General features: G+C 44.1%; 5 protein-coding genes and 1 pseudogene across 17 annotated transcripts; 3 read left to right on the top strand and 3 right to left on the bottom strand.

Annotated features, from left to right (window-relative positions):
- Positions 1 to 15761: 15761 nt before the first annotated feature.
- LOC127336196 (pentatricopeptide repeat-containing protein At1g76280) lies at positions 15762 to 23657 on the top strand. Its single transcript, XM_051362981.2, has 13 exons — positions 15762 to 16156; positions 16309 to 16502; positions 16602 to 16709; positions 17773 to 17949; positions 18437 to 18857; positions 18956 to 19122; positions 19733 to 19828; positions 20147 to 20326; positions 20592 to 20819; positions 21927 to 22070; positions 22214 to 22402; positions 22516 to 22635; positions 22718 to 23657. Exons 1-13 carry the CDS (start codon positions 15970 to 15972, stop codon positions 23126 to 23128), a joined length of 2622 nt encoding a protein of 873 aa, XP_051218941.1. The 5' UTR covers positions 15762 to 15969; the 3' UTR covers positions 23129 to 23657.
- A 416-nt stretch (positions 23658 to 24073) lies between these two features.
- On the top strand, positions 24074 to 26525 carry LOC127336198 (uncharacterized). 10 transcript variants are annotated; one of them, XR_011752757.1, is made up of 5 exons: positions 24074 to 24265; positions 24357 to 24469; positions 24811 to 24884; positions 25241 to 25332; positions 25599 to 26525. XR_011752757.1 is itself a non-coding variant. In XM_051362989.2 (4 exons), exons 1-3 carry the CDS (start codon positions 24135 to 24137, stop codon positions 24828 to 24830), a joined length of 270 nt encoding a protein of 89 aa, XP_051218949.1. In that variant the 5' UTR covers positions 24075 to 24134; the 3' UTR covers positions 24831 to 24851; positions 25241 to 25529. The 10 variants fall into 10 exon arrangements, 5 of the variants coding, with proteins under 5 accessions (XP_051218949.1, XP_051218946.1, XP_051218947.1 ...); XR_011752756.1 differs by having other exon boundaries at positions 24075 to 24265; positions 24351 to 24469; positions 24811 to 24851; XM_051362989.2 differs by lacking the exon at positions 25599 to 26525 and having other exon boundaries at positions 24075 to 24265; positions 24351 to 24469; positions 24811 to 24851; positions 25241 to 25529.
- A 163-nt stretch (positions 26526 to 26688) lies between these two features.
- On the bottom strand, positions 26689 to 29168 carry LOC127336197 (MADS-box transcription factor 31). Of its 4 annotated transcripts, XM_051362985.1 has the most exons (8): positions 29060 to 29167; positions 28421 to 28643; positions 27949 to 28018; positions 27699 to 27860; positions 27566 to 27610; positions 27427 to 27471; positions 27057 to 27268; positions 26689 to 26954 (listed from the first exon to the last, which is right to left on the bottom strand). In XM_051362985.1, coding segments are annotated over exons 2-8 (723 nt in total). In that variant the 5' UTR covers positions 28609 to 28643; positions 29060 to 29167; the 3' UTR covers positions 26689 to 26953. The 4 variants fall into 4 exon arrangements, with proteins under 4 accessions (XP_051218945.1, XP_051218942.1, XP_051218944.1 ...); XM_051362982.1 differs by lacking the exon at positions 26689 to 26954 and having other exon boundaries at positions 27053 to 27268; positions 29060 to 29168; XM_051362984.1 differs by lacking the exon at positions 26689 to 26954 and having other exon boundaries at positions 27053 to 27268; positions 27566 to 27607; positions 29060 to 29168.
- Positions 29169 to 30637: 1469 nt separating this feature from the next.
- On the bottom strand, positions 30638 to 32821 carry LOC127336200 (peroxisomal 2,4-dienoyl-CoA reductase [(3E)-enoyl-CoA-producing]). Its single transcript, XM_051362994.2, has 5 exons — positions 32532 to 32821; positions 32006 to 32165; positions 31587 to 31756; positions 31285 to 31507; positions 30638 to 30984 (listed from the first exon to the last, which is right to left on the bottom strand). Exons 1-5 carry the CDS (start codon positions 32721 to 32723, stop codon positions 30830 to 30832), a joined length of 900 nt encoding a protein of 299 aa, XP_051218954.1. The 5' UTR covers positions 32724 to 32821; the 3' UTR covers positions 30638 to 30829.
- Positions 32822 to 35145: 2324 nt separating this feature from the next.
- Positions 35146 to 36749, top strand: LOC139835341 (protein ALP1-like; annotated as a pseudogene).
- A 3871-nt stretch (positions 36750 to 40620) lies between these two features.
- LOC139829747 (peroxisomal 2,4-dienoyl-CoA reductase [(3E)-enoyl-CoA-producing]-like) lies at positions 40621 to 42983 on the bottom strand. The gene is made up of 5 exons (XM_051362991.2): positions 42681 to 42983; positions 41988 to 42147; positions 41549 to 41718; positions 41246 to 41468; positions 40621 to 40941 (listed from the first exon to the last, which is right to left on the bottom strand). The coding sequence occupies exons 1-5, from the start codon at positions 42870 to 42872 to the stop codon at positions 40787 to 40789; spliced, it is 900 nt and encodes a 299-aa protein (XP_051218951.1). The 5' UTR covers positions 42873 to 42983; the 3' UTR covers positions 40621 to 40786.
- Between the last annotated feature and the right edge of the window lie 26756 nt (positions 42984 to 69739).

Genomic DNA, 69739 nt, shown 5'->3' with positions numbered 1-69739 from the left:
TTAGCTATATCCTCAAATTCTCTAACAAGGACTTTTAAAACAAAATCTCTCTTCTCTCCCCTCTCCATATCAGAAAGTGTAAGAAACATGTGTTGTATCATGGGGTTGAGACTAATAAATCTAGCTTCCATTATGTGTACCAAACAGACAGAGGCATCTTCATAAGTAGGGATAGCTTTTGCCAGGGGTATATCTTTAAGATCTTCATGCATACTAACATGGGTGAAAAATTCTTCTATATTATCTCTTCCAATTATAGACCCTTGTCCCACATGTATATCTTTTAAAGTAAAATTAGGAGGAAACATGATAAAATAAGTAAATGCAAGTAACTATTTTTTTTGTGTTTTTAATATGGAGTATGCAAACAAGATAGCAAATAAAGTAAAGCTAGCAACTAATTTTTTTGTGTTTTGATATAATGCAGCAAACAAAGTAGTAAATAAAACAAAGCAAGACAAAAACAAAATAAAGAGATTGGAGGTGGAGACTCCCCTTGCAGCGTGTCTTGATCTCCCCGGCAACGGCGCCAGAAAAAGAGCTTGATACGCGTACAGCACGCGTCCGTTGGGAACCCCAAGAGGAAGGTGTGATGCGTACAGCGGCAAGTTTTCCCTCAGTAAGAAACCAAGGTTTATCGAACCAGTAGGAGCCAAGAAGCACGTTGAAGGTTGATGGCGGCGAAGCGTAGTGCGGCGCAACACCAGGAATTCCGGCGCCAACGTGGAACCTGCACAACACAACCAAATTACTTTGCCCCAACGTGACAGTGAGGTTATCAATCTCACCGGCTTGCTGTAACAAAGGATTAGATGTATAGTGTGGATGATGATTGTTTGCAGAAAACAGTAGAACAAGTATTGCAGTAGATTGTATTCGATGTAAAAGAATGGACCGGGGTCCACAGTTCACTAGAGGTGTCTCTCCCATAAGATAAATAGCATGTTGGGTGAACAAATTACAGTTGGGCAATTGACAAATAAAGAGGGCATGACCATGCACATACATGTTATGATGAGTATAGTGAGATTTAATTGGGCATTACAACAAAGTACATAGACCGCTATCCAACATGCATCTATGCCTAAAAAGTCCACCTTCAGGTTATCATCCGAACCCCCTCCAGTATTAAGTTGCAAACAACAGACAATTGCATTAAGTATGGTGCGTAATGTAATCAACTACTACATCCTTAGACATAGCATCGATGTTTTATCCCTAGTGGCAATAGCACATCCACAACCTTAGAACTTTCTGTCACTGTCCCAGATTTAATAGAGGCATGAACCCACTATCGAGCATAAATACTCCCTCTTGGAGTTACTAGCAAAAACTTGGCCAGAGCCTCTACTAATAACGGAGAGCATGCAAGATCATAAACAACACATAGATAATAGATTGATAATCAAAATAACATAGCATTCTCTATTCATCGGATCCCAACAAACACAACATGTAACATTATAGATAGATGATCTTGATCATGTTAGGCGGCTCACAAGATCCGACAATGAAGCACAATTAGGAGAAGACGACCATCTAGCTACTGCTATGGACCCATAGTCCAGGGGTGAATGATACGTCTCCGACGTATCGATAATTTCTTATGTTCCATGCCACATTATTGATGATATCTACATGTTTTATGCACACTTTATGTCATATTCGTGCATTTTCTGGAACTAACCTATTAACAAGATGCCGAAGTGCCGATTCTGTCGTTTTCTGCTATTTTTGGTTTCAGAAATCCTAGTAAGGAAATATTCTCGGAATTGGACGAAATCAACGCCCAGGGTCCTATTTTGCCACGAAGCTTCCAGAAGACCGAAGAGTCAACGAAGTGGGGCCACGAGGTGGCCAGACCACAGGGCGGCGCGACCCAAGCCCTGGCCGCGCCGACCTATGGTGTGGGCCCCTCGTGACGCCCCTCGACCTGCCCTTCCGCCTACAAATAGCCTTCGTCGCGAAACCCCCAGTACCGAGAGCCACGATACGGAAAACCTTCCAGAGACGCCGCCGCCGCCAATCCCATCTCTGGGGATTTAGGAGATCGCCTCCGGCACCCTGCCGGAGAGGGGAATCATCTCCCGGAGGACTCTACGCCGCCATGGTCACCTCCGGAGTGATGTGTGAGTAGTCTACCCCTGGACTATGGGTCCATAGAAGTAGCTAGATGGTTGTCTTCTCCTCATTGTGCTTAATTGTCAGGTCTTGTGAGCTGCCGAACATGATCAAGATCATCTATCTGTAATTCTATATGTTGTGTTTGTTGGGATCCGATGAATAGAGAATACTATGTTATGTTGATTATCAATTTATGTCTATGTGTTGTTTATGATCTTGCATGCTCTCCGTTATTAGTAGAGGCTCTGGCCAAGTTTTTGCTATTAACTCCAAGAGGGAGTATTTATGCTCGATAGTGGGTTCATGTCTCCGTGAATCTGGGGAAGTGACAGAAATCTCTAAGATTATGGATGTGCTGTTGCCACTAGGGATAAAACATTGGTGCTATGTTCGAGGATATAGTTACTGATTACATTACGCGCAATACTTAATGCAATTGTCTGTTGTTAGCAACTTAATACTGGAAGGGGTTCGGATGATAACCTGAAGGTGGACTTTTTAGGCATAGATGCATGCTGGATAGCGGTCTATGTACTTTATCGTAATGCCCAATTAAATCTCACTATACTCATCATAATATGTATGTGCATGGTCATGCCCTCTCTATTTGTCAATTGCCCAACTGTAATTTGTTCGCCCAACATGCTGTTTATCTTATGGGAGAGACACCTCTAGTGAACTGTGGACCCCGGTCCAATTCTCTATACTGAAATACAATCTACTGCAATACTTGTTCTACTGTTTTCTGCAAACAATCATCATCCACACTATACATCTAATCCTTTGTTACAGCAAGCCGGTGAGATTGACAACCTCGCTGTTACGTTGGGGCAAAGTACTTGGTTTGTGTTGTGCAGGTTCCACGTTGGCGCCGGAATCCCTGGTGTTGCGCCGCACTACATCTCGCCACCATCAACCTTCAACGTGCTTCTTGACTCCTACTGGTTCGATAAACCTTGGTTTCTTACTGAGGAAAACTTGCCGCTGTGCGCATCACACCTTCCTCTTGGGGTTCCCAACGGACGCGTGCTGTACGCCATCAAGCATTTTTCTGGCGCCGTTGCCGGGGAGATCAAGACACGCTGCAAGGGGAGTCTCCACATCCCAATCTCTTTACTTTGTTTTTGTCTTGCTTAATTTTATTTACTACTTTGTTTGCTGCACTATATCAAAATACAAGAAAATTAGTTGCTAGTTTTACTTTATTTGCTATCTTGTTTGCTATATCAAAAACACAAAAAAATTAGTTACTTGCATTTACTTTATTTAGTTTGTTTTATTTACTACTGCTAAAATGGGTACTCCTGAAAATACTAAGTTGTGTGACTTCACAACAACAAATAATAATGATTTCTTATGCACACCTATTGCTCCACCTGCTACTACAGCAGAATTCTTTGAAATTAAACCTGCTTTACTGAATCTTGTTATGCGAGAGCAATTTTCTGGTGTTAGTTCTGATGATGCTGCTGCCCATCTCAATAATTTTGTTGAATTATGTGAAATGGAAAAATATAAAGATGTAGATGGTGACATTATAAAATTAAAATTGCTCCCTTTCTCATTAAGAGGAAGAGCTAAAGATTGGTTGCTATCTCTGCCTAAGAATAGTATTGATTCATGGACTAAATGCAAGGATGCTTTTATTGGTAGATATTATCCCCCTGCTAAAATTATATCTTTGAGGAGTAGCATAATGAATTTTAAACAATTGGATACTGAGCATGTTGCACAAGCATGGGAAAGAATGAAATCTTTGGTTAAAAATTGCCCAACCCATGGACTGACTACTTGGATGATCATCCAAACCTTTTATGCAGGACTGAATTTTTCTTCGCGGAACCTATTGGATTCAGCTACTGGAGGTACCTTTATGTCCATCACTCTTGGTGAAGCAACAAAGCTTCTTGATAATATGATGATCAATTACTCTGAATGGCACACGGAAAGAGCTCCACAAGGTAAGAAGGTAAATTCTGTCGAAGAAACCTCTTCCTTGAGTGATAAGATTGATGCTATTATGTCTATACTTGTGAATGATAGGACTAATGTTGATCCTAATAATGTTCCGTTAGCTTCATTGGTTGCTCAATAAGAACATGTTGATGTAAACTTCATTAAAAATAATAATTTCAACAACAATGCTTACCGGAACAATTCTAGTAACAACTATAGGCCATATCCTTAAAATAATGGCAACGGCTATGGTAATTCTTATGGGAATTCTTATAATAATAATAGGAACACACCCCCTGGACTTGAAGCCATGATTAAAGAATTTATTAGTACACAAACTGCTTTTAACAAATCTGTTGAAGAAAAGCTTGGGAAAATTGATATACTTGCTTCTAAAGTCGATAGTCTTGCTGCTGATGTTGATCTTTTGAAATCGAAAGTTATGCCTAATGAGAATCATCATAATAAAATTGTTACTACAGCAAATGCCATCCAAGTTAGAATTAATGAGAATATAAGATTGATGGCCGAATTGCGTGCTAGGTGGGAAAGAGAAGAAAATGAAAAAGAAGATAATATAGCTAAAGTTTGGACTATAACCACCACTAGTAATGATAATGCTACACAAGTTGCTGCACCTCCTACTAATAATAATAAAATAATTGGTGTTAGCAATGTTTCCACTTCTAATGCGAAGCGCGAGAAACTGCCTGAAACTGCTAAAACTGCTGAAACTGCCTGTGATAAAACTGCTGAAATTTTTTTCCAACATTGGGGATGATGATCCCATTGCTTTAGATTATAATGGTTTGAATTTTGATGATTGCAACATCTCTGAAGTTATAAAGTTCTTACAAAAACTTGCTAAAAGTCCTAATGCTAGTGCTATAAATTTGGCTTTCACGAAACATATTACAAATGCTCTCATAAAAGCTAGAGAAGAGAAATTAGAGCGCGAAGCTTCTATTCCTAGAAAGCTAGAGGATGGTTGGGAGACCATCATTAAGATGAAGGTCAATGATTTTGATTGTAATGCTTTATGTGATCTTGGTGCAAGTATTTCTGTTATGCCTAAGAAAATTTATAATATGCTTGACTTGCCACCACTGAAAAATTGTTATTTGGATGTTAATCTTGCTGATCATTCTACAAAGAAACCTTTGGGGAAAGTTGACAATGTTCGCATTACCGTTAACAATAACCTTGTCCCCGTTGATTTTGTTGTCTTGGATATTGAATGCAATGCATCTTGTCCCATTATATTGGGAAGACCTTTTCTTCGAACTGTTGGTGCTATCATTATTATGAAGGAAGGTAATATAAAATATCAATTTCCTCTCAAGAAAGGTATGGAACACTTCCCTAGAAAGAGAATGAAGTTACCTTTTGATTCTATTATTAGAACAAATTATGATGTTGACACTTCGTCTCTTGATAATACTTGATACACACTTTCTGCGCCTAGCTGAAAGGCGTTAAAGAAAAGCGCTTATGGGAGACAACCCATGATTTTACTACAGCACTTTGTTTTTATTTTGTGTCTTCGAAGTTGTTTACTACTGTAGCAACCTCTCCTTATCTTAGTTTAGTGTTTTGTTGTGCCAAGTAAAGTCGTTGATAGTAAAGTTCATACTAGATTTGGATTACTGCGCAGAAACAGATTTCTTTGCTATCACGAATCTGGGCAAAATTCTCTGTAGGTAACTCAGAAAATTATGCCAATTTACGTGAGTGATCCTCAGATATGTGCGCAACTTTCATTCAATTTGAGCATTTTCATTTGAGCAAGTCTGGTGCCTCAATAAAATTCGTCAATACGAACTGTTCTGTTTTTGACAGATTCTGCCTTTTATTTCGCATTGCCTATTTTGCTATGTTCGATGGATTTTTCGATTCCATTGACTTTCAGTAGCTTTGTGCAATGTCCAGAAGTGTTAAGAATGATCATGTCACCTCTGAACATGTATATTTTGATTGTGCACTAACCCTCTAATGAGTTGTTCTAAGTTTGGTGTGGAGGAAGTTTTCAAGGATCAAGAGAGGGAGATGATACAACATGATCAAGGAGAGTGAAAGCTCTAAGCTTGGGGATGCCCCGGTGGTTCACCCCTGCATATATCAAGAAGACTCAAGCGTCTAAGCTTGGGGATGCCCAAGGCATCCCCTTCTTCATCGACAACATTATCAGGTTCCTCCCCTGAAACTATATTTTTATTCCATCACATCTTATGTGCTTTGCTTGGAGCGTCGGTTTGTTTTTGTTTTTGTTTTGTTTGAATAAAATGGATCCTAGCATTCTTTGTGTGGGAGAGAGACACGCTCCGCTGTTGCATATGGACAAGTATGTCCTTAGGCTTTACTCATAGTATTCATGGCGAAGTTTCTTCTTCGTTAAATTGTTATATGGTTGGAATTGGAAAATGATACATGTAGTAATTGCTATAATGTCTTGGATAATGTGATACTTGGAAATTGTTGTGCTCATGTTTAAGCTCTTGCATCATATACTTTGCACCCATTAATGAAGAAATACATAGAGCATGCTAAAATTTGGTTTGCATATTTGGTCTCTCTAAAGTCTAGATAATTTCTAGTATTGAGTTTGAACAACAAGGAAGACGGTGTAGAGTCTTATAATGTTTTCAATATGTCTTTTATGTAAGTTTTGCTGCACCGCTTCATCCTTGTGTTTGTTTCAAATATCCTTGCTAGCCTAAACCTTGTATCGAGAGGGAATACTTCTCATGCATCCAAAATACTTGAGCCAACCACTATGCCATTTGTGTCCACCATACCTACCTACTACATGGTATTTCTCCGCCATTCCAAAGTAAATTGCTTGAGTGCTACCTTTAAATTTCCATTCTTCACCTTTACAATATATAGCTCATGGGACAAATAGCTTAAAAACTATTGTGGTATTGAATATGTACTTATGCACTTTATCTCTTATTAAGTTGCTCGTTGTGCATAACCATGTTCCTGGGGACGCCATCAACTACTCTTTGTTGAATATCATGTGAGTTGCTATGCATGTTCGTCTTGTCTGAAGTAAGAGTGATCTACCACCTTATGGTTAGAGCGTGCATATTGTTAGAGAAGAACATTGGGCCGCTAACTAAAGCCATGATTCATGGTGGAAGTTTCAGTTTTGGACATATATCCTCAATCTCATATGAGAAAATTAATTGTTGCTACATGCTTATGCATAAAAGAGGAGTCCATTATCTGTTGTCTATGTTGTCCCGGTATGGATGTCTAAGTTGAGAATAATCAATAGCGAGAAATCCAATGCGAGCTTTCTCCTTAGACCTTTGTACAGGCGGCATAGAGGTACCCCTTTGTGACACTTGGTCAAAACATGTGCATTGTGATAATCCCGGTAGTCCAAGCTAATTAGGACAAGGTGCGGGCACTATTAGTTACTATGCATGAGACTTGCAACTTGTAAGATATAATTTACATAATACATATGCTTTATTACTACCGTTGACAAAATTGTTTTTTGTTTTCAAAATCAAAGCTCTAGCACAAATATAGCAATCGATGCTTTCCTCTTTGAAGGACCATTCTTTTACTTTTAATGTTGAGTCAGTTCACCTATTTCTTCTCTCCATCTCAAGAAGCAAACACTTGTGTGAACTGTGCATTGATTCCTACATATTTGCATATTGCACTTATTATATTACTCTATGTTGACAATATCCATGAGATATACATGTTACAAGTTGAAAGCAACCGCTGAAACTTCATCTTCCTTTGTGTTGCTTCAATGCTTCTACTTTGAATTATTGCTTTATGAGTTAACTCTTATGCAATACTTATTGATGCTTGTCTTTAAGTACTATTCATGAAAAGTCTTTGCTATATGATTCAGTTGTTTACTCATGTCATTTACATTGTTTTGATCGCTGCATTCACTACATATGCTTACAATAGTATGATCAAGGTTCTGATGGCATGTCACTCCAGAAATTATCTTTGTTTATCGTTTACCTGCTCGGGACGAGCATGAACTAAGCTTGGGGATGCTGATACGTCTCCGACGTATCGAAAATTTCTTATGTTCCATGCCACATTATTGATGATATCTACATGTTTTATGCACACTTTATGTCATATTCGTGCATTTTCTGGAACTAACCTATTAACAAGATGCCGAAGTGCCGATTCTTTGTTTCTGCTGTTTTTGGTTTCAGAAATCCTAGTAAGGAAATATTCTCGGAATTGGACGAAATCAACGCCCAGGGTCCTATTTTGCCACGAAGCTTCCAGAAGACCGAAGAGTCAACGAAGTGGGGCCACGAGGTGGCCAGACCACAGGGCGGCGCGGCCCAAGCCCTGGCCGCGCCGACCTATGGTGTGGGCCCCTCGTGACGCCCCTCGACCTGCCCTTCCACCTACAAATAGCCTTCGTCGCGAAACCCCTAGTACCGAGAGCCACGATACGGAAAACCTTCCAGAGACGCCGCCGCCGCCAATCCCATCTCGGGGGATTCAGGAGATCGCCTCCGGCACCCTGCCGGAGAGGGGAATCATCTCCCGGAGGACTCTACGCCGCCATGGTCGCCTCCGGAGTGATGTGTGAGTAGTCTACCCCTGGACTATGGGTCCATAGCAGTAGCTAGATGGTTGTCTTCTCCTCATTGTGCTTAATTGTCGGGTCTTGTGAGCTGCCGAACATGATCAAGATCATCTATCTGTAATTCTATATGTTGTGTTTGTTGGGATCCGATGAATAGAGAATACTATGTTATGTTGATTATCAATTTATGTCTATGTGTTGTTTATGATCTTGCATGCTCTCCGTTATTAGTAGAGGCTCTGGCCAAGTTTTTGCTATTAACTCCAAGAGGGAGTATTTATGCTCGATAGTGGGTTCATGTCTCCGTGAATCTGGGGAAGTGACAGAAATCTCTAAGATTATGGATGTGCTGTTGCCACTAGGGATAAAACATTGGTGCTATGTTCGAGGATGTAGTTACTGATTACATTACGCGCAATACTTAATGCAATTGTCTGTTGTTAGCAACTTAATACTGGAAGGGGTTCGGATGATAACCTGAAGGTGGACTTTTTAGGCATAGATGCATGCTGGATAGCGGTCTATGTACTTTGTCGTAATGCCCAATTAAATCTCACTATACTCATCATAATATGTATGTGCATGGTCATGCCCTCTCTATTTGTCAATTGCCCAACTGTAATTTGTTCACCCAACATGCTATTTATCTTATGGGAGAGACACCTCTAGTGAACTGTGGACCCCGGTCCATTCTTTTACATCGAATACAATCTACTGCAATACTTGTTCTAATGTTTTGTGCAAACAATCATCATCCACACTATACATCTAATCCTTTGTTACAGCAAGCCGGTGAGATTGACAACCTCGCTGTTACGTTGGGGCAAAGTACTTGGTTTGTGTTGTGCAGGTTCCACGTTGGCGCCGAAATCTCTGGTGTTGCGCCGCACTACATCTCGCCGCCATCAACCTTCAACGTGCTTCTTGACTCCTACTGGTTCGATAAACCTTGGTTTCTTACTGAGGGAAACTTGCCGCTGTGCGCATCACACCTTCCTCTTGGGGTTCCCAACGGACGCGTGCTGTACGCCATCAGTGAATTACTCACTCATCACTCCGGAGGCGACCATGGCGGTGAAGAGTCCTCCGGGAGATGATTCCCCTCTCCGGCAGGGTGCCGGAGGCGATCTCCTGAATCCCCCGAGATGGGATTGGCGGCGGCGGCGTCGTCTCTGGAAGGTTTTTCGTATAGTGGCTCTCGGTACTGGAGTTATTATCGACGAAGGCTTAAATAGGCGGAGGAGATAGGTTTAGGGGCGACGCGAGGGCCCCACACGCCAGGGCCGCGCGGCCAAGGTGTGGGCCACGCCGCCCTGTTGTGTCGGCGCCTCGTCGCCCCACTTCGTTTCCTCTCCGGACTTCTGGAAGCTTCGTGGAAAATAAGATCCTGGGCGTTGATTTCGTCCAATTCCGAGAATATTTCCTTACTAGGATTTCTGAAACCAAAAACAGCAGAAAAACAAAGAATCGGCTCTTCGGCATCTCGTTAATAGGTTAGTGCCGGAAAATGCATAAATATGACATAAAGTATGCATAAAACATATAGGTATCATCAATAAAGTGGCATGGAACATAATAAATTATCGATACGTTGGAGACGTATCAGCTTCCTGCGCGTATAGGTCAAACCGACCATAACACGTGCTGGTTCAGCACCTTGGCGATCAGGTCTGGAATTGGCAGTGACTTGTCTGATTCCTGAATGGGGCATAACTGAATTACTTGAGAGAGTTCACCAGCCTTGACAAGACGATGTAATTGCTTCCCCGAGATCTGTGTGCAATGGTCAGTTCTCTTTTTGATCCCCCTAAGAGTGATGCGTTTTCCGTTGTGGCGGAAACGCAGGCTCTTCCTTTCCCAGCTGACCCACATATCACCACAGGACTCAAGCCAGCCCATTCCCACCACAATATCATACCCTTTCAGATCAAATACAGGCAGCGTGGACGCAAAAACATTGTTCCGGTAGTGCCAAATGATATCCGGAACAACTGTGGAGCAGGGTAATGCAACCCCGTCGGCCACCGCCACATTTACTTTGTCTACTGGTACTTGCTGCAACTTCAGGTCCCCGACAGCTTTGGTTGAGATAAAACTTCCTGAACTCCCTGAGTCCACCAGAATGAGCACCTGCTTGCCATTGATTTTAGCATGCAGCCTGATTGTGCGCTTGGCTGCAGTTCCAACAGAGGCACAATAGGATATTTTCATCAATGTTTCATCCTCACTGCTCCCAGCCTCTTTTTCCCCATCGGATCCTGAATCAATCTACAACATCTCCCATAGTTCCTCCACAACATTTAGAGGTACAGTCTTGGCACATTTGTGCCCTGGCTGAAATTTGTCGCCGCACTTAAAGCATTCGCCACGGGCACGGCGTTGCGCCTTGAGCGACTGAAACTGATCAGTCCAAGGTGGTTTCTCTTCAGCTCTTTTCTTCTCGTCAGCTGGTTGATGCAAAATTCCTCTGCCAGAATAGCCAGACCTGAACGAAGAGCGAGAATATTCCTGTTTGTATCTGTTGCTTGAGCTTTGGTGAGCTTCTTCAAGCATCTCCTCCTGCGTTTCAGCCAAGGATAGAGCAGCATCAACAGTTCTTGGGCAGTGTAGTCTAATAGCCTTTTTAATTTCAGGCTTTAGACCACTTACAAATTTAGTAACGAAAAAAGCTTCATCATAGTGATTGTTATGAACTAACACTTTGTGTCTAATTGCCTCAATTTTTTTGTAATACTCAGCAACACTAGTTTTCTGCTTACAACGTTCTAGGGCTTCTAAGTGCTTGATGTGTTTATTTTTTCCAAATTTTGAATGAACAGCAGCTACTAGTTCTTCCCATGTTTCTATGTCATTGACAGTTTCATAATTTGTTAACCACAGGGCAGCGTTTCCTACAAAATGCATTGTGGCAAAAGTGGCCCACGATTCCCTATTGACATCGTAAGTGAGAAAATACTTTTCACACACACCTTTCCACCATTTGGGATTTTCTCCATCAAAACGAGGAAAATCGGTTTTGGGCATGTGAGAGTGACCTCTATCCCGAGATGTGTATGTGTCTGTATATGCACTATCATCTACCTCATAATCTTTGCCTGAATACTCTGCTAGCCGAAACTGAACTGGTGTGTGGGGAAAATTGCGCTTACCCTTGGCCAACGGGCCGTGCTGTTACCGTGCCGACACGCCAGAGCCGTGCTTTGGCCCGTGACAGGCCAGCCCGGCACGTGGCTTAACGGGCCGTGCCCGGCACGTGACCCGTCTTGGGCCGTGCTCAGGCTGCCACCCCGAGCCCGCGTGCCAGCACGGCACGGCACGGTAAGAGGTGGGCCGGGCCAGGCACGGCACGCGGCCCGTTAAGCACGGCACGGCACGCGGCCCGTTAACCTGGAGAGCTCGTTTTCGGGCCGAAATTCGACCGTTGAGGCTGGAAATTGGACCGTTGGAGCCCATGACGACGTGGACTAGCCGTTTGGGACGTTTTTTTCGAATTTCTGCCCGTTTGAAGGGCTATTTTGGTCTGAATTTGGCCAAATTTTTGCTATAAAAAGACCAGCTGACCCCTCTCATTTTCCACACTCAAACATGGCTGATCGTCCTCCAACCCCAAACTCGCATATGTTCGGCTTGGCTGACTTCGGTCTTGATCCCACCCAGTATAATCTCTACGCCCCTCCTCTCGTCGACCCCAACATCCCCTTTACGCAACTACCATTTGATCCTTCTCAATATCCGGCATATACACATTCTTCCCAACAATCTTCCACGAGCCAAAGCACTTCCACCACCACCACCGGTACCAAGAGGCGTAAAAAAACCTCTCCGGTGTGGGATCATTTCGAAGAAGAAGAGTATGAGGAGGACGGTGTGATGAAGCTCCAAGCTAGGTGCAAGTGGCCAGGCTGCGGGAAGGCAATGTCCACGGGGGCCAAAGGAGGAACCGGCCACATGGCGAGGCACATTGCCTCGCACCAGGCTAAGGATGAGCAAGTCGCGTTGATCCAAACGCGGATTGGATTCAACTCCGACAATGAGGTACGTAATTTCGTCTATAATCAAGAGCAACAAAGAATTGGTCTTGGTAAACTAATTGCTTCAAATGATTTACCGCTTGGTTTCGGTAATTCTCCCGCCTTTGTCGAATATATAAGAAAGTTCCATACTCCTACTTTCACTCCAGTTTCTAGACAAACTACATCTAGGGACTTGAAAAAATGTGCAAAGAGAGTCTTAAGCAAATAAAAGATGACTTCACTACCTGCACTTTTTCAGTGTCTTTAACATCTGATATCTGGAGTGGTAGGGCTAAGCAAGACTACATTAGCGTGGTTTCTCATTATGTTAATGAAGATTGGGAAATACTAAAAAGAATCATAGGATTCGAATTAATTGATGTTAAACATACTGGTGACAACATTGCTGAAGCTATAATTAAAGTGGTAGAAAATTTTGGTCTCACGAACAAGATTTTTGCAGTAACTTTGGATAATGCTTCATCAAACACTAGTGCAATGAATACTCTTGGTCCTGTGTTTGGCACATATGCTACATCTTTTTTACTACATCAACGTTGTGCTTGCCATATAATTAATCTTATTGCTAAAACTGTTTTGAAGAACTTGAAGCCACATCTTAAGAAACTGCGCATAGCAATTTCCTTTATGAATTCTTCCAATGGTCGACTTAGTGAATATCAGACATATTGCACAGCTTGGGGTAAACCTCATCACAAGTTCAGTTTAGACATGAAAATTAGATGGAACTCTACTTATCTGATGATTAATTCATTGCTCGGTGATAAAGACCAATTCTCTTCATTTGTTAATCAGAAATATAGAACCGATAATGGACAACCACTTCTAATTGAAGAAACTTGGCACATTATTTCGGTACTTCATGAATTTTTGGAGTTGTTTTATAATTCAACTGTTCAATTGTCTGGGGTTTACTATCCCACATCTCCATTAATGGTGCATCATATTGTAAGTATTGCCAGACACCTAAAATCATGGGAAGATGATCCTATTTTAACTGAGGCCATCTCCAAAATGAAAACGAAATATTTAAAATATTGGAGCGAAATTCCTATCTTGTATGCATTTGCATTTATTTTGGATCCCATGGCTAAATTAGATGGCTTGCGTGCTGCTCTAGACGTCTTAGGTCAGACCGTTGGTATAGATTATTCCGATTATTTCACTAATGTCTGTGACAAGCTTTCGGAAGTTTTTCACAAGTATGAATTAAAGTACAACACCGTTCGGGTGCAACGGCCTCCAGTAGCACCATCAAGAACAAAGACTACAAAAGTGTGGAACGTTATATTTGGTTCCTCCTCTTCGGCCTCTGCTTCGACAACTTCAACACCCGTTTTAGGTAGCGGTGAGTTAGCGAAGTACCTCAACTGCGACATAGTGCCACATGGGGACCGTGAAGACTTCAACATATTGCAGTGGTGGAATGCGCACAAGCTTACATATCCCGTGCTTTCCATATTAGCTAAAGATGTGCTATCGGTACCTGTCTCAACAGTATCATCGGAGTCTGCTTTCAGTCTAGCCGGAAGAATACTTGACGAGAGAAGAACCAGTCTAACCCCGGATATGGTAAGAACACTAATGACTGTGAAAGATGGGGAACTAGCCAAACGGAGAGCCCAACACACCACATGTAACGAAGAACTTGTTGCCGCGTTTGAACACGTTGGCATTGACGATGAAGAAGAATAGTTTTTTTCTTTTTTTTATGTAATTTTCTTATTGTTTATGTAAGAAGTTACCGTGGGCCCTTGGCATGGTTCGGTGCTCGTAGAGCGTCCGAGCCGAGGCCCTGGATGTTGTTGTCCGGACGGTGCCCATCGGGCCGAGGCGTGTGATCAGCACCTGCGGACCGCGCCGCCTCCAACGCTGTGACACGAGCTCCCATCTCCACGATCGTCTGCTGGATCGTGGTGATGGAGGTGTCAACCTTCGGCATCCAGGCTCCGAGCCCTTGGATTGACTCGTTCAAGGCTTTGAGGGACTCAGCCACCAGAGCCCCTTGTGCCTTTAGATCTGCCAACTCGTTCTGCACCTTCTCCATCGTGCGAGCCGTCCACGATTCGCCTCCGAGGGTAGATCTCGCTCAGTAGGGATTGGATCGGAGATGGGGAGTGGTTGTGGTGGGGATTTTTTTAGAAGCACACCGAGGGATTCGGTGGCTCTGATACCATATGTCACAAACTGTTGGATAGATAGATGAACTCTCACGAATTCATAGGTTACAATACCCAGCGTCTCGCCGGGAGGATCGAATCCTGATGAACTCACGAGTTCATCGGAAGGGGGAGAAGGAGAAGTCTCAACCACTCGGGTTGTTTACAGGAAAATAGTTCCGATTGCTTTCCCCATCCTCGCTTCGCTGTCTTCACGGTGCGGCTGCACCTTTCGCCACACCAGGGCCGTGGACCGCCTTCGCTCCTTCCAGATGGGCTTCACGTATTTCTTGCCGCTTGTCGGTACGCCTCTTCACTGCCAGGGTCTTGGGTATGTAGTGTGTCGTGACAAGTAGTACGCTGCAAATTGCAAGAAAAGCTAGGGTCACCGTCTACCCAATGGTTCGGTGCCTTCTTCTCCCGCTGCTCGCCTTCCTCGTGACCACCTCCAGCACTGTCTCCTTGTCCAGAGCCACCCACCTCCTCCGCAGGATGCAATAGCAGGGGCACCAACATCGCTTGCTCATGTCCCGCTCCATCTCCGGCTCCATCGCCTGCTGGCAAAGAAGCTGACGAAAGTGGGTTCGATATGTCGGCGATGGCGCCGTGGAGGAAGATGGGGCCGCCGATCTTCAACGAGCCGGGCTACTAACCGCGTGTCTCCTCGCAAGATCATGGGACAGTATTGATCGATCGACGGGCTACTCATCGATACCAATAACTCACGGCACCACGTGACGCATTTTTGAATGCCATCGACCATCGTTTTTTGGATCATGAATTCACTTGGATATCACCTGTGTGTTTGAGCTGGAGAATGCGATAAATTCTGAATGGGAGTCAGCAAAGTGAGGGCGTGGGCCAGTGACGGGCTACCTGCTAAACTAGCTAGTACAGGCTCCTGGGCCGGCCCACAGTAGACAGTGGCACAGAACACGGCGCCCCGCGCCGCCTCCTCGTCGCGCTTCTCCGTCGCCATCAGGCCTCCCTCCTCCGCCGCCACCGCCGCCGGGGCACCGCGCTCCGCCTCATCCGCGTCCACGCCTCCACGGGCCCAATCCTCCCATCCAGCCAGGACTGCACGCCTCGACACTCAACCCCCTCATCCTCGATGCTGCCTCTCCGGCAGGCAGGCCGCCGGCGCCGTGCCGCCCTCCTCGTCCCGCCGCCGTCAGCGGCGTCCGGGTCTCTCGAGCAGTGCCACCCACCGTGCTTCTCCGAGCGCGTCGCCGGAGCGCGCCGCCACGAATCAGTCTTCTGGGCTGGCATCAGGGCCCGGATGCTTTCGACTTGCGCCGGTAACCAAATCTATCAACCTATATTGCCTGGTTCATTCTCGTGAGATTGGTCGTAGTTCACCCTTACTATGCTAGTACTAGTGCCTAGCTGTTGCTTCTAGACAAATAAAATGTTTGCTCAACACATGTAACCAATATTTCGGTTGCTGCAGAGCATCACGATTTTACGGCGAGGGCTAGTATGTCTGCGAGACTCATGCAAGTGGACATTGTGAATGCTCTCCGTAAAGGTGATCGACAGCGAGCATCCATTATGCTCTCGAACCTTCAGCAAACCAAACAAGCGTTAACTTCGGAAGATTTCTCGCATATACTGGAGTACTGTGCAGAGGCGCCTGATCCTTTGGTAAATTCACTGCCAGATACGTATTTTAACGAAAGCACAGAGTTTGGTATAGTCATTCTGATTACTATTACTCTTTTTGGATCCTCTCCACATGTATAGTTTGTTATGGACATTTTGGAGATCATGGAGGATAAGGCCATAGATATTAGTAAAGGCAATTACAGATCTGTCACTCGCGCACTCACCAAAGGAGGGTATTCCAAGGAGGTACGCCGTACTTCTCATGTCCCAAGTGCAAGTTTTTGTCCTTTTAACTTGTTTGGGGGTTCAATCATAGAAATGCACTTGTGTGAAACTGCTTTAAGTAGTGCATTGGTAGCAGTAATTATGTAATATACACTTGTAGCGTTATATCCACTGTGTCTTCTATGTAAAGTGTCCAACCTTTCATTCCTTAATGATACTAGCTAGTAGGCAGTCAAAATGTCAATACCATCCATCCTAGGCAAGGCCTGTTTTCTAGGTACTTGATAAATGGTTCTATTATTTCATGCCTTGGCCAAAATGATGCACCAGATACTTCTTTCACTTGTCAGTGTCTCAATAAGTTTGTGTGTGGTCATGCCCACAATTTTTTGTCATGCTCACCCATTGTTTGGTTTCACATGTAGACCTTGACTTCGGCCATCGTTTGGTACGGTTTCTGTACCTAAACTCCAAAACCATCTAGAAGTAATCCTGATCGCTCACTGTCTGCAACCATTGTTTCCATATGACCTGGTGGTCTTCCCTTATGCAACAGTGTTTTTTATTGTTGCTGATTTGCTGGTGACGTGGCAGACACGTGATAGTGATGGGGTAAGCACATGACATCCGTGTCATCTAAAACTGCTTCATATTTACGCAAGGGCGTCAGGTGTATGGTATTGGAAGTTGAGGGTCTGGGTTTTGGCTGTTTGGGAGTTATATGGAGAAAAGCTAAAGGGGGTCCAAAGTTCAGGGTTTTAAAGTGGACCGTTTCATTGTTTGTATATAGATAGTTGTAGGAGATTGGTGAATTAGACAGCGCATGCGTTGTACCTTTTGCAGAAGCAATCTGATTTTGTTTAATCTTCTATCACAGACCATTTTGATGTTGTTTTGTTAATATTTATCTTCTTCTGCTACCTGTGCCTTGCAGTTCCATGTAATTTAATTTCTTGCATTTATACTCTTATGTTATATGTTTATCTGCTTATTGAATAATGCCCTATAGCATATCAGTTTTTGCTTGAAATTCTGTTGGCTCCTTTCAGTTTTCAAGGTGTTGACAATCATCTTTCCGATGCAGGCACTTAAATTACTCACTCTTCTGGGAGAAAAAGAAAGCACTCATGGTGTTTTGCCGATTTTCAACATCTTTTTAAGTGCCTGCAGAACAAATCTAAATGACGTTGGGAGCTGTCTAGAGAAAATGGAAGGTCATCTTGTTGGGAAGTCTGAAATAACGTACTGTGAGCTTCTGAAGGTTCGTGTAAATAAATGTTCAATCTGCCTATTTATGTTATTCAGAAGTTTGTTTTCATATCTGGAGAAAAACTGTTAGTATACCAGACCTAGCTGACTGGGGAGACATAACCATCAATGGTATTTGTTGACTATTTGATCCTTGTTTTGTGGATTAAACATTTGATCGCATTCCTTTGTAATTTGTATTCCCTTCTGGCCCATCACTGTAACCACCACTTAGTTTCTGATGTTTTTGTATGGAAATGGTTGCATGCTGATCTTAGTTTCTGTTAGTTCTGGTCACATGCTTTTTCCTTTTATGTATTTTATCTTTAGGGCGTCTCTTGAGTCATTGTTTTTTCTGTTTCATGTTATTGTTGTATTTCACATGTTTCTTGGGATAACCGCATGCTATGCTTATTGAAATATGTGAATATTTTCATCTGTACATGGTTCTAGATTGACTATTGCGCGAAATTGCTTATTTGATTTATGTATATTTCCAGGTTGCAGTTTTGCAGGGAAATTTGTCTGCAGTTCATGATCTATGGAAGGACTGCACTAGGTATTATAGTCCAAGCATTATTGCTCTGAGGAAATTCGTGAAGGCTTTCTCTACACTAGGTGACCTTCAATCTGCATATCATATCTTGCAGCGTATGGTTGTCCTTGCTGGAGAACACACTGACCATCTGATGGTGTCTTCTAAAAGGAGATGCCAATCAACAAGATTAGACATTCCTGTACCTGCTTTAAATCTAGTAGAAGATCTCAAACTTGTATCGGACTATGATCTGCCATCGCCATTTCAAGGAAAGATGGGAGCCGAAGGATATTTGGTTGATGCTCAGCCGGAGCTATTCCAGGTGGAAACTCAATCATCAAAACATAAGCAATTGAAGAGTTATGTGTCAATTATTTCTGCTGGTATGTTATGCATTTCAATTTCATCAGCCAAGTAGTATACTTGTAAACTCATTTTTAATTATATTTGTAGAACTTATGTACGTTCAGTCTTGTCCCAGGTGACAATCTTGGTGACAATTCTGGACTAGACAGTGGGAGGATGACGAAGACATTGAGATTTGCACCAGTTGCAGTAAAGAAAATCTTGCGATGGTCTTTCAATGATATTATACATATGTGTGTGCAACTTGACAACTGCCAGTTGGCTGAGCAATTATTTCTAGAGGTAAGAAATATGTAAGTTTTTGTTGGGTTAATGTAGTGTTATATTATGGCTTGCAGTCTTTCTATTGACTTGGGTCTTTACCTAAGCACTTTCATTAGGTTTTTGAACGTTTCTTCTGGATGGTTGAACATCAATGTGGTGACATTCTAATTACTTACATAGTTTATTTTATCTGCTGTACCTGTTTCATCTTGGCCACCTTAATTGGATTCAAACTCCCTGCAAAAAAAGGATTTGAACTTAGTTTCTGCAATCTTGTGCTTTTGATTTTACTTTTTTCTTCTTAAGATAGTAACAATAAGCAAAGCATGAAGTCTGTTTCTGCATTAAAGCAAGAGATTCGTTTGAATTTAGTAACTGGCATGTGGGCCTGAACACCAGAAATTGTCGCGTATTTTAATTGTATATTGGTTTGCTGCTTGCATTACTGGAAAAGGTGGCGGCAAGTTCAAAAATTACATGTGTCCCTTATTTTAATGGTTAAGGTATTTAAAGTTAAAAGTTTTACATGTGTATACAGCGTTGGCGATTTGAAGACCAGAAATTATTGGTGCATATTTCACATCTGAGAAGTTCAATGTTTATGCTCAATGTTGTCCTTTCTTGCTAGATGCACAAGATTGGACTGCGACCGTCGAGATTTACATATGATGGTTTTATTAAATGTGTGCTAGCTGGGAAAGGAGTTGCACATGCTCGCAAAGTGGTATGCTACCGAGTTTATGATATTTTCAGTTACATGACACTATGACAGGACATCTTGTTTAATATGGTTGTGCACAATACCTATTTTATGAAGCCATGCATGTAGTTATGCCATACCTACCTTTTCATAAAAGTAACATGCTGTACTGACTGATTTTACAAGGGGTAATGTAATTCTAATGTTTATCACTGTTACTCCCCTTGAAAGCTACTATGTGAAACTGAACTGTACCTATTCTATTGTGACCGCTAATCGCTATATTTAGTTATTCTCCATAAAATTTGCTACTACTATATTTTATGTTCTCATGCTTTCCAGATTGAAGTGATGGAGAGAAGGGGTATTAAACCTTATGATGGTACACTTGTTGCTCTCTCAGTTGGCCATAGCAAAAGTTTACAGTTGGATCTGGCTGAGGACTTCTTAGGAAGAATTTCAGATATAAAATCAGAGTATATTCATGGTTTTAATGCTTTTCTTTCTGGTTGCGACATTATGGTAATGCATCGACTTTTGAAAAGAGATTCTGATATGTCATATTTGTCCCCCTACCTATTGTCATCCTAATTTCAGCTTGGTCATCTATGTTAAGTGTACTGAGCTGCTGACATATGGTCTATCAATTATCTCTGTTTTACCCTGTTTTAAATAGTTGTGCTCTATTTCACATAAACGATTTTATTTTTTCTTTATTCCTCAGTGCACTTAATTTTACTTAATTGTAAGAAATTATGAACTAAGTCTCCTCTCATCATTTTTGTAGAATGAACCAGAAAGAGCTCTCCGTGTACTAGCTAGAATGAAACACTTGGATTTGAAGCCAAATATCAGGACCTATGAGATTCTGTTTTCTCTTTTTGGCAATGTCAATGTTCCGTATGAAGAAGGAAATATGCTATCACATGCTGATATGTCCAAAAGGATCAGCATAATCGAGATGGACATGTTAAACCATGAGATCCAACATAGTTTTGTGTCTATGAAGAACTTGGTATGCTTACCTTATACTATATCCTATATATGTAGATCTTCATCTTTTTTTTGTACGTGTATCACTTGTAATATTCTTGCAAAAAAACGCATATCTAGAAGTAAGAACTCATAGTAGTTGACTGTTTTGGTAACAATTTTTTAATATGCTCCCTTCTCTATGATCAGTGGGAAACAGTGAGTCTAATTTTCCCGTTTCCCTTTTCATATGAAAATTTCTCCATCAGCAGAGTTGGCACTTGACGCTAGTAAGGAATATAAGTATGCAGCACATAGGTGTCTAACCATTCTTTTAAGAAATCATGCTCTAAGCTGGTCGAAAATTGTTGTTGTTTGTTGATGACAGTCTGTCCATTCATGAAAATAGGTTATTTATTGAGTCTATACCATGGCTTATTGGCCTGTATGATATCCTACCTTATCCAGCATTCCCAGTTTCTAATCCGTTATAAACTTATACTACATCCATTCCAATGAATACAGTTTTTTTTTTTTGAAAAGTCAGCTCAATTAAAGTTTGACTAAACTTTTAGAAGAATCTATCAACAACTATTATATTCTATTTATATCATATGAAAATATATTTCATGATGTATCTAATGATATTGATTTTGTAGTTTGCATGTTAATGATTTTTTTATAGAAACTTGGTCAAGTTTGACTTTCCAAAAATAATATAAGCATTATTCATTGGAATGGAGGTAGTACTTCATAAAGAAGGGAAGCAATGTTTTAATTTGTCTGAATAGGATATCTGAATCATTTTCATGTGATGTAAGACTGGATTTTAATTGCTAATATGCATGTGTTGGTCAGACCTAGGAGAGTGGGAAGCACTTTGCTGTGAATGTCATTCGCAATATTGCTTGCGTGTTGATGATCTACTGGGATTCTGTATCTGTGGCTTGTACAATATGGTGAAACTAGCGTATCATCAGTTACCTGGTCATACTTCAAGACCTCACTGGCTTGAAATTTTACCATGATAATTTTCAAATTAGATTGCCAAGATCATTCAATCACTTGTCTGTATGATCTTCCATAGTTCTTACTGTGATATCATTATTTGAAGTCTTGTTGTTTTATCTACGACTTTATGTTATCTCAGATACGAGCCTTTGGAGCTGAGGGAATGATAGAAGAAATGCTGCGGTACTTGAATGTTGCTGAGAGTGTCTTATCTAACATGGATCCTTATCAGAAGAGTGATCTCTACGGCATTGTGTTGCATGCCTTGGTTAAGGCCAAGGAAGTACAAGTCTACTGTCCTTTACCATTTGTTTTGTTATATGAAATGATGAATTGGATTTAGTTTTTCTGGCAAGGCTATTTTGTATGCTTCCTGTGTTTTCAATGGAACTTGTTGAATTTGATGTACCGCTTTCTGGTCTGCAGACACACAAAGCAATAAGAACTTTCAAGATCATGAGAGCATGTGGTCTTCCAGCTAATACTGCAATTTATACTGTCATGATAGAGTGCTGCAAATTGTTGCCGTGTTTCAAATCAGCTAGCACCTTGTTGTCTTTGATGCTCCGAGATGGCTGCTGCCCTACAGTTGTGACTTACACATCTCTCCTGAAGGTAAGGCTGGATAACTGCGGGCTCACTATGTAACATACTGCTTATTCGTATGTTTTAGTTGATTTGAATTGTTGTGCGCCATTTGAATCTGATGTCATGTTTGTCCATGGTAGGTTCTATTAGCAAAAGATGATTTTGAGGGGGCACTGGATCTGTTGGACTTATGCCTAACTGAAGGAATTCAACCTGATATAGGGATTTTCAACACATTACTCTCAGATGCGAATGCAAGAGTATGTCTATGATATAATTTGGCAACTCTTATTTCACTGAAATGACGTCAAAGTTAAACTCATGTCTGGTCATTCTTCACAGGGTAATATTCACGTTATTGAATGTATTCTTGAGTGTATTCACAGAGCAAAGATTCAGCCCAATGAATCAACGCTTTGGTACACATTCTGTGCCTACGTGGATCAAAAATTGTACAGCACCGCAGTCGAGGCATTACAGGTTCTCAGTATGAGGATGATCTCTGAGGACGCAAGCGTTCTCAAGGAGAAAGGAGCAGCTCTAGAGGATCTAATCCTCAGCGAAGAGCCAGACGCTGAACTAAGTATCATTAAGGCGTTTGGAGCAACCGAGGAATGTAGCGTGGCAGCCCTATTGAACCTGAGGTGGTGTGCGACAATTGGTTCCACCATATCTTGGTTGCCCGAGGACAGTCTATGGGCGAGGAGGCTGGCATCTTCTTATGACGCTAACAGGAGACTGGACATGCCATGAAATTTGTGCTTGAAGTATTGGATGTTTGAACCAACCGAGGGCATAGTTCTGCTGATGTGTTGCATGGTTTTGACATGCTCTCGTGGCGAATACCTGGTGATGTAATTGTGAACATCATTCACCAGGCATCATTCGCTGAGCTGTTGTGTGGTTTTGACCTGCTCTTGAGGCTAATAGCAGCTGTCAGGAGGAGCATCAGGTCCACTAATTTTGCATGTGGATGAGGTTGATGGTGACGAAGTGAACCACATGTAACTCACATCCACTTAGTGTATTGTTTGTTACATCAATTTTCTCACTATTCACAGAACTTTGCTGTTCAAAATGAAGAGTAGATTTTTTCGGCATGCATATGTATTTACACAGTCACTGGAATTGCAAGGCATCAGAGAATGGCATGTGAAGTTTTGTAAGTCCAATTTTGTTTGACGATGCTAAAAGTTTGTAGAAGTACATTTTAAAAAGAAGTTTGTACAATTATATTGAAAGAAAAGAATCAGAAATCTTCTCCTCCTTGTTACTGCAAGAACAGCTTAATTAAACTCTGCACGATGCTCGACCAGAATTTTCTGCAATACCACCTTTTATAATGCAGATTTCCCCATCTGCTGTAGTTATTGGCCCATGACTATAATTTGTGTTTCGTTTCTGATTCTAAATCCATTTTCAACTATTTGCCCCGAACAAAGCAGTCAGTCGTGCACATATATTACTCTGGATGAACACTTCGTTTTTTCCTGCAAAAGGAGTATTTGGTTTGGGCGCATATATTATATTTTGGCTAAGCCTATGGGTTAAGAAGGTCCGGAAACCACCTCAACACTCACCTCACGAACAAGCACAATGATAGAAACCAGCAAATTTCAAAGTAAAATCTGCGTTTTTTTTAAAGAACCAGCAAATTGTCGTAAATTATTGTACCAATCGTGGCTGAGCTATTTGTGGCCTTGTGGGCCAGTAATGGGTTAACGCCCTCGACGCAGCACGTCCGAAGGAGAAGAAAGAAATGGCATCTTTGGGCCGCGCCGCCGCCTCCGCCGCGAGAGCAGCCCTCCGCCCGGCGCCCCTCGCCGGCCGCAGCCTCGGCTCGTCCCTGCTGTCTGCCTCCCCGGCACGAGCCGCCCATCTCCTCCGCAGGTACGTTACCACTAGGCGGACCAGCAGATTGATGGATCGATGGGCGTGGGTCTGTGTGCTTGCCTTTACATCGAGGTTCTTGCAGTTCGAGGTCGGCGGTGGCGGGACTGGAGACGCTGTTGCCCCTGCACACCGCGGTGGCGTCGGCGCGCCTCAAGTCCTGCATCGCCGTCGACTCCACCTGCTGGAGGTCCCTCTCCCAAGGTAAACCTGCCCGGCACCTCCTCCTCTCCTTCAAAACTATTTAGTTATCCATATTACTCTAACGTGGATGTGTAGTAGGGCTGCTAGCGGGACAGGATGCGGGCGCCGCTTGCATCCCTAATGTATAGTGATTGTCGACCCCTAATGTGTAGTGATTATCCACTAAAAACAACCCTAGTTGATCTGGGCTTAGACACTTACACTAGTATATGTTAGATCTTTGTGCATATTGCGATGGAGAGTAGCTGTTGATACTGCGATGAACATGGCTTAATTATTATTCTCTGTTTCTTCTTCTTGGAAATCATAGGGTATTTATGTATTGACTGTGGTTGTTATAGGTTTTAAAAAGCGCATCTGATCATGGTTAGGAGCTGCACAGGTGAGAAGCGAAGACACCTGAGTTAAAAACAAAGTGCGTTTATTTGCCAATAGTCCTTAGAACCTTTGTCCCATCAATTTTCCTATTGCTCTTGATGAATGTACTCTTAACAAAACAATGGAGCATGCAAGAAGTTGTCCCCGTGTTACCCTCTGGACCTTACTTTTTTTGTTGGGCCTGGGAAAACCCTGTGATGATATTTGAAATCACATTATCGCTTCATAGTGAGCTGGAAATCATCCTGAATTTGTAGGAGCTTGAAATCTTCCTATTTTTTCCCTGAGCTTGAAACCATCATGTAGAATTAGTCCTTATCGACCTGATGCGATATATTCGTGGATTGCGTCATGTACTCTTGACCTGACTTGCTCTTGCATTTCGTGATATAGGATATGCTTTGCCTTTGTGACAAAGAGCTGCACGTACCTGAAGATGCCAATGAACATTAGGGATTACAGACACCTCGGGCTGTAATAATTAGGTACTTGTAAACTGACGGTGCACCCAAACCTGTTTAGTTTGATAACGTGATCCGTTTATGTCTTGGTGTTGAAAGTTTTATACCACATTGATTTTCTGCAGCTCTTCCGTTGTTACGAGTACTGTATTTCCTTGAGCACTCACTTCTAATATTTGAAACTGTGTTCCTGTGAATTGTCTCAAAGCGTTTACATTTCAGATTAAGAGTCCCTTAGTCTCCTTCTCTGCTGCAAGTCTTTGATTAGTCTACATGCCTTCTTTGTTTAGAGTGGTACATCCTCAGGCACCACCGGCTACCGACCAAACCAGACCTCGATCGATCTCCAGGAGCAAGAACCAAGAATCGATCCGGCGATCATGGCAAGCTCGTTCGAGGAAGGCGAGGTTCCTTTTGATAAATTTGCAGCGGCGACCTGAGTAAGTGAGCTTGTGAGGGTTATCATGAGGAACAAGAACTCCCCAAAGGCGGTGGCGGCCGCCCGGGCAGAGGGACTGTCCCTATCGCAGGCCCTCGGGAGAAACGCCGCCCGGATGGAGCAGGAAAGTTCCTCCATTGAAAATCCCACCGTGGCCGCGGCGGTGCCTGCTCCACGGAATAAGGTTCCCCTTGAAACCTTAGATGATGCGCTGGCGATCGGAGAAGCCTTCTTCGGTCGGGCGCCGGAGAAGAAGAAGAAGTATATGAGGGTGAGGCTCTCCAAGGTGGATCTCGAATACATCCTCTCGTACAAGAGCAGCCCCATGCCTCATTCGCCGGACGCATCGACTGGGGGGCTCCCGCCCCCAAAGAGCAGGTTGTGGACTACTTCATCCTACTGTTCTCCGCTTTCGACGGCGCGGACGATGATTTCCTGGAGATGCAAAAGAGAGTCAACAAGGAGTACAAGAAGAAAGGTTACGCCCATCACTGGGTCACTGACGATGAAGATGAAGCCCCTCGAGCTCTACAGCCTGTTGCAACCCAGGGGTCATGATTCATGAAGCATAAGGGTGGAACAAAGAAGCTCAACTGAAGAGATATGCAGTGTACGATCGCAAGAGGAGATGATATTTGTAAGCTGTAGCTGAAACGCAAATTTATCTAGATACACATTTATCTAGATGTGTTTTAGTGTGTATGTGTGAGCATTACACTAATATTATGTAAACATGTAATATGTAATTACGCTGTAATGGAACACCTCTTTAATGTGTGATGTGCTTTATGGCAGCACGGTGATGAAAGACAAAAGCTCTCGGAATCAGAACTCATCTTGATAGATAGATATAAGTGGTTTCTGAAGACACATAAAACAGATGATATACACGCACCTCATTTACAAGCATCACCAAACATAACACACAAAGCGCAGTAAGATAATCTAAGCTGGTTAGAAGACAGCCCTATATCAGATTCAGATACATATAAGTGGTTCCTGAAGACACATAAAACAGGTGATATACACCACATTTACAAGCATCACCAAACATAATCTAGCAGTGCAATGATAACACACAAAGTGCAGTAAGATAATCTAAGCTGGTTAGAACACAGCCCTATAGCAGATTCAGACAAGGAAGCTCTGCTCATCATCCTTAATCAGTTCAGTTGCATTAGATTCCATTGTGTGTGTCCTGAGGAATCTGCAGATACGGATGCAAACTAGTCAAGTTGATGTACTTTCAGTTCCATGATCAGCAAACACGAATTCTGACAACACCACATACGAAGAAGACAACGCTTACCAGAGCCTGAGGACGTAGCCATGGATGTTGGTCTCCTGCAGGTTGGGCTGCAGCGGCTGGAGCTTGTACTCTTGCAGCTGCGGTGAGAGCTTCAGAGTCGTCATGGAGGACTCGGCGTCCTGGCCGTAGATGTGCTCACCAACATCCCACATTGGAAACAGCTTCGGGTTGATCATGTCTGCTGCCTGGACCTGCTGATCCCTCACCGGATTCTTTTGACAGGTACAAACAAATTCAAGGTTATAATAAATTGGATCAGGTTGTTGTGATTTCCTTTTGAATGAAATGGAACCGGGGAGGTGGTCCGGGATCTTCTAAAAAAAAGAAAGCACAAGATCGTCTGAGGAGAAATTGAGCTGATATGTGTTACCATGTGGAACATGTAGTTACCCTGGTCCTCTGGAATGTGCATCTCCTATCAGAATGAATAAACAAAACTCCATCAAAACTCAGTTCATGAAGTGTGGTGCAACGCTGAACCAATTTTTGATGCATCTTGTTTTGCATACCCTGTGGCGCATCCCGAGCAGCTGCTGGTCAAGTAGCTGTTGCTGCTGGTCAAATTAGGGTGTTAGCATTGGGATCTGAGGAATGTGTTGTTTCGTATATTCAAAGAACTATTACATCATGTTGGGTTTTTACCTTCCTCAGACGAACTTTGTACAGAGAGAAGTCAATCTGCTGCTCAAGGTTACTCACATCTTGCAGAGTCAGTGAATCCAGGTCCTCACCCATGTACTGTCTCATGATGATCTTTAGCCTGTTGCTCTCATCCTTCATTCTTGTCATCTCATGGATGATTTTCTTCATGAAAGGAAATGAAGATTGTTAGTTAACACAGGTAAAATCTAACGATATTGGTTGGTTTAAACTTTAGACTGAACTGTTGTACCTGCTGGATATCCATCTCATCAAATCGGGTGCTGGGGGCTTTCAGATATCTGTCAAAGATATTTGCAATCCTGCCACGACATAATAAAACAAGCAGGGATTACTTGATCATCATCGGTTCTTCATACACTTCAAAGGGGCTAACTTAGTACAAATGAGTAACAAACTTTTCATACTGAACCTCGATTTCATTACTCCTACTAAAAGGCCATTGCAGAACATGCTGGAACCTTGAAGATTATGAACAACAGAAATTCCCAACAAGAAGTTCAGAAAGAAAGTCTACACATTGCAAAAAACTGAGAAAGACTAACTGAACTCTGACATGAAAAAGAACGTTATGGCAGATCTAGAACAACATTATGAGACCCACACAGTATCCAAATATCTGTTTCCCCCTCAAACCAAAAAACATAATGATCAAACTACAGAGAAGATGCACTAGTTGAACTGGGAAAAAATGTTTTACCCACCTCCATGGAGGGCTGGAGTACTCATACATCTTGCCACTGCCAGAGAAAACAATGACCCCAACCTGCGCATCACAAAGAATGGCAAGCTCATTTGCCTTCTTGAGCAGCCCCATCCGCCTCTTGGAGAAGGTAACTTGGCGGCTCGTCGTGTTCTCAATCTTCTTAAGCTCTACTTTTCCACGCCCCATTGGTCCAGTCCGATGGTTCTATTCTCCTCTGCAATCTGCCAGAAAGTGAGGGTCAAATTATGATGCCATTGTTCTTCCAAGATTATAATCAAGTAACAGTTTCAAATCCAGAAGAAGCGATGAACCACATGGCTTAAAGTGCACAAAGTAAGATAAATCAAATGATCTCATACGCAAGAGTTCAGCAAAAAAAAGTTATATGACAAAAGAAACTAGCTCTCTGGAGTTCCACAAAGTTAAAGTTGAATCCAGAAGAATAAACCACCAACAAGATCAAGATGAAAGGGAAACCAAAATGTATGAGATGGGGAAGAAAAACTTTACGCACAAGCAGCATAAATCATACTTTCCACTATGAACAGTAACAGAATAGCATTTGCAAGACATGTTCTTGCACCGAGTGTGTGCTGCAGAACAAGAGAGACAGAAATCCAAGGAGTAGTGCCATTACCTGCGTGTGTTTCTTCGGAGGATAGTGGGGGGAAACAAAGGGGCCAGGGGCAGCTTTATAAGTCTGGAAAGTTCTAGTTTCAAGCACCAAAATTAATATTATTCTGATCATCTCTTGTCAGGCTGTCCCACTATATACTACACAGAAGGAACATATCACACTATAAACGAAAGAGAACAAAGTAAATCAAGCAATGTAGCTAACTTAACTTTCCACAATTATGCCCCTCCATCAGATAACATGTGGAAATATATTTGTAGGGTACCATCTATGTTTTTTTTTATTACAGACATCTCCCGCGTAAAATACGCTATGTCCTTAAACTAGCACCATTATGATAAGCGGGCCAAATATGTATACGATTTAGTGCACGTTAATGGAGTGCAAGTGTCCTTTTGGGTGTGCATGAGAGGTGGCAGTGGATGACTAAAAATGGTAATGCTGAAATTCTGAAACCAGCCTTGCTGTGGACTGGTAACTGCCTCTTACTTAGCATAGCAATGGGTGGTGAGCTTGCAGCCAGGCTTCTCCTGTAAGAAGACCAACCTAAAATTGACCAAGACAGAGAATAACTAGGAGCAATAATGCTTTCCATAAGGTAGCTTTTGGTCCACACTACACCTAACCTACAAGATGTCAGGGATGCATAGTCAAATATATGACATATGTCACGCAGATGGCATATCCCCTGCCAATGTCATCAGTTTGTACCAAACGAACTCCCCAGCTTACGAATTGTTAGCCTCAAAGGATAACAAATGATCAAAACATATATATGTCTGGAAAGATGTTTCAGTGACTACTTTATTGTAAAATGCACTTTCCTAAAAGAAGATAAATGACTAAACTTATATCACTAATGTAATTGTTCCACAGAAATTATCATATACTCACACTGATATTGAATATTTACAACATTTTGCTGTGGTTATTCGTCAAGTTACATTAAAAAAAAGTGCTAAGTTACTCCTTTGCTCAGCTTTATTTTTTCTTGTGTAAAAGAGGCTCTTGAAGTGAGAGCCCATTCACGAGCTATGATCAAGAACCAGGGGAACATGATGGCAGAAGATATCTTTTCTAAAATAGAGGTACTTCCAACGGAGTTCCCAGGCACCATCAGACCGACTCATAAGGTAAAGGAATTATGCTCTCTTCTCATGAGGCAGTTGAGGCACAGAACTGCAGGCTCATGCCCATTTGCCTGGCCTGTCAGCATCTGACTATCTCTATCGGTCTTTTGTTTCTCTTGGACAAATGAATCAAGTTCACACCAGGTGAGGAATATAGTTGTTGCCTGCTGTGTTGCACATACAAGTAAATATTCGTGTCACTTCAATTTCTTAAAACAAGGTTTGGTTCGCATCCCTGAATTTTACACTTTTGTAGCATCATCCTGCTCAGTTAGACATGGTTGACCACCTTCTGTCTAAATTAAACATGGGAGGTAGGGAAGTAGTTGAAATTTTCAACATAACACTTACATCATAAATATGAAAGAAGATGTGACTTGTTCAGACGAATATATTGCAAATCAGCGGGGAAATTTAGCTTTGGTAGGATACCAAATCAATCACAATATTTCAAGTCCCAGCCAAAGCTGAAAATAGCAGAAGTATATATTGAGCTTGCTCGTTGGAACAAACTATTTCAGCGGGTTACAAGGTTCATTTATATTAGACAATAAAGCTGGCGCTGAGCTGCTGTCAACAATACTGAAGGGATGCTACATGACATACATAAGGCCGTCTGTCACATAAACCAGGGATGTCATCACAGTTTGCTGGATGGTACACCAATACCAGAGGCCCTAACCTTCTGCTCGATCACATTTGAGAGACCCTTCACTTCCTCCTTGGGAATGTGGCGAGGCTGGCTTAACCAGAGACCTCCATCAACCACCAGTGTAGCCCCATTTACATATTTGCCTGCAAAACAGATTGTTGAATACATCAAATGGTTAACTCTCTGACAAAGGTCAGCCATTAGTTTACCGACTTGAATGTTTTTGCAATATGTGGCAAATTCTGGGATAAGAGTAGCAAGGAGATTTTTTTACTGAGCCAAATAGCCAACAACAATAGAAGGGCTCATTAAATTTAGAACCCTCGTGATACCAATATCATCCAAATGAACTCCAGGTAAGTGGATGGTCAGCTTACTGAACTTGTACAGTTGAAAGAACTTCTGGCTATTCGGTTACAGGAAAGCTGAAAAACACAACTGACCTGCATCAGAAGCAAGATAGAGCGCGGCCATTGCTATGTCACGTTTCTCCCCCAACTTAAATAAAGGCATTGTTTCCCTTAATCCCTTGACCATTTCCTCAGGTGCAAGCTTCCTTAGTCCTGGAGTGCCTCCGATTGGCCCCGGAGCGATTCCATTGACCCTGATGTCATAATCTGTTCCCCATTCTAGAGCCAGAGATCTTGTGATACTATCAACACCTGCCTGTACAGGACGATTCAGTTAGGAAAATTCTACCTATTTCAATCATTCTCTGAAAGTGGACCAAACATGATATACATACCTTAGCAGCGGATAGATGAATTTGGTACCAAGACGCGGTGTATTGCAATGTCGCACTTATATTAATGATGAGGCCACCAGTGGAGGGGCCTCTTCCTGGACCACCTTTTTTCAGATACTTGAGGGCTTCATAGCTCATTGTGTATGTACCCACAGTGTCAATGTCAAGAACTGCAGAGAGAAAATTCAGTCAGTACAAAACTCTCGGGAAGAAAAATATTGAGCACTTTGTTGCTTGTTACATAGGGGACAAGTTATCAGGGAAAAATATGCTTGAGCTTGTAGTCTAGCACAATTGCACAAACTAGTAAGGCCACATTACTTCTAATTTACGCGGCATGCAAGAATTATTTTCAAACGGCACGATTGGACCAAAGAGCGACTCTCGAGTAACCAAGATGATATGGTGTAATGAAGCACCTGTTCGGAATCCCTTGGGAGTCAAATCCTCCGGGGAGGCAAGGAAGTTGCCGGCTGCACCATTGACAAGAATGTCAAGCCTGCCGAAATGCTCAACGGTCGACGCGAGCACCCTCGCTGCATCCTCCTGCTTGCGGACATCTCCCTGGAATCCAACAGCCTACACGCCACACCGAAGTCCTGTTACTATTGACCAACACTAATTTATCCCTAACATACGAGAGGATGGTACATATAAATATATAATCTTGTGGGCAACATATTCATTCATGAATTTGTTTCCACAATTCAAAGACACATGAAACACGAAGCATGGTACTCCGAGAGAGCCGATTACTATCGCATGGGCTCGTGGCTTCAGTAGTCAATAAGGTGGTTACATTTCATTGAGGCAACCGTACTGCTACAACGGAGGCGCCCGCCAGGTATACTCTTCAAGCAAGGGGACCAAGGTAGAAACATGCGTAGCAGTGGTATGTATGGTTAGAGCGGAAGGAGGGGAGCAGATTAATCGGGGCGCACGCACCCGCAGGCCCTCGGAGCGGAGGGCGGCGACGGCCTTGTCGAGGACCTCGCGGCGGCGGCCCATGATGGCGACGCTGGCGCCGTGGCGGGCGAGCTGGGCGGCGATCTCGAAGCAGATGCCGGAACCTCCGCCGGTGACCAGCGCCGCCTTACCCCTCACCACGTCCGCCCGGAACGGCGACTCCGTCGCCATCGCCTCCTCCCAGTCGTTCCGGTGTAGTAGAAGGGGTTGGAAAGAAGGAAGATGCGTGTCGCTGAGCTGCTGGCTGCCGGCTTTGTTCCGCGTTTGGCCTAAAAATCCGTATGATCCTACAAAGCCTCTTCTAGATCTTAGATGGTTTTTATCACAGTGTAGATCAGAAACTGAACTCGCGAACTGACAAAGCAAAAATCAAATGTTACGGAAAAATCAAGCTCGCGATACAACTCATTTTGCTCCGATCAAGTTTGATTCATCGATAATTTACATTAAACTAGCCAAAATACATAACAGTTGGACCTACATTCGATAATTTGAGACCTAAACTACTAGATTAGGCCCGGATTGTCACCGGGGCGCTTCCCGTCGGCAGCGAAGGTTTTTCCTCGCCGGCGACGATGAGCGCCGCCACCTCGAACGTCGCCGCCTCCGCCCGTCTGCGTCGTCAGCATCGGCAGCGGCGGGCTGCATGAGCCGGCGGGGGGGGGGTGGGGGCCGCCTCGGCTTCTCCTTCTTCGTGCGCCTCCTTGCACGCTTGCCGGCGCGGATAGCACGCGGCCACATCCGTGCCACCCGCTTCCAAGCGTCGTCGGAGTGCGCCCGCCTCGCGCGGTCCGCCTCCGACCGTACACCCGGCGGACGTCGTGGTTCCTTCCCACCGCCGATTCGGCCCCCTCCCCTACCTACGCGTCTTAACCGCCCCATTGCGGATGGAGGGGTGGTGGCGGAAGCGGCGGAGTTGTGTCAGAGGCGGCGGAATGGCTCGCCGGAGAGGAGGCAGGCGGGAGGAGTGAAAGCGGCGGAGGGGAGTAGGGTTTGGAAACCGAACTCCCCTCCGCGGCCCTTTTTAATACGGGGCTGCCTCTGAGTTTCTCGGGCCCCGAACTCGTTTTACGGGCCAGGCCGTGAGTTCGGGCTTTGTTCTAGCCCACTCTCGGCCTGAACCCGTATAGTCGCCGGACTTTTTCGGTTTCAGCCCGTCTTACAGGCTCCGTTAGAGTTGCTCTTAAGGTGGCAAGCACCACCCACAATCCGTCCCCTAAAAGCTAAATTAGTGCAAAATGGTGAACATAAAGTTAGGATATTTAGAGAATCAATCTGTGATTAGATGGTTAGGAGGGTAGTGGCACCTCGAGTCCATCAGAGTGTAAACCCCAACAGGTTGACACTTTTTCCGTGGGAGGTGACGTTTCCATCGACAACATAGTGATTTCATAAATCTTAAGACATAAAGTTTCATTGACTCGGTCTTTCGAAGGTGTCCATAGGCTAGAATGTAGGTACGTGTATTCATAGGGGTGGATGTATATGAGTATGTGTGAGCGTTTACGTTGTATTTTGTTTTGCAATAAAAAAGCATGATTAGAAGGAACTTTTGTCAAGCACCAGCATTTCGCCCTGCTTTTCACCCTAGCGTTGGTCCACGATTAACATTAAATTGGACTTGCAAAATACCAAGTATTCTCTCTACATCTTTGCTAGCAGGTGCTTGTGCACTATGAAAACTAATTCTTGACCACTTTAAGAGTGATGAATTTGCTTCACAAATGTTCCCACGGTGGATATATCCCATCTGCAAGATAGTACTCCTTCGCATACTTATCATTTAACTCAGACTCAGCCTCTTAGGGTGTGTTTGGTTCTGGAATTTGGTGGAATGGAACGGGACGGTTTCGCACCCAGCCCTCATTCCAGTGTTCGGTTGGGGCAAAAGAATGGAACCAGGGCATTCCTCAGAAGCGAATATACCTCGAAGATGCGGAACGGAGTGCTTCCACCGAATCGGTCGAATCGGGAGGAATCGTTGCCTATCCGTCACCGCACCGAGCGAAAAGAAAAAAAAAACTCTCTCTCACCGCACAACCCTATCCTCTCTGCCCCGTGCTCGTCTCTCCCTCTCCAGGCGCCGCCCTCTCCTCCGCAGCTGCTCCTCTCCCTCTCCCCAGCTGCTCCTTTCCCTCTCCCCAGCCGCTCCTCTCCCTCTCCGCAGCCTCTCTCTCTCCCGCCCCGCTCTCTCTCTCGGGTGGCGCGAGCCGGCGGTGTAGCGTGGCGCGGCGGCGGTAGGCGGGCGGATTGGCCGGGGGTGAAGCGGGGGCGCGGCGGCGGTAGGAGGACCGGCCGGTGGTGTAGGCGGGCGGATCGGCCGGCGGTGAAGTGGGCACGGCGGCGGTTGGAGCAGTGACGGTAAGAGCATGTTTTCCCTCTGTATACTGTCCAATATGGAAAAATCGAATTTGTGATATGATTTGCCCCTATATACAATGTTCAAGTTGATTGTAAAATACATGTCCATTGCAAATTATCCATGTCCATGTCCATTGCAAATTATTTCAGTAGTTTCTTGCTGTCCATGTCCATTGCAAATTGTGCATTTTTTTTTGGTTATTCATGTTAAAGTAAATGCATTGTAGATGGGCAAGATGATGGATAAACGGAAAAAAGATGATTAGGGGAGCTGCTGTTTTTGTTGTTTGTGCTGCAATTGTGGTAGCAGTCCGGGCTATAAAAAGGAAGAGAAGACCACGTATAAGCTATGGGCCAATGCATGAACGGGATCGACAACGAATTGAATATCTCAATAGTAAAATTTGGCAATGCGATGTCACATGTAGAAATATGTTAAGATTCGAAAGAGCTCCTTTCTTTAACCTTTGTAACATATTGAGGGATCGCAAGTTGCTAGAAGATAGTGTTCATTTGAACGTGGAGCAACAAGTGGCGATGTTTTTGCACACTGTTGGACATAATGTTCGCAATAGGGTTGTGGCAACCAATTTTGGTAGACCATTCTCCACAATCAGCATATATTTTAAGCGTGTCCTCCATGCCATTGGTGAACTACGCAATGAATATATCAGTCCACCATCATCGGAGACTCCAGAAAAAATAGCAGGAAACCCTCGGTTTGACCCATATTTTAAGGTACTAGCTAAAACTATTTCTTAGCTATCTAGGATACACTTCATATCATTTAACATTTGTCACTATATAGGATTGTATTGGAGCAATTGATGGCACACATGTGAGAGCATCTGTTCCAAAAGATATGGAAGATGCTTTTCGTGGTAGGAAAACATATGCCACTCAAAATGTGATGGCAGCGGTAGATTTTGACCTTCGCTTCACATATGTGTTGGCTGGTTGGGAGGGGTCAGCACATGATGCATGTGTTTTAGCTGATGCATTAGCACGTGAGAGAGGGCCTACAAGTACCAGAAGGTAACAAATTGACTTTAGATATAATTGTCCATATGTTGTCCAAATCATTGTCAACATAATGTGTTTTATTTTTAGGCAAATACTATCTAGTTGATGCCGGATATGGAGCCAAGCGCGGTTTCTTGCCACCTTTTCGTAATGTGAGATACCATTTGAACGAGTGGGGTAGCAATCCCGTCCAAAATGCGGAGGAGCTATTCAACCTTAGGCACTCATCTCTACGGGTGACGGTAGAGCGAGCTTTTGGATCACTCAAGAGGAGATTCAAAATTTTAGATGATGCCACACCATTCTTCACTTTCTTGGTACAAGTGGACATTGTTGTAGCTTGTTGTGTTCTCCATAATTATTCACCAAATGTAGGTGAGTCTTCTGCCAAAGCACCACCAAAAAAGAAGGCTAAGCTTGTGCACATTGAAGATGATCCACTAGTCACCACTCTGAAAGATGGGTTCAAAATGATGGCTGATGCAATTGCAAAATCTGGTGTGGATGATGATGCCATACCTGATAACTTGTGGGATGCTTTGGCTGCACTCAAGGGATTTGATGAGGACCATGTTGCTCACTACTATGCTCATCTTGTTGACAATCCGAAGACTGCAAAAACTTTCATGACGGTTAAACTTGAAAGCAAGTTGGTTTGGTTGGGTAGGTATGTGCACAAGACCTTTGGAGTGCTCTATAATTTGAAGTGATGATATTCACTTCAAGTGCGTTGATGTAATATGGACTGCAATGAACTCTATTTAGTTGGACCATAATATGTAATATGGACTGTAATGAACTTTATGTAGTTGCTTTTGGATCACTACTATGACATTAAACTTACATGGTTAAATTTGGACTGTTTCGATGCCTATTATGGTCGTTTGGATCTAATTGTGTACTATATTTGCTGCTATATATGTGTTATGCTTATATGAATATATTGTTACTGCAAACTGTTGAAAATACAAACAAAGTGCTGCCAATTTTTTTTGTTACAATATTGTTACATTGGGGAGGTATGTTCACCATAAGCATGAAAGAGGTGAGCTGAACCAAAATCTTGCCATTTCGTTCCGCGTTTTTCCCCGAACCGAACATGGGCACGGAACCATTCCGTTCCTCGTTTTTCCCGAGCCGAACACGGGTACGGAACCATTCCGTGCCATTGGAATGGAACCATTCCGTTCCATGCATCATCATTCCACAACCGAACACATCCTTAGGCTTTTCTATTGGCTAAGTTCGCAAACAACGGTGAGTACCCCTTCGCATACTTATCATTTAACTCAGACTCAGCCTCTTAGGCTTTTCTATTGGCTAAGTTCGCAAACAACGGTGATCGGTTGAGCACATTGATATTATGCATGACCCAGGCATTCTAAAGCATGCCAAAATCATGTCTATTGATTTGTAGCTTTCTCAAGGGTGATTGTTGCGTTCGGTGAATTGTCCATGCCATGCTCGCGAGACAATTTTTTGACATCTAGCATACCTGAAAACTTGCGCCTTTCGTTGCAAAAGGCCTCCGGGTGTCTTGAGCATTGGGTGCTCTCAAGTACTGCACCTCGAAGCATTTGACAACTACTCTTGCAAAGTGCTCGCGCAGTAGATGGACGTGCTCTCAGCCATTGCAAGACGATCATCGACCAACTTGGATGGGATTCCGTAGGCCATAATGTGTATGGCCGCCGTTACCTTCTGCAATGTGATTTGACCCATCAAGCCCGAGCAATTTACCCATGCGAAAATGCTGGCGAAAGTATTGCACCTGTGGTGTACCTGACAGTTCAAAATAGCCGAACATAGCCGTTGGTGGCCTTCTTGCCTTCTCCGGCGATTCACCTCTGGGTTGACACGGCTCCCGACCCCCGTGTCGCGCCCAGGCGGCACCGGGGGAAACCAATCCGCCGCCGCCAAGCCCTCTCCCCGGCCTCCTCCATCGCCGCCGCTGCCGCCGGCCTTTGCCGCGGTGGCGGTGGGCCCGGCTGCCAAAGGTGGCTCGGGGGCTCGTCTTCTGCGGAGGTGGCGCCGGTGGCCTGGTCATCGCGGCTGGGACGTCGACGGCGAGCTCGCCGACGCGCGGAAGCCGGGGAGGCGGCCCCGGGAAGCTGTGGTGCTCTCCCTCATTGGGGTGGAGGCGTCGGTGGTTGGGCGTTGCCAGGTTGTGCGGGGCACGGCAGATCGGGCGCGACCAGATCTTGTCTTGGCGACGACGTTTGCAGGGGTGGCGGCGTGGAGGTTGCCCGGGGCTGCGCGGCGTGGTGGACGCAATCTGGCCAAATCTTTTGGTCAGCGGGAGCTGCATCAGGTGCTGAGTTTGGTGGACGAGTGATGGCGCACATGATGGCGTGCTCCGGCTGCCCTGCCGGTGAAGGTAGCCTTGGCGGGAGGGTGCTTGCTCCAGGTGAAAGCTCCGCCCGACTTGGTCGGTGCCGGCGATGGCAACGCCCTGGGGCGCCGTTCCCCTTCTTGGAGGCGTCGTCGTGGAGCTACCTCTACTGCCTTCGAGGTTTCGTGCCCTCCGGGTGAAAACCCAAGCTCTTGCCTCGGCCGGAGCGGGCGACGGCGGCGGTCTCGTCGCTTCCCTTCTTGGAGGCGTCGTCTTTGGAGGGCATGACCTTCTCTCGGCGAGGGTGGTTTGTTTGCCGGGCTGCGTTGCCTTGCCGTCTGCGTTGGAGGATGCCGAGGCGGCGGCCTCGGGTAGGTGGCTGTGAGCCGGGGCGGCGGCCCCGGAAGGCGGTGCGGCAACATCTCTATGGTGCGGGGATGCGGCTTGTCACGGCTTGGGTGGCGACCCTGGCCGTGTGGGCGGCAGGGCAGTCGGCTCGGTTGGACGCGTCCTGGAGGGGACGGTCAGACGTTATGTCGGGGCGGCGGCCCCGGATGAGTTGGTGTGATGCCCGTGGTCTACGGCCGTTTGCCCTGTGCAGCTTGGGTTGCGGGGTGGATGGTTCGTGCGGCATTGCAGCTCCAGAGCGAGCGGTGGTACGTCGGGGCGGCAGCCCCGGAAGGTGGTGGTCTTGGTGGACGTGCAGGGCGCGACGGAGCAGCGGTATGTCGGAGCGGCGGCTCCGAATGTTCATCATTTTCGAGGGTGCTTGACCTTGGGTCGTGTGGGCGATAAGGAGTCTCTCGACAGTGGGCTTGGGCGACAACGACAATGGTGCTGAGCATGGTTTGGTTGCGGCAAGACCGTGTTAGTCGGCTCCGTCCCGGCGTGTCCGAATGTCTTCAGGTTGGCCTCCTCTTGCTGTGAAGTCGAAGCTGCCTTTAGGCGGTGTACGATGACCTTCGAGGGGCGGCCCGACAGTGAAGGTCCTTTTCGGTGCAGGTCTTCTGCATCTCCTCTTCGTGGCTCGTCGTTAGAATCGGAGCTACCGGGACTTTTCTTGGGGAGCCATCTGTTTGGCATAGGCCAACTTGAGCTTCGCGTTTGTGTAGCTTCTGTGGGTAGCCAGGGTGGCTCGATGTGCCCTTCGCGGCGTCCTGTGGGTGGGTGTGGGTTTGGTCCTGTCTTTGTAGGTTTTCGCCCGATTTTCTCCTAAAAATCGAGCACCTTCTGCTTAATTAATGGATGAGGCAAAGCTTTTGTCTCCGTTTCAAAACAAAAAAAACCTCTGGGTTGACACGCGAACATTCATATTTTGACCACTTGTTTTGCCCCAACTCAATCATCATGAGAATTGCAAGATCCTCTCCTTCATCTTCCTCCGATGAACCGTAGCTCCATTCTCCATCAAACTAGTTTCGGAAAAGAACAAAACAAAACCGAAAAGAACAAAAGAAAAGAAAAGATATTCATTTTTCTTGTGTATAAAAGACGCTCTTGAAGTGAGAGCCCATTGACGAGCCATGATCAAGAACCCAGCATAACACGATGGCAGACGATATCTTTCTAAAATAGAGGTACTCCCAACGGAGTTCCCTGGCACCATCAGATCGACTCATATGGTAAGGGAATTATGCTCTCTTCTATGAGGCAGTTGAGGCACACAACTGGAGGCTCATGCGTATTTTCCTGGCCTGTCAGTCAGCATCTGACTATCTCCATCGGTCTTTTGTTTCTCTTGGACAAATGAATCAAGTTCACAGCAGGTGAGGAATATAGCTGTTGCCTGTTGTGTTGCACATACAAGTTAATATTCGTGTCACTTCAATTTCTCAAACAAGGTTTGGTTCACATCCCTGAATTTTACAATAGATGTAGCATCATGCTGCTCAGTTCGGCATGATTGACACAAATTTGTCCGGGAAATTTTACAATTTGCCACATTTTTCTCTGCACTTCTATTATTTTCCATCTTCTATGTCACTGACATGTTTCTTAACTTCGTTCTGTCTAAATTAAACATGGGAGGTAGGGAAGTACTCCCCCCGTTCTCTTTTATAAGACATTTTAGAACTTTTGTACATTCACTCGCTTTAGTTTGTATATAGTCTATTTTTAGTATATAGGTTCACTCATTTTGGTTTGTATCCAGTCCATTTTAAAATATCTATAGCGTCTTATATTATTGAACAGAGGGAGTAGTTGAAATTTTGAACATACCACTTGTATCATCAATATGAACTTATGATGTAAGATGCGACTTGTTCATAGGTGTATATTGAAAATCAGGGAGAAATTTAGCTTTGCTAGGAATACAAAATCAATCACAATATTTCAAGTCCTGGCCAAAGCTGAAAATAGCAGAAGTATATATTGAGCTTGCTCGTTGAAACAAATTATTTCAGCAGGTTACAAGGTTCATGTAGACAATAAAGTTGGCGCTGAGCCGCTGTCAACAATACTGAAGAATGCTACATGATATACATAAGGTCATCCGTCACATAAACCAGGGATGCCATCACAGTTTGCTGGATGGTACACCAATACCAGATGCCCTAACCTTCTGCTCGACCACCTTTGAGAGATTCTTCACTTCCTCCTTGGGAACGTGGCGAGGATGACTTAACCAGAGACCTCCATCAACCACCAGTGTAGTCCCATTTACATATTTGCCTGCAAAACAGATTGTTGATTACATCAAATGGATAACTCTCGGACAAATGTCAGCCATTAGTTTACTGACTTCAATGTTTCTGCAATATGTGGCAAATTCTGGGGATAAGAGTGGCAAGGATAATTTATTTTACTGAGCCAAAATAGCCAACATCGATAGAAGGGCTCATTAAATTTAGAACCCTAGCGATACCAATATCTTCCAAATGACCTCCAGGTAAGCGGATGGTCAGCTTACTGAACTTGTACAGTTGAAAGAACTTCTGGCTATTTGGTTACATGAAAAGTGAAGAACACAACTGACCTGCATCCGAAGCAAGATAGAGCGCGGCCATTGCTATGTCACGTGTCTCCCCCAACTTGAATAAAGGCATTGTTTCCCTTGATCCCTTGGCCATTTCATCAGGTGCAAGCTTCCTTAGTCCTGGAGTGCCTCCGATTGGTCCCGGAGCGATACCATTGACCCTGATGTCATAATCTGTTCCCCATTCAAGAGCCAGGGATCTTGTGATACTATCAACACCTGCCTGTACAAGACGATCCAGTTAGGAAAAGTCTACCTGTTTCAATCCTTTTTCTGAAAGTGGACCAGACATGATATACATACCTTAGCAGCGGAGACATGAATTTGGTACCAAGACGCGGTGTAATGCAATGTCGCACTTATGTTAATGATGAGGCCCCCAGTGGAGGGCCCTTTCCCAGGCCCACCTTTTTTGAGATACTTGAGGGCTTCATAGCTCATTGTGTATGTGCCCACAGTGTCAATGTCAAGAACTGCAGAGAGAAAATTCAGTCAGTACTAAACTCTCGGAACGAAAAATATTGAGCACTTGATTGCTTGTTACATATAGGGGACAAATTATCAGGGGAAAATAAGCTTTGAACTTGCAGCCTAGCACAATTGCACAAACTAGTAAGACCACATTACTTCTAGTTCACACGGCATGTAGGAATTATTTTCAAATGGCATGCAAGAAAATTCACACGATTAGACCATACAGCAACTCTCGAGTAAGCGAAGATGATGTGGTTTAGTGAAGCACCTGTTCGAAATCCCTTGGGAGTCAAATCCTCTGGGGATGCAAGGAAGTTGCCGGCTGCACCATTGACAAGAATGTCGAGCCTGCCGAAATGCTCGACGGTCGACGCGAGCACCCTCGCTGCATCCTCCTGCTTGCGGACATCTCCCTGGAATCCAACAGCCTGCACGCCGCAACAAGCTTACATCACTATACACCAACACTAAATTACCCCCAACGCACAAGAGGATACTTCACTTTATCATGTTGCGCAACATATTCCTTTATGAATTTGGTTCCACAATTCAAGGACACATGAAGCAGAAAGCATGGTATGCCGAGAAACCAGATCAGTATAGCATGGGCTCTTCATTTCATAAAATAATAAGGTGGTTTCATTTGGTACAGGCATTCTATAACGGAGGCGGCTCACCAGGTGCAGGCTTCCTGACAAAACTCGATGGCTGTCGAATCCAATGAACCCAGCATCAAGATTGCACACAAATCGCAACGAGTTCTCTTCTTATTCGCTAAATCTGCTATACTATTAAGTAGTGCCAAATAATCATTCCGACCTAACGACAGGACCAGAGAGCACCAGATTTTATCATTTTATTAAGCAGACAAGGGGGCCAAGGTCAAGCGTCGAACATGTGGTCCGTAGGGTTACAGCGGAAGGAGGAGGAGGGGAGGAGGGGATGAATTGCGCGCACGCACCCGTAGGCCCTCGGCGCGGAGGGCGGCGACGGCCTTGTCGAGGACCTCGCGGCGGCGGCCCATGATGGCGACGCTGGCGCCGTGGCGGGCGAGCTGGGCGGCGATCTCGAAGCAGATGCCGGAGCCTCCGCCGGTGACCAGCGCCGCCTTGCCCCTGACCACGTCCGGCCGGAACGGCGAGTCCGTCGCCATCGCCTCCTCGCAGTCGCTCCGGCGTAGTACAAGGTGGGATGGGAAGAATATGCGTGTCGCTGAGCTGCCCGCTGCCGGCTTTGTTCGGTGTTTGGCCTTTTGTCCCTACTGTCATTCATGCGTGGCTGTGGTTTTGGTTGAGGATTTGACTGCTTCCCAACCTCCACAACTTCCGTATAATTTTTTGCATAGGAAGTTGGTACCGTTTGTATTGGCACATCTTTGTTTGAAATTTTGGATCTTCTTTTTAAAAAACCAGACGGGAGAGACAGAGCAGATACTCCACAAGTCTCGGTGAGGGAATATACGCATATCTTTGCTGACTTCGCAGCCGGAGATCGAAGCGCAGAAAGCTGATATGATAAACAATCTGCATCGACCTAGTAAAAAAATCCCTAGCCGCCTGCAAAAAAAAAAAGAGCTCATTTGTCGACGATTGCCTGGACGGCACCTGGAGAGACAGAGACGGGAAACGGATTAACTCTTTAAGGAAGGTTCTTACATGTCAAGTTTAAGATTGTGTTTCGTAATCTTCGAATGTCAACCTTGGTGGGGAAGAAATGTCAGTAACATGAAGCTTGAAGGAGTTATGCCCTAGAGGCAATAACAAAAGAGTTACTTATAATCTATAAATCTATGTTTATTATTAAGCTTATCCTTTATGCTTTAACTCATGTGTTCCTTGCATATGAGAGATTCGAAGAAAAACTCACAAGCACGTGTAGAGAGATAAACAAGAAAGAAAAATTCCTAGTACTGCCTATAAATATGGCTAGCTCATTTATTGTTAGATGGTTAAGCTATTCTGGCCATGAACATTGTTATTATAACATGGATGCTGACAATAATGATGGTAATTGTTTAACTAAACAATAGCACTAAGGTCGATTCCAAAAACGGACCTTGGCCGTTCCCCTCTCCCATCTACAGTAGAGAGAGGCGATTTTGTGAGCGCTCCCGGTCTTCTCACCTTGCTCGCCGGCGATTCGTGGTCTCCTCCTCCTCCGGCGGCCGCTCCGGCGGCGGGAGGGTGGGGAAACCACGGATCTCGGCTTGTATATAGTGTAGAGTTAGGTTGGGTCCCGGCCGGCGGCGTCTTGGAGGCGGTGGTGCTGTCGGCGGGGTGTTTGGTGTCGCGGCGCTTCCTCTCCGGCGACGGCGCTCCTCGGGGCTTCTTCGTCAAGCGCTCGACTTCCCCGAGCTCGGCGGTCTGCGGACGCGGCGAGTTCCTCGTGCCCCGTCCGGATCCGTGTAGGTGGAGGATCCGGTGTCTGAAGTTGAAGACGATGGTGATTTCAAGATGCTCCGCGTCGTCGGCGGCGATTCCAGGCGTAGGATCCATGGATCCGGTGCTCGGCGACTTCCCAGCTGCCATGGGGCTGGCTCCGATCCAAGGCGAAGAGGGAGCAATGCGGCGCGCGCCACCGACAAACTCACAGGCGTCGGCGTTGACGGGATCCAGAAGGACTTCTCTGTAATTTTGCCTTTGTTTCTGGACCTTTCTGTAAGAACGGAGTATTAATATCACTATCTTCTTCCGCAAAAAAAAACTAAACAATAGCACTGAACAGACCCAAGTCACTACTATGCTATGAGACATATTCGTCATTGTTACTATCAATATCTTTAAGTGTTAACTTATGTAAAAGTCCTTAGACCATGATAATATTGTAGCAACCTAATATTGGAGGGAGTGCTTTGATCTTATCATGTCTCACCGATTAAACCTAGGTGTAGGGAAAGTTAAGATTAAGGTATGCCCAAATGTTGGCAGTTTGATGATTCATGAATGAGATTTGTTCCTCCTAACGAAGGAGAGATACGATCTGGACCCTCTAGGTATTGTAATGTCAAAGTAACATTTCTGCACAAACACAATGTGATATTGATCACATGACATCATCAATATACACCAAATGAGAAGAGAGTAATTGATACCGGATCGAGGTTAACAACTATTGTGATCAAGGAGTACTTAAAGTCTCACCTCGCGTTATCAACATATCGTGAAACAAAGAGATTAACATATGTATCAACACGAATGTTCGTTTCGTTATATCTTCGAGTATGAAAAGGATCCATCGTGGACGTCTAGGGTCCCAACGTTGCTTATTGATCCGATGGTGTTCGACATCATGATTGTCCATTACCGAACATGTCAAGTCACACGCTTAACGATGTATGATTTGTAGTGAGAGTTCTATATATGGTATGTGGTTGCGAGAAGCTGTTCGGAATAGTTCAATAAGAGAGAAACTATTGGAATCACTTTGAGTTTGATTGGTGGTAGCATCAGAAGTGTTCCAGGGTGATATTTCGTATGGGGGAAACTTAATTTTGGTAAAATCTAGAGTGTCCAGTTGTCATCGGAATAAGAGAAGGAGGAGTTCCAGAGGGAGAGAGGGGGTAGTGGTCGGCTGGGCTGCTAGGCCCCTCAAGGAGTTGGTCAGGCCCCAGGGGCCCATGCCCTTCCTTGGCCCCCCTTACGGAAGGGAGTCTAGGGTTTGGGAGGTGGGCTGGCCCACCATTGGATGGACCGACCTATGGGAGGGTGGTGGCCAGCCCTATGTGCATGCATGCCCAAGGGCGATGGTGGCCAGCCCCCTGCCCAAGTTGGTAGCCCCCCTCTCCACTTATAAATAGAGGTGCCCCCCCTTCCAGCACTTCAAGCACACAATTTTCCGAGTAGTTTCTCTCACGACCCTTTGGTTGGCTTTTTCTCTCTCTCCACATACACACGCCATGAGGCTGCACCTCTCTCACTACGAGTGCCTAGCCCTAGACGGTGAAGCCCTCGTGGATCATACCTTTGTAGGCATAGACTACAGCGGAGGAATCATCTGTTCGATTCTTGAAGCAAGGATTAGATACCCTCGGAGTTGGGATAAATTAGCCTAATGGTAGTGATCATCCAGATCATCACTACCATTGAGCCTTCCGCACTACTCGGAGAGTGATATCTATCGAATCTCGTTACATCATCGAAATATAATATATCTTGGATGACCGTGTAGGACGAATCATTTTTGTTTGGCATGCATGTTCCCTTTCAGTGGTATCGATCAGACTAGATCTATGTCTAGATGCTTTATTAGATATAGCATTCACACCTCACGCATGTAGTATAATCTTTTGTTGCTTCTCACTAGTATGCATCTTGCCAAACTCCTGTTGTATGAACGTGATTTGTACAATCTTCTGATGCTATATGGTCCTTCCATGCTGCTCCTCAGTATGATGGTTGACATACCAACAACATGCTAAACAACTGGTTGGTCGCTTCATTACATGACAAAGAGATGCATAGGAAATATTTATCAACACTTGATGATAGTGTTGTAGAAGTTGTCTAATAAAATTGTCGACTTGGGTAAAATTTGCAATCAAGAGATTAGAGGAGTCTAACTCTTTGTTGCAACAAGCGCATGTGATGTGGTATAGTTATCAAGATTTCAATGAGATTGTATGTGATGCTATATGATGTCTTCTATTTCATGATCCGCGAATCATGGCACAACATGATGGATGGAGGCACATGATTTTCATAATAATAATATGTGTGTGTCATAACTGTTTTACTTTTCCTCGTCACTCGCAGAGATGGAGATCGCACACCGAACGCCGGGAGCAGAGAGGTAATGCTGGATTGAGGAGATGGAGTTGAACGTTGCCATGGAGGAGTCTTCGGCGGCATGAGAAGGTTCATCATGTGATGAAGAACTGAAGAACAAGGAGTATACCCTATCACACTTTTATGGATGATGTTAATCCTTTTCTTAGCACCTTGATTGCGCAATATTGTTATTAGGGTGATCCCTTACAGAATATATCAAGTAGTAGTGTTCTTCCAAGTGTAGCACGGTCTATATCATTTGATGCATCAGAGTGCAGCATGTGACATGGGTACAAACGTGCTTTCGCTTTTAAGACGGACATGAACCATTCATGATGCGGATTACATTTGGTTGTCTTAACGTCCTAGCATAATTTTCATGAGTTTGGAACACACATCGAAAGATGAACATGAGTTGCAATTGGCAAGTTCGCCAACCAGTTATGGTCTTTGCCACCCATTTCAATGGTAATATATTACTCAGATCTTGAATCACTTAAGAGCCATTTATGAGGGTTGATGGTCTTAGTGAGATAACACCTAGGTTAGTTCCATTAATCCCATTTGGTGTTTGAGTAATATACATATTCTTAGTGAACTTGTCATAATTTTTATAGAGAGTATGTAGGGTTCTAGGGATTTCAACATTAAACGGATGATTGATCAAGAACCATTGTTTGCACGCGATCACAACTTTGCAGGTAAAGAGAATGTAAATACACTAATGTTGGATACAATGAAAGGGAACTCCGGTGTTAATTTTAAGAGCGGTCATCCTTTTGAGATGATGTCCAAACTTAGGGTAATGTTTCATAATCAGGTTCGAATCTAGCGTTATGAGATAACTACGGCAATTCTGAGTTGCAAGCTTGAGGGAGATGGTTGCATGCTCACGCATTATATCATATATGGTTGGTTTGATGAGACGACTCAAGGCGTGGGAGGTTGTAGGTAGTGATGATGTGTGGGGTCCTGTTGAGAGAGAGAAAGTAGGATATAGAGTGTTCCTGACAAGTGGGTCCCTTGGAGTTTTACAAAATAACCCATAATATGTTACCTGTCTAACGTTTCTCTTCTTCGACTATTATATATTTGCCACATCAGCATCCTATTTGTAGGCCCATTTTGTCGGAAACGCCGTCAAACGAACTAAACTGAGCAATCGGTGTTTTTTGTGAAAATTAGAGAGTTGCGTGGTTTTTTTTTACGAAATTTTTAAATTGTGGTGTTTTTCTTTTGCAATTTTCTCCTTGTTGGAAGCCTTCTCCGTAGATTTTTCTCTACTGGTCATGAGAGATGCAAAGTTTATGATTTTCGTCATTTTTTTCTCTCCATAGTTAAAAAAAAAATGTAAACTCCATCAGCTTGCCGCTCTCCCTCGAAGAGGCAAACGCAACGCGCGCGGCGGCCCATCCTGACACCACCCCACTGCCTCAGCCGCTGCTCGTCCGGATGATTCCAGCACGTGGGCCACCTTCACGCATGTACCCACTGCTACAAGTAGACGCTACAACTTGATCGGATTTTATCACAATCAAAAAAAAAAAAACTAGATCCGATTTTCGCAATAAAATTTACTAGATCAGATTTTCTCGGTAATCCCTATTTAACACTTACGGCGAAGGGAAACGAGTTGACCCTACCTCTACCAGTGTAAAATAGGACCTGCAATAGTATACCAGAGAAAAGCACCAGAGACAAAAGGATTCATCAGATTTTCAAGCGTGCATATATATCGTGGTCGTGGTAGTGAAACCTACCTATTTCCCTAGCTAGCTAGCTAGTAGATGGTCACTGTCCGCGCATAGAAAGATTCACCAGATTTTTACGCACTCGCTCCCTGACGACCACGACATCACGTACGTGTTGCCCGCCTGGATTGCAAAACGGTGCAGCACGTTTATCTCGACTTCTCTCTCCATCGACGACTGACTCGTGTAGCTCGATCGGTAAGAAAAGTCCAGCGTGGATCACCGTTGTCCTAGTTTCCGAGCAGGTCGAACGCAGCCACACCTGCTGACTCGATCGCCAGCTGTGCCCAAGCGGCGGCGCACAGCCACATGTACAGGCCGCCGGCAGCACGAGTCCACGTACGTCGCCTGCACGCTAGACTAGCTGCACCAAAAAAGGTTATCCTCTGTCATAGCGCCATCGACGGAGAGGCGATCGGTTTCAGGATTCCAGTCACCAGTGATCGGCATATCCAGAGAACATGCAGAGATATACTGCTAGCCGCGTCAGCTGGTATATATATACTAGCAAGTTTTGGCGCGGCGGCACGCCGCACCCGTGGTGGCATTTGTTTTGATAATTATTGGAAAATGTCCTAAACATTTAAATTTTACATTTGATCTAAATAACTGCTTCTCCTTGGACATAAGCAGCATTACCCACAAAAAAAAAGACAAAAACAAAGTTAAATAAATTTTGAAACTTCGCGATTTTTTGAGACTATTTCGATCCCTATATAACTCTTATGTATCAGAATATAAATTTTTCTTGTTGTTTCTTCGTAAACAATCTGCTTGATCACCATTAGCAGCTTCGGGAACTTTTTTTGGAACGAATCCACTTTTCAAAGAAGATGGAACATTTTTGGATAATGTATCCTGGTTTTTTTTAGGCAAACCATATGTTTTTTTTTTTTGAGAAACAGAGTACAAATGCAGGCGTCCACATACACCCGCATACACTCATCCCTATGAATTCACCACAAGCGTCTCGCTGTCGACGGGAACGTCGCCTCCCACTGAATGAATATTCCGCCTTTATGAGACACACAAATTTCAAACCTGAGGTTTGAACTCTCGTGGGCTGGGGTACAATCACCCTCCTAACCATCCAACCTTTGGTTATATTGTGTTACTATATGTAAAACAGAAGTTTGTGAATATGGTCAGCAAACTATGTCCGCAACTTTGTTCTGAGGAATTAAAAGTAGTACTTGGAAGATCCACCCAGAATATGTTTATGTGCAAATATTTTCTATTTTCCAGGTTTTCGTGTAGTAAAATTCTGTTTCTGCATTTGGGGATTGCGTGATAATGAACCATGGCAAGTTTAGTCTGCTGACGCTTATTGCGTGATAATGAACCATGGCAAGTTTAGTCTGCCGGCGCTCATGCCGCGTGACCGGGTGTGACGGTGGGATTTTATCGTTTGCGATATCTGATAGTTCTAACATGAAGTGTTAATGGTGTACTATACAGATAGACTGCATCGGATGAAAGGCAGTGGCATTTTATCATTTGCGGTACAGGTTTATTGTTTGCGTAAGGTTTGATGGTGTGTCATAGAGAATGCCTCATATAGAATGCCCAAATAGAATACGACGATGCACACACACATTATCATGGCGGAAAGGCCACATTTAGCTGGACTTTCTTAGATCAAAGGTCACCCCTGATTTCATTGCATGCATGAAACCTCAAAGTAATAGTGTGATACTTGAAGTTTTATATGGGGAAAATGCAAAAATAAAGCAGTTTTTCATCCTCTAGTCTATTACATGGCATCTTTTATTTAGTGCTTGCTGCTGCGGCCTCTCTCATAACCAACTCGTATTGGCCTCCAGGAAGCCTCCAGGAATTCAGCTTCCGTCTTCAGGTGCAACCGTGCAACCCAGAATAATTATGTCAGCATCTTTTCTGATAGGTGTAGGCAACGATCCAGCAGACTTGTATTTTTCCTTGCACACCAGTCTCCAGGAGTGTATGTAGCGGATCGCAAATGCAGTTCAAAGTTCAAACTTCTGCATTGTTTTCCTGAAAACAGAGATTGTTACACAACTTCTAGATAGAAAATTGAACTGCAGATATACATATATTAATGCAGTATGGCATTTCAGTTTTTTCCATTTAGAGCAAATAGAACATCTTATCATTTCACAGGTGACACTCTTAAGGTGTTATAAGAAATAGATCAAACATTCGGAGCAACATCACATAAAAAAAATGGATGATTCACACTTTCAACTCGGAACAGAACAGACTTGTGTTGTCAGCAACAGGTTGACAAATAGCCATGTTTTGTCTAGTAAACAACTTATTATGAAACAACAACCACAAGAAAACATGGATATTATGAGGAATAGCAAATAATTGACAACCTCGTAAAAGGTTTTGACTGAATAGATGCCAAAATAAGGTAAGGACCAAATAGGAGTGTATTGTTCATCAGTAAACAGGACAGTGGACATAATTCCAAGAAGTTTATCACATAAACCCATGGTACAAATATAACTGTCAGCTCCTATTCTCAAGGTAGATTTCAAGTCAACCCCATTCAGGGTATCGAAGGCATAAACATCAGGCTCATTACATTTATAAAATAAAGCCCAAACTTGACTTAAGGAGTAATCCACGATCTTCCAAATTTATGTTTCTCCCATTACGTAGAGACCATTTGTAAGAAGGTTTTGAGTCCCCAGAAGCCCACATTTCCATAAAGATTTTTTTTTGGAATGGATTAGAGTAAAAAAAGCATTAGGGCTCATATTACATTTAAATGGATTTTACTGGTCGAGTCTGTGAGGGTTAGCATAGGTCGTTGATGACATGCTGCTTTGATGTAGAGGTGAAAGTGATCTTGAAGAGTAGTTTAGATCAACGTTTCAGTGCAATGAATGACCTGGTAAAATTAGCTAAAAGAGAACCTGGGAAAAACAGGCCTATGGCAGAAACAAAATAAGCCACCGCCTCTTCACCGAACTCAGTTGAGGTATAACCTAGAAGACAGCTCGGCCATCAGCTTGCGTGCTCGACGGACTTGGGGAACTTCTCGAGAATGTTGGGGAGTGGCGGGTAGATGGCGTCGAGTGCCAGCACCTGTTCCATGGCCTTCTCTAATGTCGGCCTTCATCGTCAACGCGCATAGCGTGAGTGCGGCATGGATTTTGTGCTAGATCTCCTTGCACAGCCTCGTGGCATTGGGCTGCTCCTCCTCGGCGCGTGCCGCGAGGACTGTCTTCTTGATGGTGGGCATGGCCACAGTGCCAGTGGCCAGAAGGACACCCGCAGAGTTGAACGCGGTATGGATTTTCAGCTTGAAGTATAAACATAAAGTAGGTCATGAGTAGCTCATTACAATGGTTCATCATAGTAGATGAGACAACACTGAAACATAATCAATGGCAACATCTCTGAAAATCTGTTATAAACTACCAAAGCTACAGGAGACCATTACATATGTTTACTCATAGCATCTCACCTTTCATGTTGGTATCAAACTATGTTTTAGATGACATGTCACCTAGGACATCTCATTGTCTTGCAACTATTGATTCCGGAGATCAACAAAAAGGCAATATCAAATCACGCACCACCTCCTGAGAAAGAAAATCAACTGGATGAGGATGAGAAAAAAATCTGTCTATTAGTACTGCAAAGAAAGAAAGCGAAGCACAATCCAAGCAATGCCCCTTCTAAGAACCGGATGTACCCTATGCAACAATCCAAGCAAAACAACTTCAAGATCCTCTCTTGATATATATTACAGCCCCACTTCAGCACAGTTATTTGAAAATTATGCAATAGCACAATGAATATTATCCAGTGGAAGAAAAACAAAATCTAAGTAGAAGAATAATGGCTTATCATCTGAACATTGTGGAGGCACAAAGAGGAACCTGCAGTATATTATACGGCCTAGTTTTGCAGAATTCTGATCACCTAAGCAAGCACAACACAGCTGAACAATGAAAAAAACCAAGATCTTTTGCAAGCAATTTTGACCACTTAACATATTAATTTGGAAATTTAGCAACCAAAAATCTAGTCTCAGTTTTAAAAAGGCTATCCAGACTATTTGAGATATCTCAGCGATCTAATAACAAGGAAGCAGAAAAAGCAAACTCTCTAAAACAAATTATCATAAATGTGCACCTCAGGCGAACGCACCTCACCCCGCAAGGGGCAAGGGCTCTCGAGCAATCATGGAGGTGCTGGATCACAGCCATCTCTCTCCATGGCCATGAACACCTCGTCCTGGAGGAGAAAGAGAGAAGATAGAGGTGGGAAGTCGGATCTGGAGAGAAATAGAGAGAGATTAGGGTTGGAGATTTACCTCATCCGATCTCCCATTGGAGCGTTGGCCGGGACGGTTGGCCAGGGCGGAGACGATGAACCGGCCACAGTATAGGGAGCCAGGCCGTGGAGGCACGGAAGAACTCATAGGTAGGGGATGGAGGGAAAGAAGATTGGCGGTCACGGGGAGCTCACGCTCGCCTCTTCGTCCCGCTCGCTTGTCGTTACGGGAGATCGGATCCAGCGTCCATTTGTGCAGGGAGGGGGTGGAATCGAAGGGAGGGAGTGTGGGCAGCGGCCATGGGGGAAGAGAGGAGGAAGGAATCATGGGCCACGGGATCCTTGCAGCCGGCGGGCGCCCGCCTGAACAGGTAGCTTGTGCACTGGTGCTGGATGCTGGCACCGAGCTCAACCTCGCCATACCATTCGTGCAGCTTGGCCAAGTCGTTGGTGCTAACAGCGATTGTGGAGGAGTGGTGGACAAATCGACTCCCGTTGCCAGCGGTCGCCGGCACGCCGCTGTTCAACGGCACCAATCGATGCGGCTGCCACGCGTAATCCACCACCACCAAAAAGGGGAGCGAGAAAGGCCTGGCCACCTCCCCGTGACGCGCCTCCTCCTGCTCCTAAGGCACGTCCTGGTAGAGCCTCCCGCGACCAACCTTGGGTGCGCTCGGCGGCGGCGGTCTGGCGGAGCCTCCCGTGACGGGACGCGCCTCCTCGCGCCCTGGCGGAGCCCCTGCGATGCGCTCAAACTCCCATGACGATGATCCTCGTCCCGTTCTGCTTCGGTGTCCCGTGGCGATTTAGAAGAGGTCGCGACGCGGAGTAGAGATATCCAGTCAAAGCGGCGAGGTCACACAGCTACAACCACACCAGAGAAACATCAAAACACTACACATCCCCAAACTGCACACCACGATGTTAATTCTCAAATCTTCTCAAAATTCTGAGAAAAATCGAAGTCGTTCACGTTTAATATAGTAGTTATGATGGGATCGGCCAACGGTGTAAAGGCCATCTAGGCAGGACAGCCACCTGTAATACATGTCTTTCATTTCCTTCTCGATCTCCTTTTCAGAAAGACGTATGTACGAGGGATAGTACTAGAAGTCTCTTTCACCCATAAATCTCCGGGACGACGTACAGATCGCCCGATCCGACCGGGGCACGTACACGTATGCGCGTCCGTACGTTAATTCAGACAGCTGAGTGATGATGGCCAACTTCAGGGTCCACAATATTCCCACTGATAGCCATAGCCTGCCTGCTGACTGCTGTACCGCGCCAAACCCATGCATAATTGCATATGCTCATCGGATCGATCTTCTCTTATTCTGAATAACTGTGCATATCTTCAGTTTTGAGATGAGATCCAACAGTCAAGGTGACAATCGATTCAGACCTTATTCATTCGCAAAAATAAAGGGGCGGGTCCGATTAGACGACCATCCTCATCCGAATCATAGATACAGACCTTATTCGCAAGGGGAAAAAAAGACACTCAAATAGACCTGTGCAGATCCATGTGACCGTTCACCCTACTGGCTTAGGGAGCAAACGCTCGCCTCACCTCCTCTACAGTCTACATTTGCCACCTTCTCCTCCGTATATGACCTCGTTTTTATACAAAAAAAAAGTTGTGCATGTGTTGGGTTAACCCCGTCAAATTTTCAACATCACTTTTTGAAAAAATACATCTCATGAAAATACATGAGTAGTTACAGTATCGACCCGAATAAGAATAGGAGGAAAGCACAGGTGTATGTGGCTCGTCGAAAAAGAACAAGTGCTAGCAAACATATGCTAACTATATCCATTTTTTCTTCTCTCAAACTACAAATATATGAACACGAAACTTCATGGGTAAACATGATTTTGGTGCTGCAATGTGTAGAACCTTTTCGATTTTTTTTTTGTAAATAAACATACCTAAAACAAGTGGAGTTGTAGGTTAGATCTCAGCTCAAAAAATCCACTGTCTTTATTTGTACAGCACAAACTTGTTGTGTTTTTTTTTTTGTTAAAAACTAGCTTCAAACGGAGAAAAGCACAAGGGTTATTATGGCGTTGGACATCGATCTCATGAGCAGCCACACACGTAACATCAAGACAATCAAGGAGGTCGTGGCAAGTGATGCCGGATCATGATATGCGTGCTAAAATGGAAAATTTATACCAAGCCGAAATGGAAAATTTATTGCGCACGAAAAGGAAAGGAAAATCGCATGAGCTAGCTAGATAAACCCACAAAGTGAGTCCGTACGCACTTGTTTTGTTTCAAATAAAAATGTTCGAAACTTGTTCTACCGGTTAGATTAGGACATCTATGTGTATGTAATAAACCATGATGATAAAATTGTACTCCCCCACCTAGCGTTAATTCCGTCTCATCATGGAAAAAAATGAATGCTACCTTGGGTGGGCATATCAAACCGTCTACGGCAGATCAAAAAAAAAAAAACGTGTCTACGGTACACCCACATGACTACATGAGGATGTGGCTAAGATGCTAAGGAATCCTATGCGGGACGGTCGCATCTAGATAGGTGGCATTTGATTCAGTTTAGCGATCTAACAGATTGATAATTAATTATTGTGTACGTAGCTTTCAACAAAGAAAACTATACATACGAGTCCTAACACCTAAATTGTTTGCTGCCACTGCACCCTTGCAGAACAAACGTCCCTTCAACATGAAGACTCCTTTGATTCCTAGGATAGTAAAAATACAGGAATAGAAAACCTATATGAATGAAGTGTAATGTTTAGTTGAATTATGTGGGGAGAGAATTTATTTTTTTGAACTGGGTGAGCTTTATTGATTAGGTAATAACGTTTTTTACAATCACGCATAAGAGAGTCTAACGCGCAGGAAGGAACTGTCTCGTACAACACACTACACTCACGTTTACCTAATTGTGCTAACTCATGCGCCACACCATTGCTCACCCGAGAAACCTTGCAGACTTGTACCGCCGGCAGAAGATTCAACAGTGTCCTTGCTTCCAAGATCAGGCTCCAGCAAGATGAACGATCTTACTCTACAGACGATAGAACGTCGACCGCCCCGTGCACAATCCGACTCCAGGATTCCAGGTAGTTGGGATGCGCCAACAGGTACCGAAGGCCCTCCAAGCACGCGAGTATTTCAGCTTCCTCCGGGCTAGCACACAATGGTAGAGAAGAAAAATATCATGGGGTTAACCTAATTTTTCCTACAAAACATACACTACAGGATTTCTATGACATTGTTTCCTACGTGATATGATCCTATGGTTTTTTTAGAAGCTTTCACAAGAATTTTTTCATAAGATCTTAGTCCTACAATAATCTTTTCAAAATCTTATGAATCAAGTGAGCCCGGTTGTCTTCAGAAACACATTGAGTACAGTTTGAAGACTAATAAAACATGACTCAAATTAACACTGACTATACTTGGTGAGTTTGTTAGAGAAGTGAAACTGGCCATACGCGCACAATAAGCAGCGACACGACACATTTCATTGTTCAAACAATTTTTATTTATTTATATAACAATTTACATAGAGTTAAAAACAAAACATGAAAATATAAAAAGGCCATGGCCTGCTAAAACCCTAACCCTAGCCTACTCCTTGCCGTTGCTCGGCACCTGGGTTAGGTCGACAAGGTCTGGGATCGACGATGGCCAGTTGGGAACCGGTGGAGCAAATGCCGGTGCGGCCGGTGGTGGAGGTGGAGTGGCCACTGGTGCCAACGAGGGTAGAGGCGGCACCGAGTCCTGCAACTCCAGGTTGAATGCCTCTTCCTCCGACAGCCTAGTGGCATGAGGTCGACAGCGTACCTGGGCATCGACGGTGGCTGCTGCGGCATCTCCAACATGAGGAGGGCTAATTTCGTCGCCTCGTCCTTGGTCCTCTCCTCCGGCATCTCGATTTGCCTGCCCTCCTGTTGTGCCATCTGGATCACGTGGAAGACGCTGGCGACGAAGTCGTAAGAGTCTCCCCGCATCGGAGGCGATGGAGGTGGCGGCGTACGAGGCCTCTGCGTCAAGTCCCGACGCGGCTGTGGCGGCGAACCAAAGTTGAAGTCCTTGTCGCCAAGGAACACAACCTTATGTCGCTTGTCGAGCACCACGTTCTTGTGGTGGTAGTTGTCCCACAGGGGGTAGTCGACAACGAAGTCGGGGTCGCGGGGGAGGTCCGGTGGGAGAATGTCGCGTCTGCGCTGGATCTCTGTGAACCGCTTTGGTCCGAAATGCGACAACGGTGGGATGTGCACCCGTGCCTTGCTGAAGCGCCACCCGCCCGACAGGTGCACGTCATTCCACCCCTCGTACGGCATCCAGTTCTCGTAGAATATCCAAGCGACGGAGGAAAGAAGGGGGACCCTCATCCAAGCGCGGTTTGTCCTCCTTTGCCGCCTACGACGATCCTGCCTCGTGGTCGTTCCTCTTCTTGCCCATGGCGTTGCGGCGGCCCGCTATGATTGTCGATGTGTTTGGGTGCAGGCGTGGCCAAAGAGGTGTGGATGTTGCCGGTGCCGTTTTAAGGACGGACGCGAAGGTGCGTGTCAGTTATGGCTGCGCAGAAGGCCAACCACCACCCGCCAGACCTGACACGACTTCTGAAGACGAGGCGCCATTGATGGCGAAGGTTGCGGCACGCGTAGTCGCGGAAGAGATGCGGCCAAAGCGACGCGGTCGGGCCTGTGGGGACAGGGCGAGGGCACACGTTGCGTCCATGACGCGTCCGCGCAGATGCATTCGTGGGGGTAAATTTGGACCGTATTTGCGTCCCAGCGGACAGTCCAAACAATTTACATTGAGCTGCTGGGCATGGGTATTTTTCGACCCTACGGTCACTCAGGCGCTGGAGATGCCCTTAAGGCATCTCCAACGCGGCGACCCATCCCGCGCCCGCGCGTCCGGATGGGTCGATACGGACAAAACCGCGGCCCAGCGCGCGGACCCATCCCAAAAACAGATGACCGTGGCGTACGGGACGACCCAAACCCGGCCCAAATCTGGGACGAGTTTGCGTGGCCGCGGACGCCGATGGCTAGCCGCTCGCGTCCACCCCTTGTCCGCCCCTGGCCCGCGTGTCATAGACATGAATAATTTTTTTCATTAAAAAGTACCCATTACATTTTTTTTAATCTACTACTTCTATCTTAATACGTACGGGGCCGGCGGCCTCGCCGGCGACTCCTCGCCGGCTCGCCGTCGGGGCCGTGGATTTCACTCGACGCGAGCGGCCTGTACGCGTGAGGATTCCACTCTAGCTTACGAGCTGGGTGGCGCGGCGGAGGCCTTCATCCTCCTTCTTTCCGTCCGCGCGCCTCGGGCGCGCTCGCGCTCCGCCTCCTGCGGCGGCACCATCCGCTTCCCGCATAGCTCCAGCTCCTGCAGGGCGGCGTGTTCCACAGCGGTGCGCGCCTCCAGGCGGACGCGGCCGGCAGCCTGGGCCTCGTGGTTCTCGTTCCGCCGGTGCATGCGCTCTTGTCGGCCGCGCTCCACCGACGCAGCAGCCTCCCGGGCGCGCCGCTCGGGCGAGGGCATCTGGATGAGGTCGTGGGCTGCTCGCATAGCGAGTATCTCGATCTTCTGGCCGAGGAGGTCGCCTAACCAGCGGCGGCCGGGCCGATAGGTGGCTGATACGTCCAAAACGTATCTACTTTCCCGAACACTTTTGCTATTGTTTTGCCTCTAATTTGTGTATTTTGGATGCAACTAACACGGACTAACGCTATTTTCAGCAGAACTGTTCTGGTGTCTCGTTTTTGTGCAGAAATCCAACTTTCAGGAAAATCCTCGGAATTTATGCGAAAGGTCCTATTTTCCCAGAATACTGACGGAGCCAGAAGGGCAAGCCAGGTGGGGGCACGAGGGCCCCACACACTAGGCCGGCGCGGCCCTAGTGTGTGGCGGCCTCGGCTGGCCCCCGACGCCCTCTTTCGGACTACTTATTGCCTTCGACCTAAAAACGCACGGGGGAGAAGTCGAAGTCGCCAGAAACCCTCCAGAACGCCGCCACATCGCGAAACTCCGTCTCGGGAGCCAGAAGTCTCCGTTCTGGCACTCCGCCGGGACGGGGAATTGGAGGAGATCATCGCCACCATCACCACCGACGCCTCTCCATCGACCAGCCATGTTTCCCCCATCCATGTGTGAGTAATTCCCCCGCTGTAGGCTGAAGGGGATGGTAGGGATTGGAGAGATTGGTCATGTAACAGTATAAGATTGTTATGGCATAGTGCCTAGTGTCCGTAATTGGTACTTTGATGATATTGTTGCAACTTGTTATGCTTAATGCTTGTCACTAGGGCCCGAGTGCCTGATACGTCTCCGACGTATCGATAATTTCTTGTGTTCCATGCCACATTATTGATGATATCTACATGTTCTATGCACACTTTATGTCATATTCGTGCATTTTCTGGAACTAACCTATTAACAAGATGCCGAAGAGCCGATTCTTTGTTTCTGCTGTTTTTGGTTTCAGAAATCCTAGTAACGAAATATTCTCGGAATTGGACGAAATCAACGCCCAGGGTCCTATTTTGCCACGAAGCTTCTAGAAGACCGAAGAGGAGACGAAGTGGGGCCACGAGGTGGCCAGACTACAGGGCGGCGCGGCCCAAGCCCTGGCCGCGCCGGCCTGTAGTGTGGGCCCCTCGTGCCGCCTCTTGACCTGCCCTTCCGCCTACAAATAGCCTTCGTCGCGAAACCCCCCAGTACCGAGAGCCACGATACGGAAAACCTTACTGAGACGCCGCCGCCGCCAATCCCATTTCGGGGGATTCTGGAGATCTCCTCCGGCACCCTGCCGGAGAGGGGATTCATCTCCCGGAGGACTCTACGCCGCCATGGTCGCCTCCGGAGTGATGAGTGAGTAGTTCACCCCTGGACTATGGGTCCATAGCAGTAGCTAGATGGTTGTCTTCTCCTCATTGTGCTTCATTGTTGGATCTTGTGAGCTGCCTAACATGATCAAGATCATCTATCTGTAATACTATATGTTGTGTTTGTCGGGATCCGATGGATAGAGAATACTATGTTATGTTAATTATCAAGTTATTACCTATGTGTTGTTTATGATCTTGCATGCTCTCCGTTATTAGTAGGGCTCTGGCCAAGTTGATGCTAGTAACTCCAAGAGGGAGTATTTATGCTCGATAGTGGGTTCATGTCTCCGTGAATGCAGGACGATGTGACAGAAAGTTCTAAGATTATGGATGTGCTGTTGCCACTAGGGATAAAACATTGATGCTATGTCTAAGGATGTAGTTATTGATTACATTACGTGCAATGCTTAATGCAATTGTCTGTTGTTTTCAACTTAATACTGGAGGGGGTTCGGATGATAACCTGAAAGTGGACTTTTTAGGCATAGATGCATGCTGGATAGCGGTCTATGTACTTTGTCGTAATGCCCAATTAAATCTCACTATATTTATCATGACATGTATGTGCATTGTTATGCTCTCTCTATTTGTCAATTGCCCGACTGTAATTTGTTCACCCAACATGCTTTTATCTTATGGGAGAGACACCTCTAGTGAACTGTGGACCCCGGTCCAATTCTCTTTACTGAAATACAATCTACTGCAATACTTGTTTACTGTTTTCTGCAAACAATCATCTACCACACAATACGGTTAATCCTTTGTTACAGCAAGCCGGTGAGATTGACAACCTCACTGTTTCGTTGGGGCAAAGTACTTGGTTTGTGTTGTGCAGGTTCCACGTTGGCGCCGGAATCTCTGGTGTTGCGCCGCACTACATCCCGCCGCCATCAACCTTCAACGTGCTTCTTGGCTCCTCCTGGTTCGATAAACCTTGGTTTCTTTCTGAGGGAAAACTTGCTGCTGTGCGCATCATACCTTCCTCTTGGGGTTCCCAACGAACGTGTGAGTTACACGCCATCAAGCTCTTTTTCTGGCGCCGTTGCCGGGGAGATCAAGACACGCTGCAAGGGGAGTCTCCACTTCCCAATCTCTTTACTTTGTTTTTGTCTTGCTTAGTTTTATTTACTACCTTGTTTGCTGCACTAAATCAAAATACAAAAAAAATTAGTTGCTAGTTTTACTTTATTTGCTATCTTGTTTACTATATCAAAAACACAAAAAAATTAGTTACTTGCATTTACTTTATCTAGTTTGCTTTATTTACTGTTGCTAAAATGAATACTCCTGAAAATACTAAGTTGTGTGACTTCACAACCACAAATAATAATGATTTCTTATGCACACCTATTGCTCCACCTGCTACTACAGCAGAATTCTTTGAAATTAAACACCTTTCTTGAATCATGTTATGCGAGAGCAATTTTCTGGTGTTAGTTCTGATGATGCTGCTGCCCATCTTAATAATTTTGTTGAATTGTGTGAAAAGCAAAAATATAAAGATGTAGATGGTGACATTATAAAATTAAAATTGTTCCCTTTCTCATTAAGAGGAAGAGCTAAAGATTGGTTGCTATCTCTGCCTAAGAATAGTATTGATTCATGGACTAAATGCAAGGATGCTTTTATTGGTAGATATTATCCCCCTGCTAAAATTATATCTTTGAGGAGTAGCATAATGAATTTTAAACAATTAGATACTGAACATGTTGCACAAGCATGGGAAAGAATGAAATCTTTGGTTAAAAATTGCCCAACACATGGACTGACTACTTGGATGATCATCCAAACCTTCTATGCAGGACTAAATTTTTCTTCGCGGAATTTATTGGATTCAGCTGCTGGAGGTACCTTTATGTCCATCACTCTTGGTGAAGCAACAAAGCTTCTTGATAATATGATGATCAACTACTCTGAATGGCACACGGAAAGAGCTCCACAAGGTAAGAAGGTAAATTCTGTCGAAGAAACCTCTTCCTTGAGTGATAAGATTGATGCTATTATGTCTATGCTTGTGAATGGTAGGACTAATGTTGATCCTAATAATGTTCCGTTGGCTGCTCAAAAAGATTATGTTGATGTGAATTTCATTAAGAATAGCAATTACAATAACTCTATGCCATATCCTGCTAATGGTAACTCTTATGGTAGATACGCTTCACCTAATGAGGAAAAGATGTTAGAAATTGAAAGATCCACCAGGAACTTTATGCAATCACAATATGAGCAAAATAAATTGTTTACTAAAACTATGAATGAGCAATCTACCTTGTTGAAGAATATAGGAAATCAACTTGAAAATCTGAATATGGAAATCTCTGGGTTGCAAACTAAACTTGCGAATGCTGAAAACCGAATCTCATATATGTCTGCGTCACAATCTTCTTTAATTAATAAAATGGCTGCTAAACCTGAGGATATAGAAAATAAAATTGTTACTACAACAAATGCCATCCAAGTTAGAATTAATGAGAATATAAGATTGATGGCCGAATTACGTGCTAGGTGGGATAGAGAAGAAAATGAAAAACTAGCTAAAGAGAAGAATGTAGCTAAAGTTTGGACTATTACCACCACAAGTAATGTTGATTCTTCACATGTTGCTGCACCTCCTACTATTACTAATAAAAGAATTGGTGTTAGCAATGTTTCCACATGTAATGCAAAGCGCGAAAACACAAAAGCTGCTAAAAGCTATTTGAAACTGCCTGTGATAAAACTGCTGAAATTTTTTCCAATATTGGGGATGATGATCCCATTGATTTAGATTATAATGGTTTGAATTTTGATGATTGCCACATCTCTGAAGTTATAAAGTTCTTACAAAAACTTGCTAAAAGTCCTAATGCTAGTGCTATAAATTTGGCTTTCACGCAACATATTACAAATGCTCTCATAAAAGCTAGAGAAGAGAAACTAGAGCGCGAAGCCTGTATTCCTAGAAAGCTAGAGGATGGTTGGGAGCCCATCATTAAGATGAAGGTTAAAGATTTTGATTGTAATGCTTTATGTGATCTTGGTGCAAGTATTTCCGTTATGCCTAAGAAAATCTATAATATGCTTGACTTGCCACCGCTGAAAAATTGTTATTTGGATGTTAATCTTGCTGATCATTCTACAAAGAAACCTTTGGGGAAAGTTGATAATGTTCGCATTACCGTTAACAATAACCTTGTCCCCATTGATTTTGTTGTCTTGGATATTGAATGCAATGCATCTTGTCCCGTTATATTGGGAAGACCTTTTCTTCGAACCGTTGGTGCTATCATTGATATGAAGGAAGGTAATATAAAATATCAATTTCCTCTCAAGAAAGGTATGGAACACTTCCCTAGAAAGAGAATGAAGTTACCTTTTGATTCTATTATTAGAACAAATTATGATGTTGACACTTCGTCTCTTGATAATACTTGATACACACTTTCTGCGCCTAGCTGAAAGGCGTTAAAAAAAGCGCTTATGGGAGACAACCCATGTTTTTACTACAGTACTTTGTTTTTATTTTGTGTCTTGGAAGTTGTTTACTACTGTAGCAACCTCTCCTTATCTTAGTTTAGTGTTTTGTTGTGCCAAGTAAAGTCGTTGATAGTAAAGTTCATACTAGATTTGGATTACTGCGCAGAAACAGATTTCTTTGCTGTCACGAATCTGGGCTGTTTTCTCTGTAGGTAACTCAGAAAATTATTCCAATTTACGTGAGTGATCCTCAGATATGTACGCAACTTTCATTCAATTTGAGCATTTTCATTTGAGCAAGTCTGGTGCCTCGATAAAATTCGTCAATACGAACTGTTCTGTTTTGACAGATTCTGCCTTTTATTTCGCATTGCCTCTTTTGCTATGTTGGATGAATTTCTTTGATCCATTAATGTCCAGTAGCTTTATGCAATGTCCAGAAGTGTTAAGAATGATTGTGTCACCTCTGAACATGTTAATTTTTATTGTCCACTAACCCTCTAATGAGTTGTTCTAAGTTTGGTGTGGAGGAAGTTTTCAAGGATCAAGAGAGGAGATGATACAACATGATCAAGGAGAGTGAAAGCTCTAAGCTTGGGGATGCCCCGGTGGTTCACCCCTGCATATTCTAAGAAGACTCAAGCGTCTAAGCTTGGGGATGCCCAAGGCATCCCCTTCTTCATCGACAACATTATCAGGTTCCTCCCCTGAAACTATATTTTTATTCCATCACATCTTATGTGCTTTTCTTGGAGCGTCGGTTTGTTTTTGTTTTTGTTTTTGTTTGAATAAAATGGATCCTAGCATTCACTTTGTGGGAGAGAGACACGCTCCGCTGTAGCATATGGACAAGTATGTCCTTAGGCTTTACTCATAGTATTCATGGCGAAGTTTCTTCTTCGTTAAACTGTTATATGGTTGGAATTGGAAAATGATACATGTAGTAAATTGCTAAAATGTCTTGGATAATGTGATACTTGGCAATTGTTGTGCTCATGTTTAAGCTCTTGCATCATATACTTTGCACCCATTAATGAAGAAATACATAGAGCATGCTAAAATTTGGTTTGCATATTTGGTCTCTCTAAGGTCTAGATAATTTCTAGTATTGAGTTTTGAACAACAAGGAAGATGGTGTAGAGTCTTATAATGTTTTCAATATGTCTTTTATGTGAGTTTTGCTGCACCGGTTCATCCTTGTGTTTGTTTCAAATAACCTTGCTAGCCTAAACCTTGTATCGAGAGGGAATACTTCTCATGCATCCAAAATCCTTGAGCCAACCACTATGCCATTTGTGTCCACCATACCTACCTACTACATGGTATTTCTCCGCCATTCCAAAGTAAATTGCTTGAGTGCTACCTTTAGAATTCCATCATTCACCTTTACAATATATAGCTCATGGGACAAATAGCTTAAAAACTATTGTGGTATTGAATATGTACTTATGCACTTTACCTCTTATTAAGTTGCTTGTTGTGCGATAACCATGTTTCTGGGGACGCCATCAACTATTCTTTGTTGAATATCATGTGAGTTGCTATGCATGCCCGTCTTGTCTGAAGTAAGAGAGATCTACCACCTTATGGTTAAGCATGCATATTGTTAGAGAAGAACATTGGGCCGCTAACTAAAGCCATGATTCATGGTGGAAGTTTCAGTTTTGGACATATATCCTCAATCTCATATGAGAATAATAATTGTTGCCACATGCTTATGCATTAAAGAGGAGTCCATTATCTATTGTCCATGTTGTCCCGGTATGGATGTCTAAGTTGAGAATAATCAAAAGCGAGAAATCCAAAATGCGAGCTTTCTCCTTAGACCTTTGTACAGGCGGCATGGAGGTACCCCATTGTGACACTTGGTTAAAACATGTGTATTGCGATGATCCGGTAGTCCAAGCTAATTAGGACAAGGTGCGGGCACTATTAGTATACTATGCATGAGGCTTGCAACTTGTAAGATATAATCTACATAACTCATATGCTTTATTACTACCGTTGACAAAATTGTTTCATGTTTTCAAAATAAAAGCTCTAGCACAAATATAGTAATCGATGCTTTTCCTCTTTGAAGGACCTTTCTTTTTACTTTTATGTTGAGTCAGTTCACCTATTTCTCTCCACCTCAAGAAGCAAACACTTGTGTGAACTGTGCATTGATTCCTACATACTTGCATATTGCACTTATTATATTACTCTATGTTGACAATTATCCATGAGATATACATGTTACAAGTTGAAAGCAACCGCTGAAACTTAATCTTCCTTTGTGTTGGTTCAATACCTTTACTTTGATTTATTGCTTTATGAGTTAACTCTTATGCAAGACTTATTGATGCTTGTCTTGAAGTACTATTCGTGAAAAGTCTTTGCTTTATGATTCATTTGTTTACTCATGTCATATACATTGTTTTGATCGCTGCATTCACTACATATGCTTTACAAATAGTATGATCAAGGTTATGATGGCATGTCACTCCAGAAATTATCTTTGTTATCGTTTTACCTCCTCGGGACGAGCAGAACTAAGCTTGGGGATGCTGATACGTCTCCGACGTATCGATAATTTCTTGTGTTCCATGCCACATTATTGATGATATCTACATGTTCTATGCACACTTTATGTCATATTCGTGCATTTTCTGGAACTAACCTATTAACAAGATGCCGAAGAGCCGATTCTTTGTTTCTGCTGTTTTGGTTTCGAAATCCTAGTAACGAAATATTCTCGGAATTGGATGAAATCAACTCCCGGGGTCCTATTTTGCCACGAAGCTTCCGGAAGACCGAAGAGGAGACGAAGTGGGGCCACGAGGTGGCCAGACTACGAGCGGCGCGGCCCAAGCCACGCCGCGCCGGCCTGTAGTGTGGGCCCTCGTGCCGCCTCTTGACCTGCCCTTCCGCCTACAAATAGCCTTCGTCGCGAAACCCCCGATGCCGAGAGCCACGATACGGAAAACCTTGCGAGACGCCGCCGCCGCCAATCCCATCTCGGGGGATTACGGAGATCTCCTCGGCACCCTGCCGGAGAGGGGATTCATCTCCCGGAGGACTCTACGCCGCCATGGTCGCCTCCGGAGTGATGAGTGAGTAGTTCACCCCTGGACTATGGGTCCATAGCAGTAGCTAGATGGTTGTCTTCTCCTCATTGTGCTTCATTGTTGGATCTTGTGAGCTGCCTAACATGATCAAGATCATCTATCTGTAATACTATATATTGTGTTTGTCGGGATCCGATGGATAGAGAATACTATGTTATGTTAATTATCAAGTTATTACCTATGTGTTGTTTATGATCTTGCATGCTCTCCGTTATTAGTAGAGGCTCTGGCCAAGTTGATGCTAGTAACTCCAAGAGGGAGTATTTATGCTCGATAGTGGGTTCATGTCTCCGTGAATCTGGGACGATGTGACAGAAAGTTCTAAGATTATGGATGTGCTGTTGCCACTAGGGATAAAACATTGATGCTATGTCTAAGGACGTAGTTATTGATTACATTACGCGCAATACTTAATGCAATTGTCTGTTGTTTTCAACTTAATACTGGAGGGGGTTCGGATGATAACCTGAAAGTGGACTTTTTAGGCATAGATGCATGCTGGATAGCGGTCTATGTACTTTGTCATAATGCCCAATTAAATCTCACTATATTTATCATGACATGTATGTGCATTGTTATGCTCTCTCTATTTGTCAATTGCCCGACTGTAATTTGTTCACCCAACATGCTTTTATCTTATGGGAGAGACACCTCTAGTGAACTGTGGACCCCGGTCCAATTCTCTTTACTGAAATACAATCTACTGCAATACTTGTTTACTGTTTTCTGCAAACAATCATCTTCCACACAATACGGTAATCCTTTGTTACAGCAAGCCGGTGAGATTGACAACCTCACTGTTTCGTTGGGGCAAAGTACTTGGTTTGTGTTGTGCAGGTTCCACGTTGGCGCCGGAATCTCTGGTGTTGCGCCGCACTACATCCCGCCGCCATCAACCTTCAACGTGCTTCTTGGCTCCTCCTGGTTCGATAAACCTTGGTTTCTTTATGAGGGAAAACTTGCTGCTGTGCGCATCATACCTTCCTCTTGGGGTTCCCAACGAACGTGTGAGTTACACGCCATCAGTGCCATGATCTCAGATCTGAACATGTTATTACTTCATCATGATATTCATTGTTTATGGTCTTACCTGCAAGTTGTATACACATGTCGTTGTCCGGAACCAATGGCCCCGAAGTGACAGAAATCGGGACAACCGGAGGGGATGGTAGCGATGTGAGGATCACATGTGTTCACGGAGTGTTAATGCTTTGCTCCGGTACTCTATTAAAAGGAGTATCTTAATATCCAGTAGATTCCCTTGAGGCCCGGCTGCCACCGACTGGTAGGACAAAAGATGTTGTGCAAGTTTCTCATTGCGAGCACGTACGACTATAATTGGAACACATGCCTATTGATTGCTTTGTACTTAGACACCGTTTTATTATTATCTGCAAATGCCCTGCTTGATTGTTACATGAGTTTCTCTCATCCATGCAACGCCCGTTATCCGTCCCCGTGCCTACAGTATTTTTAATCCTGCTGTTTACTATAATCACTATTGCTGTCTCTGTTACTCTGCTGCTGTTATTTCACTACTGCTACTACTATAAAACTGTTACTACTGATAAACTCTTGTGAGCAAGTCTGTTTCCAGGTGCAGCTGAATTGACAACTCCGTTGTTAAGGCTTTCAAGTATTCTTTGTATCCCCTTGTGTCGAATCAATAAATTGGGTTTTACTACCCACGAAGACTGCTGCGATCCCCTATACTTGTGGGTTATCAAGACTGTTTTCTGACGCCGTTGCCGGGGAGCATAGCTTTATTTGGAAGTTCACTTGGATTGATATTGTTCACTGCAAATTCTCCATCATGGGTAAACCTCGCGATCCTAAAGTCGCCATATTACCATCCACTACAAGAAAAGGTACAACTCTGAGTACATCTGCTACTCTTGATTCACCATCTGTGAAAAGTCGACTTGTTTCACCGCCACAAGCTTCACTTGCTGGTACTTCTGCTGAATCTGAAAACTCTCATAATATTGATAATGTTTCTGCTGTGCTTGATGATAGTGGTTCATTGGGATCTTTTCTAGATGCTACAATTGCTAGGTCTAGACGAATTGAAAATACTGAAACTCCTAATGCTACTACACCTGTTAATTCACCTGAACTTGATTATTCTAGTGATGATCCTGATGAAGATTATGTGGAGCTTAATGATGATTTTATTAATAGATGCAATGCTACTGCTGATGCAAGTAAAATTAAAAAGTTTCTCGCACAATATACTATTAGACATAAGTTATCTCCTGATCCTAAATTTGCCACATCTCCTATATGCATTAAGGATAAAGATTATGATTTTTCTCTTGATCTATCTCATATAGCTATTGTAGAGAAAGCACCCTTTTGTGGTACTGAAAAAGAAAGTGCTGTAGAACACATGATTGAACTTTCTTCTATGAGTAGTTTGTTTTCTGATGATGTCAAGATGCGTACTTATTTTGTCGCTAAAATTTTTCCTTTCTCATTAAAGGATGATGCTAAAACTTGGTATAATAATTTGCCTCCTGGTTCTATTAAAAGTCCAACTGATTTGCGTGATGTTTTCTTTCGAAAATACTTTCCTGCTAGTGCTCAACATGTTGCTTTACAGAAAATTTATAGATTTGACCAGGGAGATGAAGAGAAATTGCTGAGGCTTGGGCAAGATTTTGTTCTCTTATCGAGGAGCTCGACCTGGACATGATTTAGAAAAGAATGATCTACTTGATATATTTTATAGTGGACTAACCATTGAGTCTAGGGCATATTTGGATAGTTGTGCTGGTTGTGTTTTCAGGAAAAGAACTCCAGACGAAGCTGAAGAATTATTGGCTAAAATAGGTCGGAATCATGATGATTGGACTACGCCTGAACCAATTCCAACGCCAATATTGAAGATGAGGGGTTTAATTAAATTGAATGATGAAGATATGAGGGAAGCCAAGAAGTCTCTCAAGGAGAAAGGTATTAAATCTGAAGATGTGAAGAATCTACCTCCCATAGAAGATATATGTGAGATAATTCCCCCTTCATCCATGATTGAGGTAAACTCCCTTCAGCGCTTTAGTAGGGAAGATATTCCGTATTCAAAACCTCCTGCGCAATGCTTAGATGAGTTTGATAATTATATTGTTAAGCAAGAAAATTGTAATATGAGAGTAGAGAATCACTTAATGGAAAATTCTCGAGCTATTGGTGAATTGCATGGTATTGTAGAGAGAACCTCCAATGATGTTAAGATGCTTGTTAAACAATTTCAAATGGTTCAAACTCAGATTGATCAACTTACTAAAGTGCAAAATGACTTATTAAAAAATAATTCTAAAGAGAAACATGCTTATGAAGTAACAACTAGAGGTGGTGTCTCTACCCAGGATCCTCTATATCCTGAAGGGCATCCCAAAAGAATTGAACAAGATTCTCAACGAACTGAAACTAGTGCTCCATCTAAGAAAAAGAAAAAGAAACATAAAACTGTTGTGGAATCCTCTGAGCCTGTTAATGATCCTAATAGTATTTCTATTTCTGATGTTGGAACTGAAAGTGGTAATGAACATGATAAAGATAATGATAAGAATGATGCTTCTGATAAAGAAGAGGTTGAAGAAGAACCTGAAAAGCATGCTAAAAATAAGAAGTATACTAAAGAAGATTTTATTGCTAAGAAACATGGTAATGAAAGGGAACCTTGGGTGCAAAAGCAAATGCCTTTTCCTGCTAAGAAATTAAAATCAAAGGAAGAAGAACACTATAACAAATTCTGTGATTGGATGAAACCTTTATTCCTGC

The sequence above is a fragment of the Lolium perenne genome, chromosome 2 (genome assembly GCF_019359855.2).
Source record: "Lolium perenne isolate Kyuss_39 chromosome 2, Kyuss_2.0, whole genome shotgun sequence".
Taxonomy (NCBI): Eukaryota; Viridiplantae; Streptophyta; class Magnoliopsida; order Poales; family Poaceae; genus Lolium; species Lolium perenne.
The sequence above is the reverse complement of the archived record's forward strand: the minus strand, read 5'-3'. Positions and strand labels throughout refer to the sequence as shown.

Excerpts from the sequence above, each read along its gene's own strand:
- LOC127336196 (XM_051362981.2), top strand. The coding sequence starts at position 15,970 with ATGCTGCCTCTCCGGCAGGCAGGCCGCCGGCGCCGTGCCGCCCTCCTC. Across the intron at positions 18,858-18,955 it reads TGTGTCAATTATTTCTGCTG|GTGACAATCTTGGTGACAAT; the intron begins GTATGTTATGCA and ends GTCTTGTCCCAG. Across the intron at positions 22,071-22,213 it reads CCTTGGTTAAGGCCAAGGAA|ACACACAAAGCAATAAGAAC; the intron begins GTACAAGTCTAC and ends TCTGGTCTGCAG.
- LOC127336198 (XM_051362986.2), top strand. The coding sequence starts at position 24,135 with ATGGCATCTTTGGGCCGCGCCGCCGCCTCCGCCGCGAGAGCAGCCCTC. Across the intron at positions 24,266-24,350 it reads GCCGCCCATCTCCTCCGCAG|TTCGAGGTCGGCGGTGGCGG; the intron begins GTACGTTACCAC and ends AGGTTCTTGCAG. Across the intron at positions 24,470-25,598 it reads CTGGAGGTCCCTCTCCCAAG|AGTGGTACATCCTCAGGCAC; the intron begins GTAAACCTGCCC and ends TTCTTTGTTTAG.
- LOC127336197 (XM_051362982.1), bottom strand. The coding sequence starts at position 28,608 with ATGGGGCGTGGAAAAGTAGAGCTTAAGAAGATTGAGAACACGACGAGC. Across the intron at positions 28,019-28,420 it reads TACTCCAGCCCTCCATGGAG|GATTGCAAATATCTTTGACA; the intron begins GTGGGTAAAACA and ends ATGTCGTGGCAG. Across the intron at positions 27,472-27,565 it reads TGCTCGGGATGCGCCACAGG|GAGATGCACATTCCAGAGGA; the intron begins GTATGCAAAACA and ends TCATTCTGATAG.
- LOC127336200 (XM_051362994.2), bottom strand. The coding sequence starts at position 32,723 with ATGGCGACGGAGTCGCCGTTCCGGGCGGACGTGGTGAGGGGTAAGGCG. Across the intron at positions 31,757-32,005 it reads TCCCAAGGGATTCCGAACAG|TTCTTGACATTGACACTGTG; the intron begins GTGCTTCATTAC and ends TTCTCTCTGCAG. Across the intron at positions 30,985-31,284 it reads CTATCTTGCTTCTGATGCAG|GCAAATATGTAAATGGGGCT; the intron begins GTCAGTTGTGTT and ends TCTGTTTTGCAG.
- LOC139829747 (XM_051362991.2), bottom strand. The coding sequence starts at position 42,872 with ATGGCGACGGACTCGCCGTTCCGGCCGGACGTGGTCAGGGGCAAGGCG. Across the intron at positions 41,719-41,987 it reads TCCCAAGGGATTTCGAACAG|TTCTTGACATTGACACTGTG; the intron begins GTGCTTCACTAA and ends TTCTCTCTGCAG. Across the intron at positions 40,942-41,245 it reads CTATCTTGCTTCGGATGCAG|GCAAATATGTAAATGGGACT; the intron begins GTCAGTTGTGTT and ends TCTGTTTTGCAG.